We start from the raw sequence: 72,089 nt of genomic DNA on the forward strand, positions 1-72,089 counted from the left end.
CCACTGCACCTGACAGTTTATAAATTAACATTGTGGAACACGATGTAGACTGGTGGGCCCTTCCTACGACGATGCGTGAAATCAGCTAATGCTGTTAAGTTGGCAGTCTAGCAGACAGCCCCAATGAACCTTTCCGATATCGCTGTGCTCACACCAGGACACATTCGGGAACTCAAGCACATTGTGTTATTTTCCTTCTCTGTGCGACGCTGAAGGTCCTTAATTTCCTTTCCAGCACAGCAAATGACTAACGTTTCATTGACTAAAAATGGTAAACAAGTGAAAGCTTGTCACCAGGTTCAGGGAACCAACAAAGCTACTGTTGCGTCAGTGTCAACTGCTCACCATTCAATGTTGCCTAGGGACTCTAACGATTGCTAGCGCTGTTTTTATTACCTTGTGAAAACAGCTGTAGAACAAAATTTGCTTATGCATTGCATAATATAATAGTGTGCTTTTCATTCATACACGTATACAAAATTTAGTATTTAGCTTAATCCAAGGGCACTCCTATATGGTTGTTCAAAGACAAGACGGTAATAATTGTTACATGATTTTACATATACTTTGTCAGAAATCATAAGAACATTTACTCATGTTCATCCTCTGAAACAATACAAATACAATAACTTTAGCTCTCTAAGACAGAGAGACACACAAGGTTGCACCCAGAAAGTTGTTTCTCTAAGGACACTAGCTAATGACTGAGATGGGCACTCATAAACAAATCCTGGCCTGGCAAGCTGATGGCAACCTGCCTTTAACTAACAAACATGTATTCCACCTCTCACAATGGTGGACTTTCTTGATGACACTTCTCATCAGCAAAAACTCAGTAATAAGGGGACTTATTGGAAATATCATGTTAGCACCTTCTTTTTGTTGGCTGATTTGATTGTGATATTTCGTTCTATAATTCTCCATGTTTTCGGCGCTAGGTTGGTGTCTCATAAAAGTCTCTTTTAATAGTTCAGGCAACTTGGGTGGACTGTCTCGAGAGGGAATGGTACGGGATGCACAGCAAGATATACCTGTTTTTTCTGGCTTCTTCATCTTTTCCCTATGTGAATCCTTGCCAGGGAACTGAGGAGGGGTGAAATAATACACATTTAAATAGCACACAAACAAAGTGACATAACAAGTATTTATTACTATGCAACCAAACATATTTTGGCAACTTTATATAGCAAAATATTGAGTAAAACCCTACAAGGGATCCAAAACTCATTCAACTAATTTACACAATTGTATCTTGTTTCTATAGGGTTAAATTAGAATGTTGAAAACAAATCAGCGGCAGCTGCCCTGCATTAAACAGTAATCTGTAATCTGCATTGAAAATATAAATCTCTGCAACAGACGTGTTATTCTTCTGAGCCACATAACCTATGAGCTGTGATTACAGACAGAAGGCAAACAGACTCTACCATGCAGCCTGAACCACTCAGTCCCTTTCCAACGTGGGCCAAACAACGAACACATCGTTACCACTGTTCCTTTACCTCGCAAGTTTTTTCAACTACCTGCTTTAGGAAACGTATTGTTGGTCTGGTGTTGGATTCTAAGTCCAACACCTTCCCAACTGTTGTGCAGACTGTAGTTGGAATAGTAAATTCTACTATCCTAAAGTCCAGCGCTTCCCTAAGGCAAGTCGTTGTAGCGACTTGCATGGTAAAGGAACAGGCGGTAAGGACGCGTTCATTGTATTGCCGCGTTGTAAAGGCAGGCATAATAAACACTTGCGTGGCTACGTCATATAACCCACACAGAAATAGCATTAGCCACCTGAGTTATTTTGTCAGTAGTCTACCACACAACATCCTTCTCAGCATAAAGTGCCTTAGCCCCCTAAGCTCTCTTAGGGTGTCGTCTGCGACCATTTAAGTGGGACAAGACAGCTTTGTTATCTCTATTTTCCAGGTTTTCAAAGCTATCATTTTTTCTGGTAGTTGTTTTAATGAAAATTGCTTATGTAGACTGTTATTGAACAATTCTTCACAATTCTGCCACCTTTCTTCCACTACACTTGTCCACAATTATTTGGTTCGCACAGTAATTTTTTCTATTTCTATTACTGTAGGAAAGACTGACATTTCATAAGTTTTAGACATGCTTCTTGGTCTGTTTTAAGTAATCTGAGAGGAATACTCCATTATTTACTTGTAAGACCCTAGCGAGTAGCTGGCCTTCTATTTATAACAAAGGGGCCTGGCTCAAGGGGTCATTCTTCTATTCAATACGTATTTGCTGCAGACTTCTGTTTATAGTACACTTGATCAAAACTGAAATTACGGCGGAAAATTCACAAAAGTCACAGGTTATTTCACTTAAAATTCATGAAAGTTGACAACATTTCGAATAATGCGTTTTTTCCCCCCAAAGGGAGACTAGAAAATGTTTTGTAAAAATGCATTTTTGTGGGTGAACCTGTCTTGTATTTGTAAGCCGCATGAATTGCTTTACAATAAATATTTCTTCGTACAAAAAACCGTTAAGTCACGTTTCTTTGCCGTCTGCTTGTGCGAATGACTTGATGGTGCAAAATTCTCCTGAACCTCCACGACAGCAAGGGCCAAACAACTTTCTTCACCCTGCATTGTCACCATAGGCAATGTGACTCAGAAGTCACGTATTTTGGGATTATAATTAAGAGACAGTTATGTAATGCACAAGACAAAAACGATTATGTTCTATCTAAATATTGGTGCTGAAGTAAGACTCTTTGAATAGTTTGTTCTTTTAAAATTTCCAGGCATTCCTCAGAGCATAAAATAAGCTTAAGATGTGACAAATGCAGATGACTAGCTTTCCCTGAAAATTAAGTCAAAAAATTTAAAAAAGGTGAAAAAATCCAAAAAAGTTGATATTCTGCAGCACAGATCCTCAGTGCTCCTCACAAAGATGGAAAATCTGATATGAGCTGTTAGACCTGCCATCTTTTGGCATAGATTCACCTGACTTTTTGCTTTCTGACCTCCTGTTTTGATTGTGTGCTGAAATTCCTTTGTACTTGCTTTAGGACTCTGTACACTGCTGACCAGTGTTAAATTGCATAGGTTCTGTGTCTAAAACATGGGAAAATTGGCTTCTCCATGGCTGGCATATTTGATTTACCAGTAAGTACCTTGTAAAATGCACTATGTGTGCCCAGGGCCTGTACGTCAAATGCTACTAGTGGGCCTGCAGCACTGGTTGTGCCACCCACTACAGTAGCCTCTCAAACATATCTTATGCCTGCCATTGCAGAGCCTCCATGTGCAGATTAAGTGGCCATTTAAACCTGGGAAATTTACCCCTTGCCAGACCCCAACCTTCCTACAAGTAATTCACTGCTAAAGTAGGCCCTAGTTAGCTCCAAGGGCAGGGTGCAGTGTTTTTAAAATGTTGGACATGGACTTTTAGGTTTACATGTCCAGATATTAAAAAAATCTTACATTTGTGTTTCACTATTGAAAGGACTATCTCTCCAATAGGCGAGCATTGGGGTTGCCCTAACATATCTTTTAAATGTAATTTCCAATTGAGAACATTTAGAGATTTGGAGTTTGGTGTCTCTGGACACACAATTTAAACATACATCTTTTGGTAAAGGTGAGTTTGAAATTGCAAGTCTGAAAATGCCACTTTTTGAAAGTTGGCATCTAATTACTTCAACCTTTCTGTGCCTTAGCTTGGCTCTGAGTACACATCTGGGTTTAGGTGATAGCTATATTTGTGCATTCGCACCAGACAGCCACAAACAGGAAGGGCTGGGTGTGACGGGAGATGCATCTGAATTCATCTGCATACTCATAGTCGTCCTGGACAGGGATAATAAGTTGTGTTCTGCCCTCACACAAAGGGCTAATTATCTCCTTCCAGTAGTCTGGAGCTAGGGCTGAGTTGAAAGGGATCCTTGTGCACTTCAGAGAATTCTTTTGAAGTTACCATTATATCAAAGGCCATTTTTGGAGTAGTTACTGGGCCTCGGACACCTTTTACTCAGAACACTTCTGGGCTGAGGATATTCTAACAGGAAGAAGAACAGAACCTCTGTGCTGTCAGGAGGGACTGTCACTTTGCTGTTCACTCTGCTGTGTTGGCCTGCTGCCTGCTACTTCTTGCCTGGGAGTGAGAGGACTGGATCTAACTCTACATCCTGCAATCTAAAGTTTTTCCAAGGGACAGAGTGAGCTTGCGTCCTGCTGTTCTTGAAGTCTCAGGGATATCAAAGACTTCACCTGCATCTTGTTACCAGCACCTAAGCTCCTCTGTTGTGAGTCCTGCTCTATCAATTGGTGCCAAATCCAGTCCTGGGCCCTTGGAGGTGAGTGTGGTGCTGCAACCCAAGAACTGACATAATGACCCTGGCATGTCACTTGGAACCGATGCATCTTGCTGCAGAAGTGCTGCTTTGCCACTGCCTACTCTGAAGCCGGGGACACCGCTCACTGACTACGCAACGCAGTGACCCAGACAATGCAGCCTCAGCTTTGCTGAAGCAGAACCAATGTATCAGAACCAGTACTTATTGCTTATGGACATCAACACATCAACAACATTGGCCAATCAGGAAAAGATGCACCGCTTCCCAGCACGTCGAATCCCTTCCTCTGGATCAAAGCATCATCACCAAGCATCAACTAAACAAAGGTACTGTCAGCGGGTCTGCTTGACTCCTGTACCCGGCCGATGGTCCATCACGGTCAGACTGCACTTTTGGATTTGTCCCGGTCCGGTGAGACCAGATAGCTCCAGTTGAAGCTATTTTCTTTTAAGTACTGCATTTTGATTTATTCTTTACAAATAATTACTTGACTTGTGTGTGTTGGACGTTTGTTGTTTTGGTCTTGTTTGACTCAGATAAATATTGTCTATTTTAATAAACTGGTGTGGAATACTTTTGTGGTGTTTTCATTAGTGTCACTGCATGTGTGCAGACATATTATACATATTGCCTCTTTAGTTTAGCCTGACTGCTCTGTGCCAAGCTATCAGAGGATGAGCACAGGTAAACTTTTAGTGTGTATCTTACGTGCCCAGACTAGAAGAGTACAAACCTCTGCTAACTAGAGACCCAATTTCTAACATGAGATTACTGTCTCTCCATCTTATTGGATTGATTTTGGGTCAAGTAATGAGATAATTAGGGTCCATGTAGGGCCTAATTGACAATGGTAAATATGTCTGTGTATATTTATTCACATGTATATTGATTCTAAGACCTAAGTGCAGCTCTCTACTTTTTTCTAATCACCATTTCCATTTTCTAATGGAAAGTTACACCTGAAATAGGAGGGGTGGAACCACCAACAACATAATTTATAAGTTTAGGTTTACCATTAGTAGCGTTGCACCTGATGGCAGAGGCGCCACTTGGCCGAGATCTCCTCTTGTGTATGCATAAGCAAAATGAATAAAGTTTATTAAGTAAAAATATGTTAATGTATATTACAAATGAAAATTAATGGAAACTATTTATTAAGAAATACTACATTCATTTAACTCCTAAATGCAAATGTGTACTAAATAAAGCAATGAACTTAATACAGCAGTTTAATTTGTAAATATTAACTTTTAAATGATAATTGCAACAGTTATCCTTTTATTTAATATTTAATATACTTGGATAAATGTTATGTATTTAATGAATTAAAAGGTATCTGTTCAAATTTAAAGTTCAATTTATATTTCTGACTATATTTTAAACAGAAAACTAATCAATACTTTATATATTTATTTGCACTAAATTTATGTGTGCGAATGTCTGTGCGTTTGTAGAGTGTTGAGAGGAAAGTGCATTGCCATCGTGGACACTGTGCCCTTTCGAGTAGGTGTCAACATTTCCAAACCTTTTTTTGTTCAGTGCTCACCCCAGGTACATAATGTTATAGCCATAATGTTATGCTTCTGCTTTGATCAAAAATGTGATCAATGGAACTGGGAAGAAATGTCACTGAATCAAGCTGGTTTGAACAGGTGAGCCTGTTTCCTGCAAGAGCAGACCCATAACAAACACCTTAGCAAAATGCATTGTTTCTACTCCCATCTTAACAATAAGGATTCAAATCTAGTACATCCCACACACCTTGACTTATTTGCCTTAGATTGGAGCATTGTTGCTGCTGCCCAGGTGCTTCCATGACATAATAGTAATGCAAAAGTATTGCCTCGCAAAAATATTGTCTATAAAAATTGGGATCCTAACTATCGATGTTATATAAGTGAGTATGTATATTTAAGCAAAATCTATAAAAATAACTTAAAAAACAATTAACTCTAAAAAGTATTACGTAAGTGTGTATATACATATTTAATATGTCATATTTTATAATATATATGCAAAAACAGTATCTAAAAAGTGGAGGGAGGCAGGCAAAAGGTTAGGGGTGACCACCCTAACACTGTCAGGTCTAACAAATATAGATATAACCTTTTGCCTGCCTCCCTCCACTTTTTAGATACTGTTTTTGCAGGTTTTAAGACTCTGCACACTTTACCACTGCTAACCAGTGCTAAAGTGCATATGGTCTCTCCCTTTAAACATGGTAACATTGGATCAACTGACTCACGGTGTGGTTCTCCTATATAGTAACTTTTTATTTCATCTATCGCTTTATAATCAGTTCACTCTTCGGTATCTAATGACTATATCTATACATCCTTCAATTAATATATCTTGCTAATGGCATGCTAGTAATTCTTCTTGGAGTATCGTTGATTTTTTAGATTGATTCTACTTATGTATGGTCTGTGCACCGGTGGCGTAGTTCAACACATCATATCTCAGTACTCAACTGTTTGAGACTGACTGTGGGTCTAAATATATAAATATGTCATTTTAAAATTAAAAAAGCTCTAGTTAGGAAAATCCCGGTTTAGATACTCTATCTATACATATCTCTCTATTAGATATCCCGAAAATCAGTGGCAAGCACCCAGAATTTGGCACAAGAAAGTATTAGAATATCCGGCTGTTGGGATTGCATCAACAATGGACTGTAACACTTGGAACTGCCCTGATGAAGGTGACCTCTATAATTGAGGAACACCGAAACACGCATAGATATCCCGCAAATCAGTGGCAAGCACCCAGAATTTGGCACAAGAAAGTATTAGAATGTCCGGCTGTTGGGATTGCATCAACAATGGACTTTAACACTTGGAACTGCCCTGATGAAGGTGACCTCTATAATCGAGGAACACCGAAACGCGCGTAGGCAACAGGTTCCCATTGAATTTCACCTGAGAACATAATACTATTATCATTCTACGTGGACATTCATCCCCTTTTGTGTATTGGAGTATAAGACAGTTACACTAATTGTTAGAAATGGGGTTTCTGGTTGGCTAGGGTATGCACCTCAGCCAGGCAGAACTTACCCACTCTAGTCAGGGCAAGGGAGTTACACGTCCAAGATAACCCCTGCTCACCCCCTTGGTAGCTTGGCACGAGCAGTCAGGCTTAACCCGGAGGCAATGTGTAAAGCATTTGCACAACACACACATGTGACGCAATATCCCCACCACAAAGGAAACACAACACCAGATTATATGAAAATATACGGTATTGTACACAACGTAATTAGTAGACCAACATCACATAACAGTACTATCCTGCTACCTTAGCAGTTGTCAGAACATTACACATTGGTTACTCTGAAAAGTAGCAGCAGTCACACATAACACACAGGTTACTCAGTATTCTGCAACATAAGCAGTAGTCAGGAAACACGTTATCACATTAGGACACTTGTCATAAGAATATCATAAAACGCCCATAGTAGGAACATTAGAAAATCTATGGCAAGTTAGGGAAACATATTAGCAAGTCATGCCCATAAAAGGAACATGTGCACCTATATGTAAAAAAACATCATAGAACAGGTAGGCAATACATCATACTAGCAAAGTCTGTAGAAAGAACTTTAGATTAGGAACATATTGGCCCTCTTAAGGAATACCTGGGAATGATGAAGCAGGCACCTTCCGTGCCTCGAAGACAAAGAAGAAAGGGGCCCCCAGCGCTCCTCTGCGCAATGAGGGGGCCTCCTTAAAGTCCTGGGGAAGAGGGGGGCGGCATGCACCCCCTCTGTACTGCTGACGGGCCCCTCTTGGGGCACGCGATCACTGGGGGCCCCCCCTGGCCTCCACCGGCCCTCCTGTGGGGGGCCAAGGTCACCCAATACTTTAAAGGGGGAGGGGGGTGCCTCGCACCCCCTCCTTGTTGCAACACGGGCCCCTCTGGGGGACCCGCTAACTGCTGGGGTCTCCCTGGGCCTCCGTGGCCCTTCCTCGAAGGGAGACCCCTAAATTAAATACTCCTGGCCCGCGAGGGGGCCAACCAGAGAGCCGGGGGCCAGGGCGAGCCTCCGGCGAGGCTGCCGCCCGGCCCGGATTAACAGAGGAGTCCTCCGGGACTCCGGCACGCGAGGGAGAGGCGTCCTCCTCTCCCTTGTCGTCCAGATGACGTCACGGCCCAAGGTGGGGCCTGTTGGTGCCCCGGGGGCGCTCTGAAAAGCGCGCGTCCCCCGGGAGCACGCTAGGAGCGTGCTAGCTCCTTCCTTGACTCCTGAAAGTGCCCCGGGGGCACTAGAGATAGCGCGGACCTCGCGCTGGAATGCAAATGCTCTGCCCGGGCTGCAGCGGTGATTCCAGCAAAGAAAAGGCGCCGTGGAGAGCGCGAGGGCACATTTATGAGCCCGGGTTGCGGCAGTGATCTCCTTTAGTAGAAACGCGCTCCAGGAAGCGCGAGGGCACAATTAAAAGCCCGGGCTGCGGCGGTGATTTCCTTTTTAGTCAAAGAAAAGCGCTTTCAAAGCACGAGGGCACATCAGCAGCCTCAGCAATTTAAAAGAATGCCTTGTTCCTGGTGGACGCATTCTGTGCAAAGGTCTAAAGGATCGTTACAGGGGTCAGGGGCCACAGCACCCTGCCCCTGGGAACAACTCAACAAGAAGGAGCACAGGGCTGGTGGGCCCAGCTACAGGCCAGCACGAGGGGTGCAGATGGTGGCAGTTCCTCCTAGTGACCAGGCAGGTCACAGGTTAGCACAGCAGCAGCAGTCCATGGCGGTTTCCTGGTGAGTCCATTCATCAGCGTTCTCTGTCCAGTTTCAAGTTCCAAGAATGTTCAAATTGTGGGGAAAATTCCCCTGTACTTATAGTCAGTTCTTACAGTGTTTTACAGTGGTAGGGAGAGAAGGTTCCAGCCAGTTACAACTGGTTCTGGGAGTGCCCCCTCTCTCCTTTCAGCACAGGCTCCAAACATCAGTGGGGGGTTAACGACCCTATTGTGTGAGGCCAGGGCACAGCCTTTACAAATGTAGGTGTGCCCCGCCTCTCCCTTCTCTCAGCCCAGGAAGACTATTCAGTATGCAGATGCACCTTGGTGACACCTCCACCCTCACTGTGTACAGGCTGTCTGAAAAGTATGCACAAAGCCCCAACTGTCACTCTGCCCAGACGTGGATTGGAGTCAAGCTGCAAAACACCAGAGTCATAAGCACAGATAAATGCGCACTTTCTAGAAGTGGCATTTCTGTGATAGTAATAAAGAATACACCCACACCAGTAAGCAGTATTTATTATCACCATCACAACCATACCAAACACGCCTACGCTACCTCTCATAAATCAGACAATACCCCTTACACATAAGGCAGGGCATTTCTAATGCAATCCTATGAGAAGGCAGCACTCACAGCAGTGAGACACCAAGTTAGGCTGTTTGTCACTACCAGGACAGGCCATGCAATATGGCACATGTCCTGCCTTTCTACATACATGGCACCCTGCCCATAGGGCTAGCTAGGGCGTACTTTAGGGGTGACTTACATGTAGTAAAAGGGGAGTTCTGGGCCTGGCAAGTAAATTTAGATGCCAGGTCCCTGTGGCAGAAAACTGCGCACACAGGCCCTGCGCTAGCATGCCTGAGACAGGTTTGAAAGTCTACTTCAGTGGGTGGCGCAAGCAGCGCTGCAGGCCCACTAGTAGTATTCAATTTACAGGCCCTGGGTATAGAGATACCACTGTACAAGGGACTTATAGGTAAATTAAATATGCCAATTAGGTATAAGCCAATCATACCAATTTTAGATGGGAGAGCACCTGCACTTTAGCACTGGTCAGCAGTGATAAAGTGCTCAGAGTCCTAGAGCCAACAGCGAGAGGTCAGAAAAACCAGGAGGAAGGAGGCAAAAAGACTAGGGATGACCATGCGTATGGCCAAAAGTCCAACACAACCCCCTACCAGCCAAAAGCCAGGGGAGAACAATCAATACCTTGATGTACTTCCCTGATTGGGGCGATAGAACAAGGACCCAGGCCCACAACAGCAGGGGCATGTTCCAGTTCTACGCCTTCCTGACTCCACTGGGATCTCTCTGTCAATGCGTCCCAGGCAGCCTAGACCAACCCACGGGGATTCTCTAGCTGCCAATGGCCAGAACCAGGCCCCAGGCCATCTAGGAGACTCTGGTCTCTGAAACCATAATGAGTGGGGGCGGTAGCCCCAGGTGCAAAGCAACCTGTCTCCACTCCATTTCCGATCAGTTCAGAGGCTCTACCCTGCCACTGATCCACCAACCTAGGGTCCGCACCCATAGGTTCTACAGGGGCTAGAGGCGAGGCTCTCCTCCCTCTACCCCTCCTTCTAGGATCCCGCCCTCCTCTCCTAGGAGGGGTATCACCAGAATCCACACTTGCCAGGGTGCTGGGTACAGCAGCCCTGCACAACTTTCTCGCCAGCCCAGGATCACTACCTGGCGACTGACCACCCAACCTAGGGACGACACCCTTAGGTTGCACCGGGGTCCGGGGCGGGCTTCCCCCTCCCTGAACCCCACTTCCAGAGTCCTGCGTCTCCCCACCTTGGGAGAAGCCACCAGAAGTTTCACACGGGGGGTGAGCACACTAACCGCCCCCCAACCAGATCAGAGTTTACCCCCTGAACCTGTCTATCTAGTCCAGGGACGACACCCTTAGACTGGACCAGTGCCCCGCGAACCAGGTCTTCCTTGGGAGCACACCTACCCCCTACCAGATCAGAGCTTACCCCCTGAATCTGGCAATCCAACCCAGAGTCACTACCCTGCGGTTGAACCACTGCCTGGCGCACCAGGACTTCCTTGGGAGCACACGTACTCCCCATCAGGTCAGAGTTTACCCCCTGAACCTGATCATCCAACCCAGAGTCACCACCCTGCGGTTGAATCATTGCCTGGTGCACCAGGACTTCCTGGGGGGCACACCTACCCCCCACCAGGGAAACACTTTCCCCAAGGGCCACACAAGAGTCTGGCTGGCGCAGGTCTCCTGACCTCTGCCCATCGGACAGAGTCTGGATTCCCCCCAGCCCAGAAATGGTCTCACCAAGGTCATTCCTGGGGGGCTCTGCTCTCAGAGCTGACCCCTGACCCTCCAGGTTCTCCACTGGGGCCCGCAGCCCCCTCTCAAACCTATGCCTGGATTTCCGCCTCCTCCGCTGTAGAGCGAGACTACCAGACACCAGGACCGGCGGAACGCTATCACCAGCCACCCGCCTAAGTCCTAATGACAAAATGGGATCCTTCTGAACAGCTGGCCCTACGGCACAGGTTAGTCTCACCTCCTGGCGTTCACTCATGGAACCTTCCAGGACCTGGGACGGGATCTCGGGCACCTTGGGCCTGAGCCCAGCCCCATTGAAGTCCGCGACTCCGTGGAAGTCGCCCCACCACGTCGTGACCGACGCCGCTTGAAGTGCACGGATTCAACGTTTCACACAGACGCCGCGATTCCTGACTTCGCGCCTCGACTTGTTTTCACTCTTCACCAAAGGTACTGTACTTGGGGGTCTACACGACTCCGTGTCCGGCGCCGCTGGTGTCGGCTTGTTGGGAACGACTCCGTCACGACGCCGTGTTAACATCTCATTGAAGCATTTTTGTTTCTAAGCGCTATTTTTGAGTTTAATCTTTAAAAATTCATAACTTGACTTGTGTATGTCGGATATTTGTCGTTTTGGTCTTGTTTTGTTTAGATAAATATTTCCTATTTTTCTAAACGGGTGTTGTGTCATTTTGTAGTGTTTTCATTGAGTTACTGTGTGTGTTGGTACAAATACTTTACACCTAGTGCTCTGAAGTTAAGCCTACTGCTCTGCCAAGCTACCAAGGGGGTAAGCAGGGGTTAGCTGAGGGTGATTCTTTTTTACCCTGACTAGAGTGAGGGTCCTTGCTTGAACAGGGGGTAACCTGACTGTCAACCAAAGACCCCATTTCTAACACTATTACTCCTGGATTTGTATCCACATTGGATTATCATATGTAATTCTCGGATTCTATTTTGTTATTCTATAAAGTGTATGATATTAGGATCACTTTTTTGTAATTTTTGTATCTCTTTAGATTTTGTATTCTTGAGGTTTTAGCCCAGTATGCATGTGGAAAGATTGAGGTAGGTGAATAGCTAGGTATTTTTTCTATTTGGATTTATATCTTTAATATTTTGTAAATGAATTCAATAAAACTATATATTGTTGATAAAACATTTATTTTTGTCATCTAATAGTATATGTAGCCCACACCGTCCATTCTATAGTTGTGGTACTATGTGACATAAAAACAATGTTTATGGATATTTATAGCGATATGGCGTTTGAGGAATATTATTCCCTTGATAATTATTTGTGGTTCGTAATTTAGTTTTACTCTCTAGTAACATTGGATCATAGCCAATGGGACTATTTATTTTACTTATAAGTCTCTAGTAGAGTGCACTATATGTGCCCAGGGCATGTAGATTAAATGCTACTAGTGGGACTGTAGCACTGATTGTGCCACCCACTTAAGTAGCTCCTTAACCTTGGCTCAGGCATGCCATTGCAAGGCCTGTGTGTGCAGTTTCACTGCCAATTCGACTTGGCATTTAACAGTACATGCCAAGCCTAAAACTCCCCTTTTTCTACATATAAGTCACTCCTAAGGTACGCCCTAGGTAACCCATAGGGCAGGGTGCTGTGTAGGCAAAAGGCATGTACCTGTGTAGTTTACATGTCCTGGTGGTGTAAAACTCCTAAATTCGTTTTTACACTGCTGTGAGGCCTGCTCCTTTCATAGGCTAACATTGGGGCTGCACTCATACATTGTTTGAGTGGTAGCTGCTGATCTGAAAGGAGTAGGAAGATCAGATTTAGCATGGCCAGAATGGTGATATAAAATCATGCTGTCTGGTGAAGTTTGGTTTAATTTTACTATTTTAGAAATGCCACTTTTAGAAAGGGAGCATTTCTCTGCACTTAAATCCTTCTGTGCCTTCCAATGCACATCTGGCTGGGTTTAGTTGACAGCTCCCTTGTGCATTCACTCAGACGCACTCCAAACACAGGATACTCAGCCTCACTTGCATTCATCTGCATTTTGAATGGGTCTTCCAGGCCTGGGAGGGTGGAGGGCCTGACACTTGCATGTCAAAGGACAGTAGCCTGTCCTCACACAAAGGACTGCAACACCCCCTACTGGGACCTTGGCAGACAGGATTGAACTGAAAGGGGACGTTGTGCACTTCTAAGCCGCTCTTTGAAGTCTCCCCACTTCAAAGGCACATTTGGTTATTAAATCACGGCCTCTGCCCCGACCAACTCAGACACTTCCTGGAGAAGAAACCTGAACCAGAACCTGGATCCTGCCAAGAAGACCTGCCTGGCTGGCCAAATGACTCACCTGTCTGCTCTCTGTGAAGGACTGCTGTCTTGCTGTTGCCCTGCTGTCTCGCTGCACTTTCACTGTGGTGAAGAAGTGCTCTCCAAGGGCTTGGACAGAGCTTGCCTCCTGTTCCCTGAAGTCTCAGGACCAAAAAGACTTAATCTCTACAAGAAGGACTCCTTGTGCGGCAAAATTTGATGCACAGCCTGCCAGAAACGACACACAGCCTGCACTGCGGTAAAAAGTTCACCGCACGCCGAACCAAAATGACGCAGCTCGACTTCGCTTCAAGAAGATCGATGCAGCACCAGCGTAGTGACTGGAAATTCGACACATGACCCACCGGAACGAGGCACAGCTGAGCCGGATCGATGCAGCCTGACTTCCAGAGAGGAAACGATGAAGCGCCTGCAGTGAGGTAGAAAAATTTGACTCAACGTCCACCAAATCGACCAAGCTCCTGTGAGTTCATCCTGGCAGCGCAGGAAATCCCAGGGCGTACAAAAAGCCTGCAACCCTAAGAGGATCCACAACTGAGTGCTGGAAATCGACACACAGCTGTTCCTGCATGAAAACTAAATGACGCATCGCCGTGTGCGGCCTGAGAAATCGACACACACCCCTTTGTTTCCACGCATCTCCTCCTCTGTGGATCTTTGCTGAGATTTTTCACGTGAACCAGGTACTTTGTGCTTGAAGGAGACTTTGTTTGCTTTTAAAAGTCTTAAGACACTTTGTATCACTTTTCCAGTGATATCTGGACGTATACTTCTTGCATTTTAATCGTTTTGACCAGTATCTTACCAGATAAAAATTATATATTTTTCTAAACACTGTGTGGTATATACTTGTGGTGCTATATGGTGTTATTGCATGCTTTATTGCACAAATACTTTACACATTGCCTTCTAAATTAAGCCTGACAGCTCAGTGCCAAGCTACCACAGGGTGGGTACAGGATAATTTGGATTGTGTGTGACTTACTCTGACTAGAGTGAGGTTCCTTGCTTGGACAGGAGGTAACCTGACTGCCAACCAAAGACCCCATTTCTAATAATATCAATATATGTATATGTATATTTAAATATAATACTCAATAATACATTTATTCAAACACATTCAAACAATAAATTAAGTAATTTTTAAAAACATTGTTTCAAAAACTATTTATGAAGGAGTCAGTTTAATGTTTCCAATCCAACCTAGGCAATCGTAGGGAAGTTGTTGGCAAACTACATAATAATTAATGAAAACTATTTTGCGACATCAGAATAAATAAAGTATCAAAAGAAATATAAATTAAAAATATATAAAAATGTAAAAAATAAAATGCAAGTTTCCTATACAACCACATTGTCTTAAAATGTATTTGAAAAAATAAACTGAAAAAAAATTAAAAAACAATTCGGGTGCACTCTGTAGATTTCCTGAACCCCAAAAGGAACTTATGATCTTTTTGGAGGAGAAGAATCCTGGCAGATGTCTCTCACCTCTTTCAATGAGTTATTTACATAGGAAATAGGTGTATTTGAGGTCAGACAAACCTGCAGAGAATTATTTATATTTGCAGATTATATTAAAGAGCCCCTCCAGGAATCTCTTAATTGAAACACACATAAATAACAGCTGTGATGTATTTATGAGACTGCAACAGCATGACCCACTCAAAACCACATTCCCTTGTTGCCAATTTATCTTTTCCGCACTTATGCCCATATTTATACTTTTTTGTGCTGCACTTGCGTAATTTTTTGACGTAAAAGCGGAGCAAACTTACGAAATATAATTGTATTTTGTAAGTTTGCGCTACTTTTGCATCAAAAAATGACACATATGCAGTGCAAAAAAAAGTCTAAATATGGGCCATATTCTTAGTGAAACCTTCAGCGATCTCAGTAAATGACCAGGACTGCATGCTTCTTCCAAATGTGTTTTCCCCATAAATTGAAAATAGGTTAAAACAGCGAAAACAATAAGGGGGATATTTATAGTCCCCTAGCGCCACCCTGTGCCACATTAACATCATTATTTATGACTTTAATGTGGCCCAACGAGGCCGAAATCTCTGTGCCGTAGTTACAGGGTGGCGCAATGCATGTATTGCGCCACCCGGTAACCCTTTGCGCAACATTATGCCTGCGCCCATTAGGGGAGCCAGAAAAATGGAGTAAGGAAATCTATGAGATTTCCCTGCACCTTTTTTTACAGCACTTTTAACATCTGCTCAACAGCAGACATTAAAAGGGGGCTTCCATTCTTTTGAATGAAGCCCTCTGTACTATGCAGGAGTAGCGCCAATATTTTGTTACTACTCATGCAGAGTACATCAATAGCATCATGTGAAATGATGCTATTGCCCACTACAGTGCACACAGGTGGCGGTAGAGGGGTGCTAAGGGGTGCAGGAAAAGTGGCACTGCACTCAGTGCAGTGCCACTTCCCCTAAATCTGTCCCCAAATGTTTCCCATCTCTTAGAAAATCACAGTGGTGAAGAGAGCAATGAAAAAAGGGTTTTATCACATTTTGCTTGTTCCTCAAAGCAGGAAAGTGAATGATTGCACAGCACAACAAACTGCCAGACCAATGATGCCCTTTGAGAAAATGAAAACACTTTCTTCCTCATAAAAAAGACAACTACATGTTGCCATATTTTGAGATGTGTTCAAGATACATAACAAGCTCTGGGTACCTTTACGATACTCAATTTGTAGGAAAATTAAATCAAATTGGGCTTAAGCATAACTTGTCGAAAAAATGCTGCTGAAGCACAAATTTCTTAAAATTAAAAAATTAAAAAACTGAACTCAGCACTAAAAGGTAATACCCCCCAGTACAGATGGGGTTACACAACTACGGTATACATGCAGGTGTAGGAGGCTGGCCTGGCTTATAGTGGGTACCTGATGGAACTTACACATTGTGCCAGGTCCAGGTATCCCTTATTAGTAGATTAGTAGTGTTCTAGCAGTTTAGGCTGATAGAGGTAGCTATAGCAGAGCAGCCTAGGCTGAACTAGGAGACTTGCAAAGCTCCTACTATACCACTTATATCATATAGCACTATATCATAAGAATCACAATACTCAGAGTTACTAAAAATAAAGGTACTTTATTTTAGTGACACTGTGTCAAATATATCTCAGAGGATATACTCCCTTAGGAGGTAAGTAAAAAACACAAATATACACTCAAACCAAAATCAGGTAAGTAAACAGTTAGAAAAGTAGTGCAAACACTGTAGAATACAACAGGATGCAATAGGCCTAGGGGCAACACAAACCATATACTAAGAAAGTGGAATGCAAACCACTTAGGGACCCCAGGCCTAGTGTAGTGTGTAGAGGGTCGCTGGGAGTATAAGAAAACACTAAGGGTGTCCAAGATACCCCACCCCAAGGCCCTGAAAAGTAGGAGTAAAGTTACCCTACTTCCCCAGAAACACATTAAAGTTGTGATAGGAGATTCTGCAGAGACCACAACAGACTGCAAAGCACTGAAGTTGGATTCCTGGACCTAAGGACCTTCAAAGGAAGGAGACAAAGTCCAAGAGTCACAAAAGTGTCCAGGAGGGGCAGGAGCCCACTAAACCCCAGATGAAGGTGCAAAATGGCTGCCTCTGGGTGGAAGAAGCTGAAGATTCTGCAACAACGCAAAATGCCAGGAACTTCTCCTATGCACAGATGATGTCCCACGGACAACCAGGATTGTACTAGTTTTATATATTTTTCTTATATTTATATTGTTTGTGTTGCTTTGATGGCCTGTTGACCGAATAAAGCTTGTGTTGATGATGATGTCCCACGGTGTGCTGGAGGATGCAAAGTTGTTTTCACGCAGAAAGACCGCAAACAAGCCTTGCAAGCTGCAAAGGTCCCAGTGAAAGAAAATGGGTGCTGCCTGGGCCCAGGAAGGACCAGGAGGTCGCCACTTGGAGGAGGAGACAGAGGGGGCACTCAGCAACATAGGGAGCCCACGCAGAAGCAGGCAGCACCCACAGAAGTACTTGAACATGGGTTCAAGAAAACTAAGCACAGCGGTCATCTCAACACTACAAGGGAGGGTCCCACGAAGCCGGTGGTCAACTCAGCAAGTTGAGAAATGCAGAACAGAGTGCTGGGGACCTGGGCTGTGCTGTGCATGAAGGATTCCTTGAAAAAGTGCACAGAAGCCCTAGCAGCTGCAGTTCACGCAGTACACAGGATTACTGTCTGGCGTGGGGAGGCAAGGACTTACCTCCATCAAATTTGGACAGATGGACCACTGGACTGTCGGAGTCAATTGGATCCAGCTCCTGTGTTCCAGGGACCACGCTCGTCAGGATGAGAGGGGACCCAGAGGACTGGTGAAGCAGAAGTTTGGTGCCGGCGTTAGCAGGGGGAAGATTCTGTCGACCGACTGGAGGTTTCTTCCTGGCTTCCAGTGCATGGTGAAGGCAGACAGCCCCCAGAGAATGCACCACCAGGAAATAGTTGAGAAAGCCAGCAGGATTAGGCACTACAATGTCACTGGTAGTCTTCTTGCTACTTTGTTGCAGTTTTGCAGGCATCCTGGAGCAGTCAGCGGTCGACCCTTGGCAGAAGTCGAAGAGGGAGATGCAGAGGAACTCTGGTGAGCTCTTGCATTCGTTATCTGATGAGAAGCCCACAGGAGAGACCCTAAATAGCCCTGAGGGGAAGATTGGCCACCTAGTCAGGTAAGCACCTATCTGGAGTGGTCTCTGACGTCACCTGCTGCCACTGGCCACTCAGAGGCCTCCATTGTGCCCTCACACCTCTGCATTCAAGAGGTCTGGGACACACTGGAGGAGCTCTGGGCACCACCCCTGGGGTGGTGATGGACAGGGGAGTGGTCACTCCCCTTTTCTTTCTCCAGTTTCACGCCGAAGCAGGGGCTGGGGGATCCCTGAACCGGTGTAGACTGGTTTATGCAAGGAGGGGCACCATCTGTGCCCTTCAAAGCATTCCCAGAGGCCAGGAGAGGCTACTTCTCTCAGACCCTTAACACCTATTTCCAAAGGGAGAGGGTGTAACACCCTCTCTCAGAGGAAATCCTTTGTTCTGCCTTCCTGGGACTGGGCTGCCCAGACCCCAGGAGGGCAGAAGCCTGTCTGTGGGGTGGGAGCAGCGGTAGCTCCATTGAAAACCCCAGAGAGCTGGTTTGGCAGTACCCAGGGTCCCTGCTGGAGCCCCGGGGATGCATGGGATTGGCACCCCGTACCAGATTTGGCATGGGGGGTCAATTCCATGATCTTAGACATGTCACATGGCAATATTTGGAGTTACCATTGTGAAGCTACATATAGGTATTGACCTATATGTAGTGCACGCGTGTAATGGTGTCCCTGCACTCACAAAGTCTGGGGAAATTGCCCTGAACTATGTGGGGGCACCTTGGCTAGTGCCAGGGTACCCTCACACTTAGTAACTTTGCACCTAACCTTCACTAAGGGAGGGTTAGACATGTAGGTGACTTATAAGTTACTTAAGTGCAGTGTAAAATGGCCGTGAAATAACGTGGATGTTATTTCACTCAGGCTGCAGTGGCAGTCCTGTGTAATATTGGTTTGAGCTCCCTATGGGTGGCAAAAGAAATGCTGCAGCCCATAAGGATCTCCTAGAACCCCAATACCCTGGGTACCTAGGTACCATATACTATGGAATTATAAGAGTGTTCCAGTGTGCCAATTAGAATTGGAGAAAATGGTCACTAGCCTGCAGAGAGGGCATAACAACTGAGGTTCTGATTAGAAGAGCCTCAGTGACACAGTTAGGCACCACACACGGAACACATTCAGGCCACATACTGTGAGCACTGGGGTCCTGGCCAGCAGGATCCCAGTGAGACAGGCAAAAACATACTGACACACAAGTAAGAATGGGGGTAACCTGCCAGGCAAAATGGTACTTTCCTACAGCGGGTCCACCCTTAGGCAACAAGAGCAGCACTTTTAGAGACAGTGGTAACTGATAATCTGATGAATTTTCAAACTGTTAAAAATCAGCAAGATGAGTAGAGGTTGACCACAGCTCATTTTAAAGTAAAGTAAAAATAGTAAGGTACCTTTCCCACAATTCTAAAGGACAGCATGATAAAGTGGTGCGAAGGGAAAAGAGGGTGGGTATTTAGGATGCGGGAGGCATGGATGTGAAACGGGAAATAGTAAAGGGATTGTAAAAAAAGGGGGAGCAAAGTCGAAATTGGAATAAGGGGTTTAACAATGTTGAAAAGCAGGAAGGGAAATAAGCTGTTTGTAAAAAATGAGAATATAGTGGGAAGGGAAGCAAGGTGCTTGCCAAAGTGGAGTAAAACAGGTGTGGGAGTAAGTGTTTGGAAAAAATTGGAGCAAAACTGGAGTGGGAGTAAGAAGTTTCTAAAAAAGGGAGTAATGGCCTCATTTACAAGAATCTGACATGCGTCCCCTGGGCGTGGCCATAGGGGTGGTGGACATGGCTGCTGTCTTTACTAAGACAGAAGCCATGTCCATGGGGCTTGTGCACCAGAAAATGGCGTCACAGTGCTTAGAGACAATTTTTCTGCCTCTAAACAGTGTAGCGCCATAATTTGGCGCACAAACCCCGGTTCCCCCATGCCTCCCAGGCCCTGTTTGCGTCCTTTTAAATATTATTCCTTAAATATGGCACCTGGCGTCTAGGAATGGCGCTATCCGGCACTATACTTTTTGCAGCAAACCTGCGCTAACGCAGGTTTGCAGCAAAAAGTATAAATCTGCCCCAAGGCGCATATTTATACTGTTTAAGTGCCGCATTTGTGTAATTTTTTACGCTAAAGCGGCGTAAACTTACAAAATACAGTTATCTTTTGTAAGTTTGCACCTGTTTTGCATAAAAGAAATGACGCAAATGCGGCATTAAAAAAGTATAAATATGGGCCTAAATTGGTTTTCCACATCATGTTACCTTCTGTACGCACCTTTATATGTTTCAAACTATTTTTTATTGTTGTTAGTGGATGTTTTCTACACAGAATCTTGCATATTACTTTGAAGAGATGTGCCTTTGAGAATGAAAAGGTTCCTCAAAGCTACCCCACACAAACAGAATAGTCCGTGGGCTTATAATACTTGCTATTGCTCTGAGATAGCAATAAAAAAAAAAAAAAAAAAAAAAACTTAAATGTAGAAAGACGGTGTCGCCCCTACTGAGATGTCAACATTTAACGCGAAAGTTGCTCTCTCCTTGTTGAAGACATTTAACACCAGTTGGAAGCTTTCTTACGTCTATACGGTCAGCAAAGTCCGTACAGCATGCCTAAGTCAGACGAAGTCCTGAACTTGAAGAAGCTTGACTACCCATTTCTACCACCGACAACCAGGCATTATAGGCGCATACTTTCCTTTTTCATGGCCAGATGGCGCCACCTAGTGCCTCTAAAACGCAACTTCATGTGTCTTATTCACTAACTAGATAAAATTACAGATTTGATGGTATAATTTTGCAGCTAACGTAATAGAGCTTTCCTGCATATGTCGTTTCTTTTATGCAAAACCAAAGTTTGCCAAAAAAATTGCCAGAAATTGCACTTTCATTTTTAGTAACCGATTGATGAGTTCAGTGACAGCATATGGTGCTTTTAACAGGAAAAAGTGAACATGTAACTTCTTCAGCATATCTCTAAAACAGAGGATTAGTGTTCGTATTTCATAAAAAATAACATTGTGCACTCCTGTGTACAAAAGAAGAAACTGAGGACTGCAAGTCCTAATTTAAGGCCTGGCATTGTCACTGTTTTAATGGATGTTTGTCAAAGGACATTTAAAGGAAAGTGCTAACTATTTTGACTGGATATGTATTCACTTAATAAAACAAAGGTTACAGGGACATTAAAGTTAGGCTCACATTTTAAACGTACAAAACCATAGAAATTCACCTGTTGTAGTTAGAGTTATCTCAAATAACTATACCTTGTGCCCTAAGGTATCTTTAATTCACGCTCCCGCTATTCAGTTTTTTTTGTCCGAAAATTTACTGCAAATATTACATTTGTATTATCAATGATGTTATCAAAGATGTCATGAGTGCTGCAAATTGTGGGCTAAGTAGCAATACATGGCGATGGCGCGAGTTATAGTTACCTTAGGGCACAACTTATAGATACTCGAGATAATCTCTAACAGGTGAATTTCTATGGCTTTGGACGTTAAAATGTGAGCCTAACTATAATGTCCCTGTAACCGTTGTTTTTTTAAGTGAAGTTCTATGTTTTTGTTAATTCTATTTCCTAACTATAATGTCCCTGTAACCTTTGTTTTTTTTCATTGAATTTCTATTGTTTTTAACAAATAGTAATTTTCATTACTATACATCAATCCAACTACCGCCGTGCACGGCATTTGCCTGTGCACGCTGGTGGCTGGCCACAGGGCCTGTGGCCAGTCCCTGAGGCGAACCCACTAGAACCACCCAACTGTGCGTCACACACAGCTGAAGAGACAGAGAGAGAGAGAGAGAGAGAGAGAGAGAGAGAGAGAGAGAGTGAGCAATTTAGTCTTTGATAAATTATATACTTAGGATGAGATATTTCCGGGCAATTTGAAAAGAAAAAAAATTATGTCAATTAAAAAGAGTGAGATCGCCTTTCAGTATGCAACTTAAATATTCATAGTTGAAAAGAAACTAAAGCAGGAAATCACCACAGACTCACCTAGACTAGAACCTTTACGTTTAGTGTGAACATCTGAGACCTTAACCAGACCAGAGGTGACTCCTTAATGTGCAGTGTCCAGGCTTAGCTATGTCATTTAAACCACAGATTATGAGGGGGAAAATACTTCAATGTTCCATCACTAGGAATGTTTAAGAGTGAAAACACTAGAACAAAAACAAACACACTGCCAAGCAATGCTAGTATTTGACCCTACAGCCTATTGAGTGACCACACAAGACCTTGACCATTAAATCAGAAGTGACTCTGTTCTGCTCTGCATCCAGAGGTAACTATAACATACTTTCCAAACGTCTTCTAATCTGATTGAAGTAATTTCACAGAGACACCATTGTAATTTCAGTCTCTCTCTCTCTTCCATCCCATTATGAGAGAGCCTCATTGCCACCACAGTCCTAGCTGGCTCTCTGCCTGCTGCAGGAGCCGACATTGCTCTCACAAGCAGGGCAATGCTTTAAACACCAGCACCTGCTTGAAGGAGCAATGTTTTGATCTGTTTCCCTGCATGCATGTTTGCATGCAAGGAAACAGATGAAAACTAACTTAACTTTCTGCAAGTGAGAGCTGTTTGACAGCTGTCACTTGCAGAAAGTGAAGTGTTTGCTCTGACTTGGCGGGAGATGTTAAAGTTCCCACCAAGTGACAGCAAACAGCTATGTCCCAGGGGTGGGCACCCCAGGAGATAGCAGGAGCTGGCCCTGGGGGGTGGAGAGCCCCAGGACCATCTGTGACTCTATGAGGGGGGCTGCGTGGCCCCCTTCCAATGTGTATTGCCTGGGGAAGTGGTGGTCCTCGGGGCTGGTGGTCTGAAACAAACCCCGGTCATTGTTTTATTTTAGCCCCAGGGAGGTGGTGGTCCCCATGCCTGTGGGGGAGCCACCTGCATCCCATACACACATCTACATCTTTACTTCAGGAAGGTGGTGGCCCCTGGGGCTGCAGGGGTGGTGCCCTTCCCCCCACACAAAACGTAATCTTTGCCCCATAGAGGTGGTGGTCTTTGGTAGTGCTGGGGAGGGCGCACCTCCCGCATTCGCAGGTATCTTCACCCCAGGGAGGTGGTGGTCCCCTCTGCATACCTTATTATTAGTTTAGCCTTTTAGAGGAGGTGTTCCCCGGGGCTTTGGCAAGCCCAGGAGGGGGGACAGGTGTGCCCCTCTCCTTCTGTTTTTTTTTAAAACAGCAGAAAAATTAACTGACACATCCACAGAGTTTTCCAATGTTTTTTAAAAAAAAATGATTTGAAGCCTTGGCGGGGTCCCTCTGGGCCCCTAGTACCACAGCTAAGGAGTCAGGGTGACTCTACCCTGGCCCCTTTTCTTTTATATTTGCTTTTCTTCTGGGACTCAGCTGAAATCCAGTCCCAAGATGACTGCCAACACTTCCTTGTTGAAGTGTTGGCAGCCAATTAGATATCAGCATGGGGCAAGTGGGGTACGTGGATTATCCCTGTGTCCAGATACCTATATTTTTTACCTTTAATTTCTCCTAAACTACTGAATGGATTTACACCAAATTATGAAAAGCACAAGTGTTCAACAAAATCTAACTACCTGCCAAACGTGGTTTAATTCAATTCAGCAGTTTGGGCTGTAGGCTTGGCTAAAGACCCCCGGGAAAAATAAATGGGGAAAACACGTTTTGGTACCCCCCCCCCTTTTTTCTCACCCCTCCCACTTGACAGATTACCCTGAAACTTTTAACATAAATATAACAGGGCATAGTACAACAAAACAGTTGAAACAGAATATATTGCAACAAACCCATTACAACATTAAGCCAAAAACATTCCATTAATACAGAAACACATTTCTCAGCACAAAAAACAACACAGGAGATCCTCACCACAACTAAATGAAACACAGTAAATACACACAAATATTAGTTGCACAAATTACCACCTACATTAAACCAGCGCAAATATCAAGAGGGCGTCAGGGTGGACGACGGGGCTGGGGTAAACAATAAAAAAGAAAAAAAAAACGTACCCTCCCCTCTGTTCCTGCCAACTCCAGCTGCCTCGCTCCTCTGCTCCTGATGGTTGGGGTCCCAGCATTCGCTAGGACACCAGCAGAGGCTCCCCCAGTAATCCTGGTGCTGGGTTCATGCTAAGTATAGCATGAAAGCAGCACCAGGATTGGTCTGAGCAGTTTCTACAGCCCGGCTGTTCAATACAGATGGGCTGAGGAAACCTAAGTGTGCATGTGTGTTTGGCCGGCCTGAGACAGCCAGCCAAACACACATGCGCACTTGGGTGCACCCTCTCCTCCTTCCCCCTCCCACCTCCTGTACCCAGCCTTGCCCCTTCCTACACTGCTGGCTGAGCCAGCAGATGAAAACTAAAACGATAGTCAACTATTGTTTTATTTTTTATCTCCTGGCTCTTGGATGGGAGGGCTACGCTCCTCCGCCTTTGAGGAGGAGCGCCCCTGCATCAATCTCTTTTTAAATTATGGAGATAATGATAAAAAAATATTTTATTCCATTTTACCTGTTTCTGAAAGCAGGAAAGTGGGAGCTTCACAGCAAACTGTCAGACACCCAAACTACTGCTACTACCTGCAAGTGAAATACATTTAGCGATCTGGCAGAAAGTATCTTGAAGAAATATTTAATTCCGCAACTCACATTGCCAGTCAATCATCCAAACTGGCATACAACCTTGGATATGATTCCTTCTCATAACTCCTTTAAGAGAGCTAGCAGGAACAGGCATTACATGAATCAAGAATTAGGCAAATTGCACCCTCCTGATAACTAACCAAAATACCAAAAACACAAAAAAAAATATCATGACCTTCTAAAAAAGACCCCATCTTTGCTTTACCTGTTTCGTCTGTCTACAAGGGAACATGTTTTTCCATAGCACTCCTCTCTGAGACAGGGGCGCTTGTTATGGGCTTGTCTACAGGCTGATAAGGGGAATATCTAAAGTCATTGTATGCTACCTTGGCAGGACCTAGTGTGAGGCACTGAGAAGGGGTGAACCAAGGGAGGTAAATGATGGTAAATGACCACCTTATTGTGTACCAAAATATGTACTAATCATGTGTCAGACAACTCATGACACCGCCGGACCCCGGTGCCATTGCACCTGCTGCAGAATTGGTAGCTATGTCCCTAGCCCTGTGTAAGGAGTTCAGTTCTGACTCAAGCAGGGACTTGTGCTGGACAGAATGTTGTGGGGTTTACTGCCACTCGAAGTATCATCATCTTTGGAGTTGGCATATCGGGTGTGGCTAATGGACTATATCACATATTTAGCATCTCTTTAAGTGTCCTTAGCACATTGAAGTAGGTGTTCCTTTTACCTTGGGGCTCATCGTTCTCCTATTCCGAAGATCGCTATTGGTCCATTATCATGTTATGCATATGCAGGAAGCTTCCCTACTTAGGCCTTTTCCAGATAACCGCAGCGGCGAGAGGCCCACCGAGGAATGCGAGTTTCATTGTTTTCTGTACTGATCAGCATGCTGGGTGCTGTATTTTCAATGTAAAAATTTGCCTCCTTCTTAACTCGTTGGGCTAGCTTGGTTGAGCAGTCAAAGCCTAGCTGATGAAAGATGAATGAAAGTGAAATGAGATGTGGTATAACACAATCATTGCAATATTAACTCACAAAAAAGATAAATGCCCAGCGAGGGCTCTTTGTAAACAAATAACTCTTTAAGAAACACCATAAAACAAGAGGACAATATTAATTGGAGGGAACTTGCATTGATATGATGTCTCTAGCTTTAACCATTGTAAAGTTTTAGTGCCTGGATCACAGATTTGATTCTATAGTTTGTAACATAGTACAACAGTAGTACTACCTACTTACTACCAAATGCAATTCACAAAGCTATGGGTGTACATTTCCACCTCTCCTATCTTTTCTATGAGGAGATCCTTACATATGTGGGGTTCCTGCCTAGTAGTACATGTCGGATGGACCAGCATGAGTGGCTGGAAAAACTGGCAAGCTTACTACTAAATGGGAGGATTTGGGGTGGTGCAATGAGGTATTTAGTGAAGGTTAGGGAGGGGTTTAGAGAGGGATATGCATCCACCTACAAACAAGTAAGCTTATTGCTTCTCACAAACCACACTTCCAAAGTTACTGCAGCCCAAAAATGACCCAACGCAGTAGTATCTGTACTCTGGCTGAGAGCTGGACTAAGTACAGAACCACACATGACTAACCACTGCTACTGCAACACCTTCCCATAGAAAGAAATATAGGTAGGGTTTTAAACTTAAAACCATAGAAAATGATGTTGAATTGAATTGAATTATTTAAATCATTTAAACATGTAAATACATTTTATTTAATGTTAAAAAAATGAAAAACAGAAATATGTATAATTTCATTATTTTTTCTATAAGGTAATATGAACAATTTTATTCTGAAAGTCCTTGACGATTGAAGATTGGACAATCCCCTCCAGAAGCTACAGTGTCAGTGATGGAAACACAAAGCTATAACATACCCTCTATGGAAACCGCCAGAAGAAATGAGCAAGAAGCAGAAAAAAATCTCCAGAAACGATCCCACAACTACAGCACACAAGTCTTTAATGAATGGCTTAGATGATAAGGGGCTAAGGATGACCGGACTAGGACCGGTAGCATTGCGATGCACTGAATGATGGTTTCCGGTGACTTAAATAGTAAAAAGGCCATGGGAGAAGATTAGCATGCAAAGGAATTAATTGCACCATATTTGATATGGTGAACCATTTCACAGTCTAATAGAAGTCGGCCATTGTGGAATTCGATAAGTGACTAGGAATACCCACTTCCTCAAGGTGCAGTCATTTCCTCTTTTCATGAGAGAGCATGAAGGATTTCCCAAACCCTAGGCAAGCACTGAGCCTAAATGTGCTGCGGGGGCGAAGAAGATGAACCACCAGTCAGTAAATCAAGGGGCACATCCCTGGGCTGGACACCACTTCAGTACTTTAGTTTCTGGGTTTTTTTTTATACCAAAATGTCTGGTAGAAGAGCCCCTCGATTTTCTGAAAACTAGTTAGGAGTTATGGTGGATGAGAAAGTAAGGGTTGAGTGAAGGTTGTATCAAGCCATGGTCCAGGAAACCATGGCAAATGGCAGAGAAGGCAAATGTGTGGCAGAATAGTGTATAAAATCAATCCTATTTCCAACACCAAACTCTCACAGGAGGACATCCACAAGCATTGGAATGAGCTGCAGAGAAGAATACATAATCTCACAGCCAAGACACACCAAGATGCCAGCAGCTGCTGCTGGTTCTCCAATGCCCAGCAACCTCATGCCCCTGGAGGAGAAAGTGCTGTTCATACTCCATACTAAAGGCATTGTGAGAATTCCGGGAAGAGTGGAGACTGGCATGTCCAAATAATACTTCTGTAATACTAACACATTTCCCTCTTCCAAGTCTGACACCACAATTCTCTAATTAAAATCTCTCCACTAACATATCAACACAACTTACAAGCATGATGCATGTCATTACTAAAAACACACCTTTCCTTCCTACTATATATATGAACATGAATTTAAATGGTGGTGGATGGTATTTCACTACAAGTAATGAAGTCACTAACCTGTTAGGTGCAATAAATGGTTTCAATCATTTAAATGCGATCTCCACCAATGGTAGCTATGGCATAGAGCAGACAGGCGTAACCTAAACAAATGTGTGAAGTATCAAACAGTTAAAAGTCAAAGGCACAACACAAATAGAAAAAAATGTAAAAAGTTAAAGGATACCAAAACAAAAAAATCCAATAACCAGAATCTGAGGTATGATTGTTTTAAGATTAGTGTTAAAATTGAGAAAGAATCATTAATCATAGGCTATGGAATCGGTATAACAGGACTTAAGTAAGATTTGAGGGAGGCAGAGAGAAGTAAATTGGTCCCAGTGAAGGTATGGAATTCGAAAATTGCCAAAATATATCTAAGCCCCAAAGGACTTAGAAGACATTTCAGCAGTTTTTCATAAAAAAAAGACAAAGCTGCTTTCTGCATTTGGACTTATTTTATTTTATTTATTTATTTTAAATCCTAAAAGGATCTAGAATGTCAGGGGGACCTCTCACAAATGTATCCAACCCAGCAGTTCTATTGAGTCAAATTTGATTTTTAGATTCATTCTGCTCAAAGATCCCTGCAAGTCTGAAAAACAATGTAAAAGTCCCTTTCTGCACTGGGGCTTAAAAAGTTTCATGAAAACTACAAAAGCTTCAGAGCTTCTACCAACCCAATGTACTTGGGGGCATATTTATACTCTGTCTGCACTGATTGGGCGTCAAAAATTTTGACGCACAATCAGCGCAAACGTTGCCCCGTATTTAAACTTTGACGCCCGAGCCCGCGGACGACAAAATTATGCTGTGTGCGTCATTTTTTGTGTGCGGCAACCCGCCTTGCATTAATCATATGCAAGGTAGGCGTTCCTGTCCAAAAAATGGCTTAAACGGCCGTGCGTCGTATTTATGCTTTCGGGCAAAAATGACGCATGGCCAGGAGGCGGAGCCAGAAAATGACGCACATCCCGATTTGCGTAAAAAATTAACGGCTGGGGCAGGGCAGATGTTAAAATGGGGCAAACACCTGTTTTTAATCAGAACACACAGAACAAACAGCAGAGCAGCAGAGCAGCAACAGGGAGCCATGGAGGTGATACTAATCCAGCGTGCATGCAGACGCAGAGCCCAGCAGTAACAACAGCAGCTACAACAACACCAGCAGGGACCCCAAAGGCAGCGCAGAAGGCAGGAGAGGATATTCCGCTCCAGAACCACCCTTCAGGGCCTCAGGGAACACAACATCATCCAGAGGTACCGGTTGAACTGGCAGGCCATTCAGCAGCTGCTGCACAACATTGAACAGCAGTTGGCCCCCACTTTGGTGACACCCGCACCATCCCAACAGAAACAAAGCTGCTTGCCGTACTTCATATGCTGGCAAGTGGCTCTTTCCAAACAACTGGTGCCCTGGTTGGCGGAATATCACAACCATCATTCTCCGCCTTTTTGCCCAAAGTACTGGATGCCATCATTGGACTGACACCCCACCACATCTGCTTCCCTAACACACTGCAGAAGCAGCAGGAAACAAAACAGGGGTTCTACCTCATCAGTGGCTTCCCACACGTCCTTGGTGCAATCGACTGCACACGTGTACGCCTTGTGCCACCTGCTGAAACTGAACACCTCTATCGCAACAGGAAGCACACACATTCCATCAATGTGCAGGCCATTGTTGATCACCACGGATTGATCACCAACATCGTTGCTAAATATCCTGGGAGTGTACATGACTCATACAACTTCTGTCACTGCACCATCAATGAACACTTCCAGGATGGACGGTATGGCAATGGACTACTTGTTGGTAAGTACAAAAACCTACTTATATACACATTGCACAGCAACCCTCTAGGACACACACCACATACACCACAACAGCAACATGTGAACATGAACACACTGAGGTCGTGACATCGCTAGCCATGTTTCTTAGGTCACCATTGAACCTGTGACACATCGGAAATTAGTGTACAGTCTAATGTTAAGACGTCAAAGATTACAACGTGTGGAGTGGGTTGCCTAAATGTCACCTTGCAAAATGTAAGTGTCCCAATGACCTTTACATTAATCCATTGCCTAAGTCTAAAGGTATGGGATGTCCAGGGTACATTGATATGAACGTGTTAACAACACTGTCAATTTTAACTGTGCATGGAACTATCATCTCACCCCCAGTGAAGACACACGGACACCTGTATCACAAGTCATAATGCTAGGGAGGGCACACTGTGCTGCAAATCCCAAAACATACTGCTGACAAACAGTTAGCAGACAAACACTTGTTCTGCCAAGGAAACTACACAATGCAGATGGTACATCCTACAAGCATAGGATGCCACATTATTACACAAAAGAGTCAGAGACAACACAAGACAACTACTGCCATGCAAGGTCATTTCAATAGTGCCAGCTACATCAACATGATCCCAATCATTTTCTCTTGCAGCTGATCAGGGGTATGGCATCCAGCCATGGATTATGACACCATTTGGCAACCCAAGTACTGCTGCAGAGCGTGCCTACAATGACGCCCATAGGAGGACACGCAACATTGTCGAGCAGACCTTTGGCATCCTCAAGTCAAGATTCCGGTGCCTCAACATCACTGGTGGTAGCCGCCTATATTCCCCAGAGATAGTCTGTAGGATCATCCTCACATGTGCAATATTGCACAAAATTTGTATCAAAAGAAACATTCCCCTCCTGGAACCAGAGCCACACATTCCTGAAGAGGAGGAAGAGGAGGATGCTGGCCTGCAACAGGAGGGGGAACTGCAGAACACGGCTGCTGGTATACGCAGGCGGCAACGATCTACTTTAGTTAACTAATTTAAATAAACACCTATTCTAATCACCATATCATGGTCTGGCTATTCCTTTTTGCACGCCTTCATCTCAACTTATCGGAATAGGAGTGTTGCCTCATGGAGCATTGCTGAGATACTGAGTAGGACACTGATCATCCCAGAGCTAATGTGATGCCTAACATACAATGGGCACATACACACACACTTTTAATGACATATATCATGTACATTTCTCCTTTGAACGCCAATAGCAGAGGACCAAAACTATTTCACACATACATGTTGAAATCAAGGTGCAACGCAGCATATGGCACACAACTAAGACACCATCACTCAATAAGAGGAAAACAAGCCTCATTCATGAGGCAGTCAATGTGCTTTGGCATCAGTAACAGGAATGCCTGACCAGACCCTTGACAGCAGTAAGTCCAACTGCATCCAATATTTGCAAGGAATATCTGTTACCAGAGTCCCATACAAGCAGAACATAGATAGCACAAGTGCCACACATATGAGCAGCATTGCACACATGACATTCCATGTACATGTCATCCCATTTCCTAACTCCTGACACACCCATGAACCTGGTCACAACCCACCTGTCAGAAGAGGTCCCTGGAATACTAAGATGTGTACCCTGATATACCCTCCTCTACACACACAGAGCAACATTAGCAAACCAGTGTGCTACACCCTTTCCTATGGTATGCCATTGTCTTAGAACATTTGACTGCAAGGACGTCAGGTCAATTTATGCACTGTCTTCTAGTTTCAAAGCCTTGTTAGCACCTGTAGATTGCTTCCCCTGTGAAAATGTCTGTTGGCCCTTAGAATGCAAGTCTCACCTACAGGACTGGTGAGAAACAGATGCAGCCCACACCTGTGATCACCTCCATGCTCACCACCCATTTAAAAAAGCACGGCCGCTGATGATGCCTGGAACAGCATAGGAGTTGCCATTATGTCAAATACACCGTTAAGCATTGATACTAATTAAGCCATGTAACACAGCCACTGGGTTCATTTGTCACCTTAAAAAACACAGGATATACACAGTTTTACATGTCAACTGTCTAGTTTGTCCTCCGAACAGTTTCAGTCAGACCACTGATTACGTAACTTGTCAAGTAGCTGGATCCTGAATCACCTTGCATTCTGTCAGCCTGACTGGCAACTGTCTGTGCGTCACACTAAAGTATCCCTGTGTCTACATATGTACCACACTTGCGTTAGCAAACCTCTCATTCATCAGGGGGCATTGGGCATGGGCTTCTTCCATGCATACACAAATACATTTTAACTGTACCATTTGAGTAACATCCTCTTGGAAAAGCAAAATTCATGGCCCATCCCTTGTCTGGGTTGCATTTATGCATGAATGACAAAGTGTGACAGTGTCCCAGGGTCGTAGGCAGGGATTGGGTACGGGGCTTTCAGCACAACCAGCAACCTCTGATAATGTCCATGAATAATACACAAATGTCAGGACCATGACAGTTCACACACAGAATCACAGTGCACACAACATAGTGATGGGCCGTGTGTGGTGAATAGCTGTGAGAATAATCAGCACAGAGGCTATGATGTTGCCAGATGCAGTGGGAAGTGCAGAGGCCAACCTGTGTACAAATGTTGTAATGACACCTGCCGGAACATGACACCTGAGACATTACCTCACTCAGCACACCAAGGCTGCCCTGTTGACTGTCTCATTACATGTCTTTAGTGACAGGGTGGGACCATCCACATGTTGGTTCACATGTCCACATCCACTTTACTCACATTGATCAACCAAGGATACTCAGTAGATACAGGAATAGCTGCCACTGACTCATGATGAGTCCTGGACCTAACTGTGACAAATTACACCCCAAAAAATATACAGGATCATCATTGGCCCACACACATGAACAAGACACCTATGTGCAATTGATCACTGGAAATAAGTGGACATGTGCTGTCTTGTATGCTGGTCCTCCACAGCCACTTGATAGTTGGGGCTCACTTCTATGGCCTCAACTGTGGTGTCATCATACATTTGAGATTCACCTTTGTCTGTCTGTGCAAAGAACATGGTACCCACTTCCTCAATGCATGTGTATGACTCACTGTGGGATTCACCAACCAGTGCCTAGGAAGCTCTTACCAATACTGTAGGACATAGGATGTAGAAAATGTGGACCATTGACATGAACAAGCGTCTGCCATCTATCTGGTGCATGCTATGTCACATGTGGTGTCTACGTGACCCTAAAACTTGGAAGTACACTTTATGGGTGTTGTAACATGTATGACTAACACATGCCCTCGCTCATTTCCAATATGACTTGCATTTAAGGATTGGACACATGGACGTCACATTCATACAAGCATATGTACAATTATGCTTCATGTGATACACACACACTGGGTCAACAAACACATTATTTGCCAAAGCACACAATTTGAGCCAAAAGCATTTAGGTATTGTACATATGTGCGTCACATTGCTATCCTCTCCTTATGCCAAACATGCACAATTTGTGCAACACATATATGTAGGCCACACTTATGACCATCTATTGCGTCAGCCAACTGTAAAAATACTGTGAAGGGAGTAGTGGATCATGTTCCACTGCAGTATGATGTCACACATGTGAACATACACCATCAACACCATACTGTCTTCAATCAGCCTATCTCTCATATGTCCCAAATGTAACATAACCAAAACACAAGTAAAAATGCCCAAAACCAGTCAATGCACTGTAATTTTGATGTCCCTAGCGTTATGCGTCATTTCTTTACTACCAAAACTGTATTTGCGTCATTTTTTTTGATGCACAGGAGTGAAATTTAGCCCGCATCCAGATATTTGTACAGTCCATGTATTATTATGTGGATGCGGGTTAATTTTCACTTCTGTGCGTCAAAAAATTATGACGCAAATACAGTTTTGGTGAACCAAAAATCACTCATAACGTGAAAAAGGCGGGACTTTTCCTACAGGAAGTGATGTAATAGGATATCCTGTTTACAGATCATGTACAGTGGTTGTACTTTCACTTTCACTTTGCAGTCTATGAGCCTTCTAGACTGTGTGACTGCGTAGAGAGTGTTGTCCTGAGATTTTGTGCTGTTTTTGTCCTGTGTGCTATCTGTATTGTCAATTTGTGAAATAAATATTGTTGGTGTATACTGTACTACTGTGTTTTGTCTACATTTGTCCATTTATCTTGTGTATTTGTTGTTTGTGGGAGTTTGTTGTGGGTAGTGTTAGTTTGGGGATAGTTGGGCTCTTTTAGTGTTTAGGTTTACTTTTTTTCTGTCTTTGCACCCCTACTTTCCCCCTTTTCCCCTTTCTATTTCTTTTACCCCTATTCCATTTCACTTCCAAGTATGTCTGGTAGGCCACGTCTTGGCAGGATGGGGGAAGAGGAGTTGGGGGGTTCATCTGGCTTGTGATGCATTTTTTGCCGCTCATGAGGGGCAGGGTGATACAGGGGTATCCGACAGAGGCGCGCAGAATCCGGTGGAGAAAGGTGCTGCATCACCTGCAGCGTGTGTATGCCAGCCAGAGGAGTGACCACCAGCTGAAGCACCAGTGGGCTGATCTCATCACCAGGGAGCAGGATCTCTTGGACCACCTGGGAATCATGATTGGTGGCACTGTTGGTGAGTACAAATCATGTTAATGTGCATGATTAAATGCTCAGTAGTGATATAAGGGGATTAGTACAATGGCTGCCAGCTAACTTGCTGACTGTGTGTAATGCTGGGGAAATATAAAGGGATCATTGATGCACTATGGCAAGGATCACAATTGCTAGCTGTCAGGTAGCACGTGCTCAGCAAACATTTGTCAGAAAAATTAACAAAATAGGAGCCAATAATGTCTATAAAGGGTACTGCCAAACCTGAAGTACAGATGTACCAACATTTAGGCCAACTTTGCTGACGCAATTGCTAGACTGACTTTAGAATCACTACATGATGCAGAAAATGAGTGCTGCCTTCACGTCAATTGATAATAGCAAAGTGGCTCAGACATATGTCTCATGTGAGTCTGGTGAGTGTGGAAGGAAAGCGTTCATGGAAGTACTATGAATGTGTGGGATTATTGTGTTCCTTGATCTTTTTTTTATACGTGTCAGTTCTGGATTTGAAAACATCGTGAAAAGGTGTAAGGTGCCCTCAGTTAACATCTTAAAATGTTTGTTGGAGTTAGTTGTGCCACAATGCAAATACGGATGGTAGTCCAAGTGTATGCACATGGCCTCACATCTCCATGGTTGGTGCAAATCACCATAGCTGGGCCACATCAATTGAATAAACTGTAACAACAGGATGGCTTACAAAAGTTCCTGCCCCTCCCTCTGTACATTGGACCTATGTGCAATAATGTGTCATGGCCACGAGGCATGTTTGACTGGTAATGCAGTCCTCAAGTAACCAGGCTTTTGATGTCTCTCTTGGATGCACATGATGAGACGATTACACTCCATATTTTTTTCTGGTCACCAATTACGGGGCATATTTGCAACCACATGATAGTTAGGTCCAATGTATGTGTGCAAATATGTGTGTAACTGTCACAGGAGACCCATGCTATATACAAGTTGGCCGTGATATATCAGATGCAGTACCATCATGTCTGAATGGCTGCCATTTCCTTATTCAGCCTACACATTGTATATGTTTATGAAATTGTTGTGCTGTACTCAGATTTTGAGCACATTTCTTCCTTCAATACCTTACATGTGGACCGGCACCCTACACTGTGGGAGAGGTGGTGACATTTGAGGACCCCGACCACTCCAGTAAGTGTTGATATGTCTGTTATGTGTTGTGTTTGCTGATTATGGACTCGTGTGAGTTGGACGCATAGCAAGGTGTGATGCGTTGGGCAAGCTTTTCTCTTGTTCCATGAGTGGGAATGCAGTTCTCACATGTTTTGAGTTGGCCAATGCGTATCCAATTGTATCATGTAGGGATTGTAGGACATTCCTGTAGGTCCCATTGTGAGTACAGGGGTTAGTCATGTGTATGACACTTGTATCACCAAGAGTCGCACTGGAAGTCAGCCCCGATTTAGTCAGCCTGTCAGACCCACATTCTCTAAGATTGGTACAGCAAATAGCTTTCCAATAGACATCTGCTTCCCTATTTACCTACGTTATTTTGAAACAGTAGGTAGAACCTCCTAGCAGCATGTACTTCCACATGTAGTGCTACAAGTATGTGGAACTTGAGTGCAATGGCCTAGGTGTGCATGCATTTCATGATCATGGGTGTTCTAGCAACTCTGTGTCTGATGTAAGTCAGGCCTCAATGGAAGTATATGTTGTGTACCAAGTTCTGCATTTCCTGACATGTCTGACCCTATGAGTGCTCTAGGGTTTGCTGACTCCTAATTGTAGATAGACCTTACCTGTGGTGTGTCTGTAGAGACAAACATGTGTGGAGATTCCTATACACTCCTCGGTGTACATGCTGTTGGCAATTTATAGTTGTGTATCCACCCCCCCCAAACACAGGCATGTGTTTGTGAATGGGGTACCTAGTACTGATGTTACCAGTATGTTACACATACATGTGAATAAGTGATGGTTTGGTTGCAAACTAGTATACACACTCAGGGTTGGCACTTGGTACTATACTGGCAAGTCTAGTTACAGCTTGCAGACCTTGTGGCTTTAGTTTTGCTTTCCGTAAACTGACATTTGTAGCCCAGGTCCTGGCGGAGGATATGCAGCATGATTCTTAGCTGATAACTGGCAGAACTCAGATTGCAAGTCAAAGCCAGTTGTTATCCATCTTGTAGGTTATGGATGTGCTTTGTGTGATGTGACCTTTGTAGTCTGGCCTGCCATGTACTTCCTCAGGGACATTCAATGATCTGTATTGTGATATGAGCTGTTACAACTACAGTATATGTAATGTCTGATAAACTTGCTGTGCCATTTCACACAATGCAATTACTAATGTAGAATATCTGCATTTGTCTTCACAGCTGCTAACATGACTCCAGACCAGGTCCGTGAATTTCAGCGCCGGGCCATGCGAAATCAGCACATCCTGCTGGTGGAGTCGGGGTTCCGGAGGATGGCCCGGCAATATCGCCATGAACGGGCCTCCGGGGCATGGAGAGCCTTCCCACAGGGTGGGCCTTCTTTGCCCACCACAGCCACCACCAGCACAACCACCAATCAGAGCCAGGTGGCCCCACCCACAGCTGCCACTGTTGGTCCGACATCTGCTGGACTTTCAGGCCCCAGCATTGCCACCAGTGCAGGACAGCCCACTAGGCCTGGCACCACACCCACACAGACCTCCTCCACCGGTACCCAGACTGCCACTGCTCCATCTGTTGACCCTGCAGCCTTCAACCAAATGGAACGTAAGATGGACTAAGTGCTGCGCAAGTTGAGCCACCTGAGCCGGGATGTGCGGCACATTAACCGGCGGGTTAAGTCCATTAAGAGGACCCTCCGGAGGGCCAACTTCTAGACTTTTTGCTATGGACATGATTCCCTCCCTCCTCTTTCCTTGTTCTTATAGTTAGTGGGCTTAGGGGGCTTAGTGATAGGTTAGTATAGGCTGTTAGTTTAGTTAGTGTTAGTGGGTGGGTGGTCCTGCTTGTTTCTATTTTTACTTATTACATGTGTGGGTGGGTGGGTGGGGGGCTATTGTGGGGTTCTTGTGTGTTTAAAAAATAAAAAATAAAAATCTAAAAAAACAAAACAATATCTTCAAAAAAATCCAAAAAAATATATATTTGTATAGGATAGTATAGTATGTGTTTAGGTTAGTATGTGTTGTCCTCCATGTGTCCCGTCTCATAAGGGGGGTGGAGGGTAGATGTTTAGAACGTTTTGTTACATGTGATAAGTAAGTGTAGCTTAGGTTAGTTAGGGACAGTTGTGGGTAATGAGTAGTCAGGGTAGATTAGGGTAGGTAAGATTTTTCCGTCAGTTTCCTCATCTGTGATTAGCATTTAATAAATATTTGGTTAACCCTTAATAATATGTGTTGAATAGTACTTGATCATGGGTTTGGATTCAGTGTACGTCAATTTTGTACTATAACATTTGTGTCCTATGCTACAAACAAATCCCAACTGAGCTGTACATTTGGCAGCTAGCCCAGAGCTACCTTGCAAAGTGTCGGCCCTTCGTTGCAACCACCAATCACAGTTAATATGGCTCCCAATGTGTTTCTGCTGATAAGTGTGTTTTGAAAGTCACAAACAGTGCTCCCAGACTTGATATTGGGGAAACAGTTTTAGGTCTGACTGCAGTGTGATGAACTTGCACACCCTTATAAGATGAGTTCTCATTGGCAATCTTGTATTCTTGTCTTCAAGACCCTCATACATCATTTGTGACACAGTTCGGCATGATTACCTATTTGTATGTTAACTCAGACACCTTCATTTATGCAGTTTTTTTTAGTGTTTACTTAGATTAGTGTGGCATGTTATTTGTGTTATTTTTGCATGTTGACAACATTTTGCGGCCACTATTTGATGACTTAGTTATCCCCTGAGGAAGCATTCTTCTGTCCAACACAGCATGGTGGTGTATGGTTTCCCACTTCATCAGATTTGTCCCTCAGGATGGGCAGAGTATGATGCAATCATGGGCACTGTGCAGAATTCTCTGACTACATATTATCAGGACGGTTGTATTGACAAGCTACGTAATTTGACAGAAGGCACATTTCAGTTTTCTACTGCACAGTTGATATGTCACATTACCCAGAGACAGATTTGTTGTGTAAGTGCTATTTATTGAAACGAGCTATAGTGCTATCTGTACATTGTTCATGATTGTGAGTCCATTATAGTGACATCCTACATTGTGATCCAACACAAGGGGTTACGGAAATGCTTTTAACATGGTGGGGTTGATGTTTCAGACAGTGCAGAGGGACAGGATTTGGCAATGAGTAGGAGATAGACAATCACTGGGCTGGGTGACAAGATATACAGTGGTTTGCAGAACAGTGCTTGAGCAAAGTAGTTGCAAGACTGGCAAGTTACAAAGGGCAGGACCTTGGTAAATGTGGGCCATGTGGCAGGGACTAGTGCTTCTGGGTCATTTTCCTTGTGAATGTGATCTGTTCCATGTCTTCTTCTTCTGATGTGTGTGTTGCCTGCTCAGTCCTTGTTGTTGTTGGTTTTGAAGGGGCAACACACACCTCAGTGTTAGAAGACGTGGAGTCAGACATCCCGGTCGCTGCTCCCTGTGAAGGTATTACGGGCAGTAATGCAGCAAGAAGGGTCTGCTGGTTCTTGAGAATAGCAGCCACATCACGATGGTAGGCAGCCAGGTCGGCCCTGAAGGAGTCATGATTGCATTCGTGCATGCAGTGGAAGGTTTGGGGTGCGAGGTGTTGTGGCAACTCCCTTACTGCAGTGGTGAATTCCTTGACAGTTTCTTGTAGTCCTTGCAGTATGGATGTTAGTGCTTGAATAGCTGCTGCCTGATCTGCAGATGACATCATGCACAAACGCATCCCCTCAAGGCTGGCTGCCATAGTTTGCATCCCCACTCGCACCTCCTTGGCCAGCTCCCGCTGTACTCCAACTACAGTTCTCTCGAAGCTGGTGCCAGTGTCGTCTGAGTCCTCAGCTGTATTGGAGCTGGCAGGTCTTACAATTGGGGTGGTGGGTGGATCCTCTGCGATGGCTGCTTGTTCTGTGCTCCTCCTTGTGACTGAAGGTGGGGTCTGGAGGGTTTCAAGGACCTTTTGGATAGTCTCCTGGAGAATGTTTATCGGCTCGTCATCCATGTCATCAGGGAAATCTGGGACAGGCATATCGGCAGGAGACCTATCTTCCTCTGCAATAAAACAGGGTAAAATTAGTGTGTCTGTGTTGTGGCAATTTTGATGTCACGTGCCTGCCTTTTGATGAATTCACTTTGTGATCTTGTTTTGTGTTAATTTCTCCAGTCCTTTAGATGGGCATTCTTCCAGGACTATGGCCCACCTGTGTGTCACATGTATGTTATTGAGTTATCAGACTTGTCAGCCTCATCGCCTCTAGGTGTGGGTTTATGCCAAGTAGAGAATTGCCACCTTCTTTTCCTACTCAAGCCTCCGTGTACATCCATTCTCATGGTGAGACCTTTCACTGGCTGTGGGTGTACTGATTGCCCTGGCAGCAACTTAACAATCTGGACCTGCCCCAATCTATGATCTTTCACATCCACTTAAATGTAATTGACATGTGGCATATCCTATGCATGGCAATGTTATGATCCGATATGGATGTTGACATTGGTAATGTGTCCTGCTGATGTTGGGGAATGTGTGTTACATTGGATTGCCCTGATAATCGTATCAGTGTCCTATTTCCTCCTCTGACTGTGCAGGTGTATTTCAGTGACCAGTTACATGTGTCCCCCCCTCAATGCTGTTGTCTGAGCAGTATGACATTTGGGATGTTGCATTGATACCTAGGCACAGGATGGACCCTGACATATGCAGCATGGGTGTGTCCTTAGTGCTGTGTAGCTCCTATTTTTGTTTACATTGGCTGATGTTTGCGACAACTATGGGCATTGACATTTGAGAGTACTGGGGCCTTTGTCTTGTTTCTGGGGATTGTTGCAGTTGTCATCCTCACCCCCTAATTTAGGTTTGTATGATCCATGGGGAGGTTACTGCCATTGGCTACTTGAGCTGCACACAGAGCAGAGGTGGTAGTGGCAACTGTTGTCGCAGTTACATTCCAGTTGTCAGTATGGCTAGAGGTTGTTAATAGGGCCCTAGTTAATGTAGGGGGTATGGTGGCTGACATGTGCAGGGATGTCAGTTTGACGTTGTGCCATTCCCTCCTGGCATGGCTTTCCCTTTGCTCCATCGTTGGCATGACAGCATGCCCCCATGGGACTGTTGTAGGTGTTGGTGTAATGGTGTGCCCCAGGTCTTCTCAGAACGGGCCATGCCCCCATGCCATGCCCCTTTACCCATGCCACTCCATGTATATGTTGACTTCCATGCATTTTGTGGTCGGTATCCCCCCCTGCTCACAGTTGCCATTGGTGCATTTTAATTCCCCATGCGACTTACCCTGCATGTGCGATGTCTCCTGGTAGTCTGCGCCATCCTGTCCTTGAATCCTTGTGATGATCTCCTCAGGGATGACAGCTGCGACCATCTCCTCCATGTGGTCCAGGGCCTCCTAGTGTGCTGGACTCCCCCCTCCAGTCTGCAGTGCTGACTTCCTGTTCCTGGCCATCTTTTCCTTGGTCCTGCGCTTGCAGTCATGCCAGCGTTTCTTGCACTATATGACAGTTCTGCGTACTTCAGCCACACTGTTAATCTTGTTGACAATTTGTTGCCATATAGCCTCTCTCCTACTGATTGGCAACTTTGAGGTGACAAACAGCTGGTGCTGGTGTTCCGTCACCTCTTTTACCAGAATTTCCTGTTCCTCTGCACTGAAGCGACACTTTCTTTTCTTCTTAAAAGTGTCCTGGTTCTTGTATGGGTCATCCTGGCTGGTTCCTGGTCTGCTGTCATCTTCCTGGGGTCTGTAGTGGCATCTAGGATCCATTTTGGCTCTCGTCTGATGAAATGGCAGTGTTCTCTGTTTTTTTTAATGCTATTGCATAAAAAAAAGGCGCATATCCGGTTTGCGGTGTAGTAAATCGACCCACAGTCATTTCCGCCACGTTAACGTTGTTTTACTTTACGACTTGATACTGCGGTGTGCATCAAAAATAATGACTCCCACCTGTGGTTTGCGTCGCCGCGCGTCAAAGTATAAATATGACGCCCGCATTACGCACCAAAATGGCGTTAGCCGGCAGTAATATTTTTTATGCAAAACTGCGCCGGCGCAGTTTTGCATCAAAAAGTATAAATATGGGCCTTGGTGTTTCTACACAGGGCTTCATTGAGGTTAGCTCTTTTGGTGCTATATTTTCAAAAACTTTATAAAATCATAAAACCTGTTGTACTGATCGTTTACTGTGATTTGGTCTCATTTTGTTCACTTTGTCCATTAGAATTTACTCTATAAAATTCCTGCAGTGAGGTTCCAAATCATAAGGTGGGCTTTCTGATCTCTTTCATATAATGAGAGGCACGACGTTGGGGATGTTCCTACTCACCCTTATTATTTGTTCTCTATATAGACCCTTTTATTCGAAAATTGGAATCTAATATAGTGATTAAGCTGATGAGATCTCTGAGTGGCAATTCAAAGGTGTTGGCATATGTGGATGATATTGCTATTGCGTCCCCAAACCTGGGAGAGGCAATTAAGGAAGTTGAAAGGGAAGCTTTAGAGTTTAGGAAATTCTCTTGCTACTCCTGTAATGAGACTCAGTTGGTTGCCTATGGTAGGGTACAACTGGAGGAAAACCATATAGTAGAGTATGCGGTTTATTTAGGGATGAATATTATTTCTAACATAGGTCAAATCATGGAACTAAATCTTACCCCAGTAATTGACAAAGTGAGAAAAGATTTTGGGAGGATGGATTATCGTCATTTTTCGATTATAGGTTAGTGCAATGTGATTAAAATGCTATTCATACCGAAGGTCCTGTACCTCTCCAGGGCCATCCCTCTAGTGTTTGAAAATAGGTGACTTAAGTCAATGGAGTAGAAGTGTAGAAGTTGTATTTGGTCCTATGCTAAGGCTTGAGGAGCGTTTCGGTTTCTGATTCTGTCCAGGGTAAGAGGAGGTTAGACTGTCCCCAGTTTAGGTACAGTGGGCAGCTTCCCTACAATATATGAAGTCTTTTCAATTGGGGGCTGGGGTCCCTCCCACATATGACTTATTAATAGGTGATGGGCTAAGGCCTGCATTTTAAATCTGGTAGAACCACTTTACTGTAAAAAGTCAAATTTAAGACCCTACAAGCGGCCTTTAATATTTGGGCACTGATAGAAAGTAGATTGGCATTTGTAGATATAATTATTACAATCTTGTGTGACGATTCCCTCTCTTGCCAACAATATTTAAGGATTCCTTCTGTTTGAGGTGGGAGGCGAGCAGGATTGAGAAACTGAGTGACCTTTTTCTCGAAAATAAAGTTTTGACATTTGGAGAGCTGCAATCGGAGTATGGGATTGACATGAGAATTTTTTTTAACTATCTTCAGGTTCAGGACCTTCTGTTAAAGAAATGTGGGGGGTGCAAATTTGTTTCACTAACTAAGCACTAATAGAGCTTCTCGACCATAAGGTTGATTGTAAAATAAACAGAATTTATGATTGTTTTAACTGTCTTCCACGAGATGATCTGGGGAAGCAACTCGAAAAGTGGCAGAAAAGGGTTGATATTACAGAATCACTTGTGCTTGGAGGCACCCTACTCCTGTCAGTGGGACTACAGGTACAACAATATTAAATTATTTTTGACTTATATTGCAACATGGCAAATATTGCTAAGTGGGGGGAAATGTAAATAATTGCTGCCCACGATGTCAAAGTCACACGGCAGATCTTGTGTATATGTTTAGCTCTTGCCCAGCTCGTGATTTATTTAAGCAAGAGGCATCTACGTTTTTGAAGACACCCTTCCATTCTTATGTGAACATAACATCTCAACTGATATTGCAGGGAGTCCATAACATTGCAGCTGGCAGCTCTGGGAAGCTGTTTGTTTTCATAGCTATGGCAGTAGCACGTTTACATAGCAGCAGCATGGCTTAATCCATCCTCCCATATTTGAGCAATGTCTAGCAAGTCTACTGTCGATTTGTAATATAGAATGGAGCCTATATTAATTGAAAAGCAAAAAAAGTTTTAAAAAACGGGGCAACCAGATCTGGGCTCCAGTGCAGGGTTGGGTAGAAGGAATGTCTCTCGGTCATTCGTATATGTGTTATCAAACAAAGGTATACATATTTCATTATAGCTCGATAGGTACTTTGTATTTATCTGTGATTGTATTTGGTGAAATTCTGATCTCCCTATGCTCTATGATATATTGATGTATTAGTATTATTTAATGGGTTATATTTCCATTATTACAAGATTAATTGTTTGTTGTAGTTGTTAGAAATGGGGTCTTTGGTTGACAGTCAGGTTACCCCCTGTTCAAGCAAGGACCCTCACTCTAGTCAGGGTAAAAGAGAATCACCCTCAGCTAAACCCTGCTTACCCCCTTGGTAGCTTGGCAGAGCAGTAGGCTTAACTTCAGAGTGCTAGGTGTAAAGTATTTGTACCAACACACACAGTAACTTAATGAAAACACTACAGAATGACACAACACCAGTTTAGAATAATAGGAAATATTTATCTAAACAAAACAAGAGCAAAACGACAAAAAACCGACATACACAAGTCAAGTTATGAATTTTTAAAGATTAAACTCAAAAATAGCGCTTAGAAACAAAAATGCTTCGATGAGATGTTAACACGGCGTCGTGACGGTGTCGTTCCCAACAAGCTGACACCAGCGGCGCCGGACACGGAGTCGTGTAGGCCACCAAGTACAGTACCTTTGGTGAAGAGTGAAAACAAGCCGATGCACGAAGTCGGGAGTCGCGGCCTCTGTGCGAAACGTTGAATCTGTGCACTTCGAGTGGCGTCGGTCACAACGTGGTGAGGCGACTTCCACGGAGTCGTGAACTTCAGCGGGGCTGCTGCGGCGTCGGGCCTGTGAAGAGCGTCGCGTTCCAGCGAAGGTCACGGCATCAGGTGCAGGTGGCGTTACCGGATTCAGCAGCGGCGTCGGTCCGGAGTCATCCGAAGTCGATTTCTTTGGATTTCCACCAGCTTTCCTTTAAAGGGCCCAGGGACTGGGTAGGGCACCACTTGTCAGAGCAGGAGTCTCTCCAGAGACTCCAGGTGCTGGTAGAGAGAAGTCTTTGCTGTCCCTGAGACTTCAAACAACAGGAGGCAAGCTCTAACTCAAGCCCTTGGAGATTTCATCACAAGATGGAAGGCACACAAAGTCCAGTCTTTGCCCTCTTACTCTGGCAGAAGCAGCACTGCAGGAAAGCTCCACAAAGCACAGTCACAGGCAAGGCTGCACTTCTTCCTCAGCTATCAGCTCTTCTCCAGGCAGAGGTTCCTCTTGGTTCCAGAAGTGTTTCTAAAGTCTGTAGATTTGGGTGCCCTTCTTATACCCATTTTAGTCTTTGAAGTCACCTTTCTTCAAAGGGGACTCACACCTACTTGTGAAATCCTGCCTTGCCCAGGCAAGGCCTCAGACGCACACCAGGGGGATGGAGCTGGCATTGTCAGAGGCAGGCACAGTCCTTTCATATGAGAGTGACCACTTCATCCCTCCCTCCTAGCAGAGATGGCTAATCAGGAAATGCAGGTTACACCCCAGCCCCCTTTGTGTCACTGTCTAGTGCGAGGTGAAAAACAACCCAACTGTCAAACTGACCCAGACAGGGAATCCACAAACAAGGCAGAGTCACAGAATAGTTTAAGCAAGAAAATGCTCACTTTCTAAAAGTGGCATTTTCAAACGCACAATCTTAAAATCAACTTTACTAAAAGATGTATTTTTAAATTGTGAGTTCAGGGACCCCAAACTCCACATGTCCATCTACTCTCTAGGGGATTCTACACTTTAATCATATTTAAAGGTAGACCCCATGTTATCCTATGAGAGAGACAGGCCTTGCAACAGTGAAAAACGAAGTTGGCAGTATTTCACTGTCAGGACATATAAACCACATTACTATATGTCCTACCTTATCCATACACTGCACCCTGCCCTTGGGGCTACCTAGGGCCTACCTTAGGGGTGCCTTACATGTAAGAAAAGGGAAGGTTTAGGCCTGGCAAGTGGGTACACTTGCCAAGTCTAATTTACAGTGTAAAAATACACTTACAGACACTGCAGTGGCAGGTCTGAGACATGATTACAGGGTTACTTGTGTGGGTGGCACAACCAGTGCTGCAGGCCCACTAGTAACATTTGATTTACAGGCCCTGGGCACCTCTAGTGCACTTTACTAGGGACTTAACAGTAAAACAAATATGCCAATCATGTCAAACCAATTACGTACACATTTTAAACAGGAGCACTTGCACTTTAGCACTGGTTAGCAGTGGTAAAGTGCCCAGAGTAACAAAAACAGTAAAATCAGAGTCCAGCACACATCAACAACCTGGGGAACAGAGGCAAAAAGTTAAGGGAGACCACGCCAAGGATGAAAAGTCTAACACGTGTCCCCCCCAGCTAAAAGTGGGGAGCAACTACCCAACCTCATGGGAGTTCTCATCACGAAGGCGGAAGAACCTGGACAGACCATCAGCATTGGCGTGCTCTGTACCGGGACGATGTTCCACCGTAAAGTCCATACCCTGTAGGGAAATGGACCACCTCAACAGTTTTGGATTCTCACCCCTCATCTGCATTAACCATCTGAGGGGCCTGTGGTCGGTTTGAACTCGGAAGTGAGTCCCAAACAAGTAGGGTCTTAGCTTCTTCAGAGCCCAGACCATAGCAAACGCTTCGCGTTCTATGGCACTCCACCTAATTTCCCTGGGTAGCAACCTCCTGCTAATGAAGGCTACGGGTTGATCTAGGCCCTCTTCATTAAGCTGTGAGAGTACTGCTCCAATACCATGCTCTGAGGCGTCTGTTTGCACAACAAACTCCTTGGAGTAGTCAGGTGCCTGCAGCACAGGTGCTGTGCACATGGCAGCCTTCAGGGCATCAAAAGCGTTCTGGCAAGCCTCTGTCCAGATCACTTTCTTGGGTTGCTTCTTAGAAGTCAACTCAGTTAAGGGTGTAACAATGGTACCATATCCCTTAACAAACCTCCGGTAACATCCTGTTAGACCTAAAAAGGCTCTCACTTCAGTCTGGGTCTTGGGAGGCTCCCAAGCCAGAATCGTGTCAATCTTAGGCTGTAGGGGTGCCACCTGGCCACTCCCCACCTGGTGTCCTAAGTACACCACAGAACCCTGCCCTATTTGGCACTTGCTCGCCTTAATAGTGAGGCCTGCCTTCTGCAGGGCCTCTAACACTCTCCAGAGGCGTTGCAGGTGTTCCTCTTATGTGGAACTAAACACAGCAATGTCATCCAGGTAGGCGGCACTGAACTCATCCAGTCCTACCAACACCTGGTTGACCAACCTCTGAAAGGTGGCAGGGGCATTCTTCATCCCAGAGGGCATTACATTGAAGTGGAAGTGCCCATCTGGGGTAGAGAATGCTGACCTCTCCTTTGCCCCCTCAGTTAAGGCAATCTGCCAGTACCCAGATGTTAAATCAAACGTACTGAGGTACTTGGCAGCTCCTAACTGATCAATGAGCTCATCAGCTCGGGGATGGGGTCTGCGTCAGTCTTGCTGATCGCATTGAGATCCCGGTAGTCCACACAGAACCTAAGTTCTGGAGTGGCACCAGGAGCAGCAGCCTTTGGGACCAAGACCACTGGGCTGGCCCAAGGATTGCTGGAGTGCTCAATAACCCCTAGGGTTAACATTTTGGAGACTTCCTCCTTAATGCTAGCCCTGACCCTGTCAGTCACCCTGTAAACCTTATGTTTAACAGGTGTACTGTCCCCAGTGTCCACATCATGTGTGCACAGGTGTGTGAGTCCTGGGATCAGGGAAAACAGCGAGGCGAACTGTCCCAGCACATAGCGACAGTCCTTCTGCTGTTCCTCAGTCAGGGAGGGGGAGAGGATCACTCCCTCCACAGACCCATCTTTCTCTCCTGCAGACAGGAGTTCAGGAAGAGGCTCACTCTCTTCCTCCACCCCGACATCTGTCGCTAGGAGCATGGATAGCTCAGTTCGCTCAAAGTGTGGTTTGAGGCGGTTGACATGTAGGACCCTCAAAGCGTTCCTGGGGGATTGCAAGTCTACCAGATAGGTGACCTCGCTCTTTCTTTCCACCACCTCAAAAGGCCCAGTCCACTTATCTTGGAGAGCCCTAGGCTCCCTGGTGCCATGACCCACACTTTTTGTCCAGGCTGAAACTCAACCAGAGTGGCATTCTGGTCGTACCACCGTTTCATATCCTCCTGGCTTGCTTCAAGGTTCTCCTGAGCGAGACTCCTGAAGCGGGCAGTCTGGTTTCTTAGTGCCAGCATGTAGCTAAATACATCCTGGGGTGGTTTACTAGGAGCTTTCTCCAAAGCATCCTTCACCAGACTGAGCGGTCCCCTCACGGGGTGGCCATAGATGTTCTCAAAGGGGCTAAAGCCAAGTCCCTTTTGAGGCACCTCCCTGTAAGCGAACAGAAGGCATGGCAAGAGGATGTCCCACTTACGCCTCCAGGGTTCTGACAGGCCCTGAATCATGCCTTTCAAGGTGCGGTTGAATCTCTCAACCAGACCATTACTTTGGGGGTGATAAGGTGTGGTGAACTTGTACGTTACCCCACACACCTTCCACAGAGACTTCATATAAGTGGATATGAAGTTTGTTTCTCTATCAGATACCACTTCCTTGGGGAACCCCATGCGGGTAAAAACTCCCATCAAGGCACGTCCCACCACGGGGCAGTGACCGTCCTTAGAGGAATGGCTTCTGGGTACCGTGTGGCATGGTCCACCAAGACCAGGATGAATCTGTTGCCCATGGCTGTCTTGGGATCCAGAGGCCCAACAATGTCAATTCCTACCCTTTCAAAGGGAGTACTGAAAACTGGTAAAGGTTGGAGGGGAGATTTGCATTTCCCCCCACTCTTGCCACTTCCTGACAAGTCTGACAAGACCTACAATAAGCAGCTGACTGCTTGTGCATCAAGGGCCAGTAAAAGTGGGAGACAAGCCTCTTATAGGTCTTGTCCTGCCCTAGATGTCCTGCCAAAGGCACATCATGAGCCAAACCCAGTAGGAAGGCCCTGAAGCACTGGGGTACCACCAGCATACGAGCTGACCCAGGCTCAGGAACCCTGGGCTCACTATACAGGAGGCCATCCTCCCAATAAATCAGGTGAGTACCTGGCGCCTCACCAGCCGCCTGGGCTGCAGCCTGCTGCCGTAGCCCCTCAAGAGTAGGGCACTCCTTCTGCGCTGTGCAGAATGCTTCCCTGGTGGGTCCCCCTTCCTGCTGCCACTGCGACAGCTCAGGGACCTCCCCCAGTTCAGCCACCTGTTCCCCTGTAGGCTCCGGGGCATCACCCTCAGGCTCTGCCTCCTCCCGGACCATGGGAACTTCTGGGGTCGGTTTCCCGCGCCCCCTGCCCTTCCTCTTCTTGGCGGTCCCCTGGGCCACTGTTTCAGGCTCCAGGGGCTCTTGACTACCCTGATTGGCTGCCATAGACCGGGTGGATACGCATACCCACCCAGGCAGACCCAACATCTCCAAGTGAGACCTGTGTTCCACCTCCTTCCAAGAGGAATCCTCCAGGTCGTTACCTAGCAAACAATCAACAGGCATGGTTGGACTCACAGCTACTTTCCAGGAACCTGAGACCCCCCCCATTCAAAGGGAACCTGCGCCACTCTGCAGAGGCGCTCAGAGTTGTCTACCGCAAATACTTGGTGAAGTACCCGGGGATCAATCTGCTCTTCAGACACCAGGTGACTCCTCACTGTAGTCACACTGGCTCCGGTGTCTCTCAGAGCCTCCACCCTCTGTCCATTGATGGTCACCCATTGCCTGTATTTCTTAGTGTTATCAGGCACTAGGTTTCTCTGGACCATCTCACAGTCCCCTAGTGAGACAAGGGTCATTTCTGCTGGTTCCCACCCACCTGAAACCAACTCCTCCCCAAGCGCTACACCGGCCAAGCCCTGGGACGGTGCACCAGTGGGTGCCGGTGTACTTTTGGGGCATTTGGGGTCCCCCCTCACATGACCCACCTGGTTACATGCATAGCACTTACGTGGGGGACCACCTTCCACTGGCTTCCCTTTGGACAACCATGGCTTCTTTTCACTGGGGGGTTGGGAATCCTTACACTGGGAATCAGTTTGGGGTCCTTTAGAGAACTCCCCCTGTTTGCCCTTACCCCCCCTTTCTTCTGAGAGGGACCCTGCCCACCCTTGGCGTGGACTCCCCCATACCTCTTTTGGACCCGGGTGCTCTCCCAGCGGTCCGCTTCCTGCGCAATCTTCCTGGGGTCAGTCAGCTTGCTGTCAATGAGGTGCTGGCGCAGCTCTGGAAAACATAAACTGTACAAGTGCTCCCAAGCAATTAAATTGAAAAGCCCCTCATACGTGTTTACCTTGCTGCCCTTCACCCAACCATCCAGTGACCTGCAAAAAGAATCAACACATTCCAACCATGTTTGGGATTCCTTTCTCTTGTAGGATCTAAACTTCTCCTTGTACTGCTCAGGGGTGAGACCATACCTGGTGAGTAAGGCCTCCTTCATGACAGGGTAGGCGAGACTCTGAGCATCCCCTAAGGCCGTCAGTGTGTCCCTCCCCTCAGCCTCAAAATGCTTCCACAGGGCTGCCCCCCAATGAGCTTCAGGGACCAGGTTCATGTGGAGAGATGACTCATAACCCTTGAACCACAAGTAGATATCATCCTCCCTCTTATAATCCCTCACAAGGTCTTTTGGGATGTGTACCCTTCTCTCCGGCTGCACTGTAGGATTGCTGCCACCATCCCTTCTGGACTGGCTCCTCTGATCTAACTCCTTTAAGTTAAGCTCATGAGCCAGCTGCATCTTCCTTTCCTCAAGGACTGCTCTTCTCTCATCTCTTTCTTTCTCCAGATTGAGCTTCGCAGCTCCAATTGGTATGCCCTCTCTGCCTGTCTGTCCTGCAACTCCTCAGGTGTCAGACCCTTGGATGAGACACTGCTACCTGCCCTGGAGACCTTCTCCCTGGACATAACAGGCCCACCCACAATACCATTGTGTACTGAACACTCTTCCTCATCCTCCTCATCTCCCTCATAGTCTGTGTGCCCTTCAGTGCTCTTGGCTGTCACCCAGGCCCTCAGCGCCTTTTGCAGCTCCTCTTTCCTGGATGAGCTCTTAATGGGACACTCAAACCTTTTACAGAACTGCTTCAACTGAGCTTTGGTATAACTCTCCAATTTCTCAAGGTCAAAGTCAGCTCCAACTGATGCATCTCCAAGTAGAGACATGATGAAAGGTAAAAAGAGTGCAAAGTTCCAAATGCAGAAACAAGTTCCCAAATGAAGTTCAAAGTCAATCAAGGATCAGCAGAAAAAAACAAAGTGGACGTAGGGAAAAATCCACAAAAAGAGAAAAAGAAAAAATCTCAAGACAAGCAGTATGTGGTCACGTAGTGGTCTGAACTCAAACAGTAATGTACACTTAATTACTGTATGTCAAGTAAAAATACAAGTCCAAATCCCAACCGCTGATCACCAATGTTAGAAATGGGGTCTTTGGTTGACAGTCAGGTTACCCCCTGTTCAAGCAAGGACCATCACTCTAGTCAGGGTAAAAGAGAATCACCCTCAGCTATCCCCCGCTTACCCCCTTGGTAGCTAGGCAGAGCAGTAGGCTTAACTTCAGAGTGCTAGGTGTAAAGTATTTGTACCAACACACACAGTAACGGAATGAAAACACTACAAAATGACACAACAGTTTAGAAAAATAGGAAATATTTATCTAAACAAAACAAGACCAAAACGACAAAAATCCGACATACACAAGTCAAGTTATGAATTTTTAAAGATAAACTCAAAAATAGCGCTTTGAAACAAAAATGCTTCGATGAGATGTTAACACGGCGTCGTGACGGAGTCGTTCCCAACAAGCCGACACCAGCGGCGCCGGACACGGAGTCGTGTAGGCCCCCAAGTACAGTACCTTTGGTGAAGAGTGAAAACAAGCCAATGCGCGAAGTCGGGAGTCGCGGCGTCTGTGCGAAACGTTGAATCCGTGCACTTCGAGCGGCATCGGTCACGACGTGGTGCGGCGACTTCCACGGAGTCACGGACTTCAGCGGGGCAGCTGCGGCGTCGGGCCTGCGAAGAGTGTCGCGTTCCAGCGAAGGTCACGGCGTCAGGTGCAGGCGGCGTTACCGGATTCAGCAGCGTCAGCGGTCCGGAGTCGTCCAAAGTCGATTTCTTTGGATTTCCACCAGCTTTCCTTTCAAGGGCCCAGGGGCTGGATAGGGCACCACTTGTCAGAGCAGAAGCCTCTCCAGAGACTCCAGGTGCTGGCAGAGAGAAGTCTTTGCTGTCCCTGAGACTTCAAACAACAGGAGGCAAGCTCTAACTTAAGCCCTTGGAGATTTCTTCACAAGATGGAAGGCACACAAAGTCCAGTCTTTGCCCTCTTACTCTGGCAGAAGCAGCACTGCAGGAAAGCTCCACAAAGCACAGTCACAGGCAAGGCTGCACTTCTTCCTCAGCTATCAGCTCTTCTCCAGGCAGAGGTTCCTCTTGGTTCCAGAAGTGTTTCTAAAGTCTGTAGATTTGGGTGCCCTTCTTATACCCATTTTAGTCTTTGAAGTCACCTTTCTTCAAAGGGAACTCACACCTACTTGTGAAATCCTGCCTTGCCGAGGCAAGGCCTCAGACACACACCAGGGGGTTGGAGCCGGCATTGTCAGAGGCAGGCACAGTCCTTTCAGATGAGAGTGACCACTCCACCCCTCCCTCCTAGCAGAGATGGCTAATCAGGAAATGCAGGTTACACCCCAGCCCCCTTTGTGTCACTGTCTAGTGCGAGGTGAAAAACAACCCAACTGTCAAACTGACCCAGACAGGGAATCCACAAACAAGGCAGAGTCACAGAATGGTTTAAGCAAGAAAATGCTCACTTTCTAAAAGTGGCATTTTCAAACGCACAATCTTAAAATCAACTTTACTAAATGATGTATTTTTAAATTGTGAGTTCAGGGACCCCAAACTCCACAAGTCCATCTACTCTCTAGGGTATTCTACACTTTAATCGTATTTAAAGGTAGCCCCCATGTTATCCTATGAGAGAGACAGGCCTTGCAACAGTGAAAAACGAAGTTGGCAGTATTTCATTGTCAGGACATATAAACCACATTACTATATGTCCTACATTATCCATACACTGCACCCTGCCCTTGGGGCTACCTAGGGCCTATCTTAGGGGTGCCTTACATGTAAGAAAAGGGAAGGTTTAGGCCTGGCAAGTGGGTACACTTGCCAAGTCGAATTTACAGTGTAAAAATACACTTACAGACACTGCAGTGGCAGGTCTGAGACATGATTACAGGGTTACTTGTGTGGGTGGCACAACTAGTGCTGCAGGCCCACTAGTAACATTTGATTTACAGGCCCTGGGCACCTCTAGTGCACTTTACTGGGGACTTAACAGTAAAACAAATATGCCAATCATGGCAAACCAATTACGTACACATTTTAAACAGGAGCACTTGCACTTTAGCACTGGTTAGCAGTGGTAAAGTGCCCAGAGTAACAAAAACAGTAAAATCAGAGTCCAGCACACATCAACAACCTGGGGAACAGAGGCAAAAAGTTAAGGGAGACCACGCCAAGGATGAAAAGTCTAACAGTAGTAATAAATGGATTTGTTTTATGATGATGTATATAATCATGTTTTTTTGTGGGGGGAAATTATTAAGAAATATAAAAAAAAATAATGGGGGTCATTACAACCCCATCAGTCGAGGCTATAGTGGAGGTATTACCGCCAACAGGCTGGCGGTACCTACCTCCACTATTATGACATTGGCGGGTTGGCCAAAGCCAAACCGCCAAGTCAACACACCGACCGCAGGGCTGGAGACTTCAGTCTCCAGCCCGGCGGCTGTCACTAGGCTGCTAATGGCATTTTGACCCTGCCCACTGTCCTGGTTTCTGTACCGCCATTGAAACCATGGCGGTAGGCACTATCGTTGCCAGGGAATTCCTTCCCTGGCACCGATAGGGGTCTCCCCCGTCCCCTTCCCAACCACACTCCCCACATATACACACATACATGCACATACATAAACACCAACACAAACACACATACACACATTCAGCCCGCATGCATACATACATACACACTCACAGCAAAACTCACAAACATACATCCAGGCACACACGCAAGCAACGACACAACATATATGTACACACACACACTCTCATGCACACACGCATTACACATGCATGCACACATTCAAACACAGTCACACACACCCTCACACAACACCCCCCTTCCCCCTCTCCTGTCGGAGAACCCTACTTACCTGCTTGCAGGGGGTCCTCCGGCAGCAGACGGGACGCAGTGCTGCTGCCAGCAGCAGTGTCCGCCAGCAAAACACTGCCAGGCCGTATCATGGAACATAATACGGTAGGCAGTGTTTTGCTGCCGCGGCGCTGCTCCTGGCAGCAGCGCCACCTTACTGCCAACCGCCGCCATGACCGTCGCTGGAATTCCGCCAGCCTTCTGGTGGAATTCCAGCTATGGTCATAATGGCAAGGACGTTCGGTAGCCATGGCGAAGGTATGTTGGCATTTGCCACCAATCTCATAATGAGGGCCAATGTATTCTATTTATAATGATTGGTTTGGGACCTTTCCAGATTATTGCTTCGACTATATTACTGTTTTGGGATGGGACACAAAAGACAACAGAACTGCTTTTCTAAAGATCTAACACAAGTGTTGCAGCTCCAAACTGTGAAACCACATTTCAAAACATAACACTTACTATGGCCTCATTTAGGCCCTGGATTTTGGAATTTTGGTTAGCACTGAGGAGATCATTACGACCCGGCAGTTTTAAGACCTCCAGGGCCACGGTGGCGGTCAGACCACCGCCAATGTGGCGGTCCGACTGCCACATTACCATGGAGGTTGCACCACAGTCGGACTTCCAGAGTCACCAGTTTACTTCCACAGGAGGGACTGGCGGGATTGTCTGTCCTAATCTGCCAGAGCAGCGAAGCAATCATTGCCACCGTGGGAATTACGACCCCTCTCTCTGCCAGCGGTTACATGGCGGAAGCAACGACATGTAAAGGCTGGTGGAGACGGGGGCAGGAAGGCCCCTGAACAGCCCATGCACTTGGCTTTTGCAGTGCAGGGGCCCCCCTGGCCAGTCCCATTATGATGTTCACTGTCTGCAAAGCAGACAGTGAACATCGTGAAGAGTGCTGCTGCACCCTACACACTACAGCATTGCTGCCGGCTCTAAAATGAGCCAGAGACAATGATGTAGGCCATTTCCCCCTGGGCCAGCAGGCGGAAACACCATTTCTGCCCGATGACCCAGTGGGAATCTCTTAATGGGGCCTGCGGGAAGGCGGCCGCACTGGTGGCAACCTGCCCGTCTGGACTTTGGAGGACGGCGATTTCCATCTGCCAAAGACGTAATGACCCCCAGAGTGTGTAAGCATAAGGAAATTCCATCTGCATTATTAACAGTCCATGTTGCCTCATTTCACATAAAATGTGGATGGTATATCCGTTATGCTTGTGAAGGAGTAACCCGGTGCCAGAATAGAAATCAGACAATCTGATTTTGTTTGAAACAGTTTAATAATAACGAAAAAAATAAGTAAACATACTCAATGTTATCAGTTGTGGATATATGTTCTGTTGGAGATGGGCTAATATGTCTGCCAACTCTAATTCAGCCACAAACTTTATGAAAGATAGGAAATACTACTATAAATAATAGATTAGCATTTGACAAAAATGTTTATTTTTATTTTTTTAGGTTTCCCATTTAGAACACAAAAAACAACTTTTAGTCAGGTGGCCATTCTGCCTCAAGAAACACCAACCCAAGCTTTCAGTGGGAGCAGCTCTCCTGACAATGAAGAACATTTGGAAGAGCAGCCAGGACCATCAGGTTTGTGTGGCCAGCAACCTACATCTGCCTACCTCCATCAAGACTGTAGACATAATACAGGCAGCAGAGTCCTATCCCGATTAGAAACATCTGTGCTCCCACAAGAGCCCTATGGCCCATACCACCATCAACTGTGACCACCCCTGTGCCCTGGATCCTTTGACAACCACAGCAATTACAACTGCAGTGCAGCCATAACAGATAACACCTTTGGGAGTCTAGTCAGGGTCACAGGCTGTTTTCTCATGGCTGGGACAGGATCAGCTGCAGGGAGGAAGGCTCAGGGTGCAGCTAGAAATGTTAAATGTATGGCCCAAAAGATGTTGGGTGTTGCTAGATGGCAGGAAAAACATCTGAGATAAGTGACTATGACGGATCAGAGACAGTGTTAAATTAAGATAAGGCAATGTGTCCATAAATTAAACCCCTAATGAGAAAAAAAGCATTTTACACATAAGCTCTCTTTAGGCAAAACAATTGAAAACAGTGCATCCAAAAGTTCCCAAAGCACCTTGAAAATGAAAGGCCTGTGTGGAGTTGACGGAGTTGAAAAAAAACTCACAGCGGAGCGCGGAGTTCCAAAAACTCTGTTAGCTCCACCAGCCAAGAAAAGCTCCCTGCACACCCCTACAAAATGATCACAACTCTCTTTCATAAGCTTTGGAAAATTCTTCATAAAAGACCACAACTTATGATGGATCCACAGACCCTCGAGATGACACCCTCATGATTGATTGATTGATTGATGGGCCTTGCATATATGCTCCTTCAGACACCTCTCACAAGGGGAGCTCTTTTTCAACCTTCACTTCGCAGTCAGAATCACTCTTATTCACTTTCTAACTCTCTACAACTTACACTTTTTCACCTTTTCAGAAGTCTGGGCACAATCATCTCAGTATTTTTTCACATTCTCCCAGTCTTTGATACAATCAATTAATTGTCTGAGATTTGTTCTTAATAGTACAATGTCCTCTTTTTGCAATTCACATTCTGTCAATATCATTTTGTATGATCGGTAAATTTGCTCTGTCTTTAAATTTACATGCAAATTCTCAGCCATTTTCTCAAGTTTTTCATACACACAAGTAGCATGATTACCTGCTTCCAAATTCAAAAACACTAAGGCCCATATTTATACTTTTTGACGCAAAACTGGGAAAACACAGGTTTTCGTCAATAAGCATAGCACCGGCTTTGTGTCATTCCAGAGTGCCAGCCAGGCGCCAAATTTATGGAATCCCGCAACCCGGTGCAAAGGGTGGGCTAGCGCCTTGGAAAATTACGTTAGCCGGGTGGGAGTGGTGGTATGGGGGAAGGGGGTTTTGCACCCAAAAAGTACACTAGGCTGGTTAGAGGCAAAATAATGCCTTGAACCAGCCTAGAGTCATTTCCTGACGCAAAACCATCCATACCACATGACTCCTGTCTGATAAAAGACAGGACTCATGCCCACCACACCAATGGACAGCACAGGGAACAGGGGTCCCCTGGGCATGTCCCTTGTACCCAGTGCCACGTAGGTGGGCCCATTTCAGGGCCCCCAATGGCACTTCAAATGTTTCAAAAAATATTTACCTCTACTTACCCTACGTACCTGGGATGGGGTCCCCTTATCCTCTGGTGTCTCTCTGGTGTAGATGAGGGTGTTCCTGGGGCTTGGGGTGGGCACCTGTGGGCTCTTTCCATGGTGTTTGACCACGGAAATGGGTCCACAGGTCCCCTAATGCCTGCCCTGACCCAGGCGTTAAATAAGTGCGCTAAGCAGGCTTAGTGCCATTACTTAGGCTTGCCGCCACTGTGCACCTTTTTTTCATGGGAGGATAAATAGGGCGCTAGGGGCTTTGAGTCATTTTTTGGATGGGAACGCCTACCTTGCATCTCATTGACGCAAGGTGGTTTCACGCATCCAAAAAATGACTTTAACTCCAATATTTGGACACTAGACGGGTCTAGCATTAAAATGGAAATATGGAATTAAATTTGAGCTGAATTTGCATAAAAAAATAATGACGCTAATTAAGCACAAAGAAAGTATAAATATGCCATTAATTATTTGTTTCATACATTTTGGAATTTTATGGACATAAATATCCAAATTCATAATTTGGTCTAAATCCTTTTTAAGCTTTAATGTGCTATTTTCCACAACTTTTGCCTTCAGAACGCGTTAATTCAGAACGCCTCGCTCGACTCACTCATTCTAATTTCTTGCACTTCTGCGTGAGCCTTATCATGTGAGATGGCCATGCAACGATTATCAAATCATCTGTAAACTCATCCTTTTCCTCCAGTAACACTTTCTCTCCTTTTCTCATCCTTTTTCTTAGTTCTGTTGTCTGTTTTATGCTCTTTTGCTTTGTTTTTGTACAAGTCAGTAGCAATTGCAGGAAACACACTCACAGTTTCTAAAACGTTATCATGCCACTGCCTTTTCCACAAACACAGTCTCACTTCCGACCTTACCAACTTGACCATTTAGCATGTTTTATGTTTCTTCTCATTGGACACATAACTCCATTCATTCAATGCCTCAAATTACCTAGGTCTCGGCTGCTGCCTCATATCAAACATGACATGCCTCAGGTATTCAAGTTTCTTCAAAACAAGTGTACAATTCTCAGGAAATGGCAGCCTTTTGTCACCTTTTGTAGCTTTATGCCATTTTTAAAAGCAGAGACAATTATGTCAACCATAGTTCAGCAGCATCTTATATGCAGCACTTCCCAATGGAGGAGGAACTTCCTCATCAAGAACGATTTCTTAGATTTTGACATATGTGCACCCATTGATGGTTCTACCAAACTTTAACAATGCATGTGATTAATTAAAATAAATTACAAAACAAACATCTGAAACACAATGCACAATATCAATAAGTCAAAACAAATACACCTTTGTCTTCCTACCGGAATACAGGAAGGGAATGATATACAACATTGAAAGGGTTATAGAACCGCACAATACTACCTGCATGCACTCTGAGCTGGGTTTTAGAACTTAGAATTAAAACCAAACCTGTGATCTGTGCAGTCTATGATCATGCCCAAAATAGAATTCCTCAATTCCTAATAAAAACTCATTCATAACTTGACTATTAAGTATCTTAAAAACTTCAGTTTATAAATAACCTAGCACAGCATTGTATTCAGCATACAAAGTTATATCTAACTCAAGTTCTCCGTAAATCCAACACCTATACATAAATCACATACAATTCTCCGTATCTCCAACAAAACACGAATCGACAATGCATTACAATAATATACACCACATTTCAATGTTGCAACTTCATTTGTTGCGCCCAGAATAACAAAAAAGAAACATAATCAGCAAATCAATGTAGCATATCACACACCTCATGAATGACATCTCAGATCGCACAAAAACTCATTAGATGACACACACAGGTATCCTGGCAGTAATCTAAAACTCCCCAAAATTATCCAACTTTCCGCAACCAACAATTTTTCACTAATAAGGTGAATTAATGTTAACTAGCTTAATTATTTATCCAGTTGCCCACATTCTCCATCAAAAATTATTTGATGTTCTAATTACCTAATGAAGGGGGTTGGTTCACAAAATCTGGACTATCACAGTCTTCGTAAGACCCGCATGAGTCTTTGTAAGACTAGTCTAAGACTGAGGATGTGGCCAGTGAGGCGCTATGGCGGATACAAATTGAATCAGCTCCGCTCTGCCACCCCGTTATCCATTAAAATTATGGGGTAATCATCCATCCAGCACAGAAAAATGATTGCCCACAATGGCCAGATTGGTGGGATCGTAAAAAGGGCCTGAGGGATCGAGCAACTATACAGGTCCAAAAGGAGAACCTGGTCTAAGACCCCGTGGCGCTGACTGCACGAGGCCGGCTGGAAGGGGGACACGACCTGCAATCCTGAGAGAAGTACTCATAACTCCCCAGTGTGGATCGGTTGGGAGTTGGATGCCAGGAACGCCATTAGAAGATCAAGAACACTTGCACAGACGATTAAGCCACAAGAGGTGGTGGAGCGGGGTGACATTAGCGTCTGGCTCGGGCCGAGATGGAAGCAGGGCGTGCATGGCTGCCAATCTGAATAGCCTTGGGAGATCAGTAGCGCTGTCACCCACTTTCAGAGAGGTACTCGGACTGTTGGGTGGTCACTTGGAATGTGCACCTGGAGTAAATTCCATAGGAAGGGAGCCGGGGCATCTGTGGTGCACCTTGCACCTTTCTGAGCAGTGATGAAATCCTCTTGGTTGCTGGACCCAAATAGAGATATTAAGTGACTTGGAGGGAACTCTGTGGCACCAACTAACCCCTGACCGTTCTATAAGTAGGTCTTGCTCTGAAACATAAGTGGCACATAGCCCATTTGAATGGTGAGATGTGACCAGTGGCTTTGAGACCTGCGACCGGCTATGGGCCTGCGCATTAGCGAACCCGATGTCCAGAGCGATCACCGTAAGGAGAAGGCCCAGATGATGGTGGTGTCGGGCACGGTGTACCTCGCCGACTGCCAGTGTTCAGCGAGATTGCTGCACAGCTCTGGTTGCCTCTGAAACCATCCCAGATCCCACCTCATCTTACCAGTAGGATTTCAGTTGCATGATCAGACCCCTAAAAGTGGAGCGATTCTCAGGAACCACATGCATGCAGAGTTAGTCTTGAACACATCTACACAGTAAAATGTACAGTAGCGCGCTGCTCATAAACGAAGACCCAGTGCACAGCCCCCATAATCAGATCACTTGGCCCTCTGCATGTTTTTTCGATATGCCTCCACCATGAGGCAATTACCTCTGAAGCTCATCGTGAAGTGAAGTGATTGGATAAGTTGCCCGATTGATCTAATATAGGTAAGCTTGCCCTTCAGGGGAAAAAACTGAGGTCTGCCCTGCTGTCCTTCACTACTACTCCAAGGTATATCAATATCTGAAAGCAGTGCTGCACCCTCAGACCTGCTCCTGGTAAACTGTGGGACTGATAGCTACCAGCTATTGCAGATTCAATGTAAATGCGGCTCACACTGTGAAGGCTCTCACGTAGGGCTACCAGCAATAGTAGCTTCATATCACCTCTGAAATCACAACACGGCTGCTGGGAGCAAGATGAGGAAGACTCAGACAACTGAGCACCAGGCATCTCCTGTCAGCCAGCCCTTATCCATGGCATCAGTGGCTAAATCAGGAACACGTGAACAGACTGAACATCAGGCTTCACAGGAGGACAAGACAGACACATGACTGCTGGCCATTGAACAAACTAGATCCTCACTAGAAACCAAAATAGATGCAGTGGCATTGAATCTCAGATTGCTGCAGGCAGACCATCGGAAGCTTGCAATCAAGGTCACAACAGCAGAACAAGCCATTAAAATGCTGAAGCCACAAGTCCTAACTATGAACTCCTTGTTCCAGTCCCTTTCTGACCAAGTTGAAGTCTTAGAAGCATGCATCAAGGATGCAGAACCGAGGTCTGGTAGGAATAAAATTCATGTTGTGGGACTCATGGAGGGCACCGAAGGCCGTGATGCAGTACAATATGCGGAATCCTGGCTCCTCAAACTGCACCCGGAAGATTTTCTGTCTCGCTTCTTTTCCATTTCCTTTTCCAAAGCACAAACCTCCACCCGGATGGTACCCCAGACCCTTGGTAATTCATTTTTTGCAATTTCGAGATAGAGATTCAGTGCTACGGGAAACACAATGGCTTTCTGAAATACAGGTGGACAATGCCAAATAATGTCCTTTCTGGACTACATACTTGCGGTCCAAAGACAAAGGGGATTCTTTTTAGCCATTAAACATAGACTCTGAGTATTAGACCTCAGATACTAGCTACTGTTTCCGGCAAGGTTGAGAGTAGTGGCGCAAGACACCATGCATTTTTTTCACATACTCTAGCCCAGAAACAGAGAAGCCTCTATCATCTGATGAGGAATGTTCCAATACTATCCATTGGATATGACCCCACAGATGGCAGACTCTAAAATCTAGGTAACAACATTCCACCACTATACTCCGGCTGGCTCTAAGAAACACACTCCTACTAAAGCTTAACTATAAGCTGCCTTCTCCCCTTTTAGTGGAAATGCATGCCCCATGTCAAATGCTTCCCTTGCAGGACCATGGATTAAGACTAAAAACTGATTTACAAGTACTCTTCAGCTGGGGCAACATTATTCGATTTCACTCAGGACAATAGGGGTGGCTCCCCCTGAGCGACAATACTAACTCAGCAAAAGTCCTCACTGATAACTTGTTTACCTTCCTTGGACAAAAACCTTTACATAGGTTTGGGCAGCCACTGGTTGATGGGTACTGCTTTTTTGGTATTCAACTTGTTGCAATTTCTATGTTATGCTTTTAATTTTATGTGTTCTTCATGGATGTTTAATATGTACCCCAGAATTGCTGACTTTCATGCAAACAACACATCTGCTACTCTATTCCATTTGCATTGAATACCATTTAGGGAGATGCCCGGGTTCACCATTGTATGGTATCATGACTCCCACTAAACTACTGACCTGGAATGTGGGAGGTAGCCACATGCCCAATAGATGGCATGCAATTTATTCCTATCTTATTCTGTGCACATTGCTCTGTTGCAGGAATCCCACCTGACAACCCCGTAAATTGACAGACTTCATTGGTGCCTGCACGGCCAGATATATACCACCAAATAAATTTCATATGCTTGCGGGGCTCTGATTTGGATTCGAGCTGGAGTCTCGTTTGCAGTGAACGAAACGATAATAGACCCGGGAAGCAAATATGTGCTTGTGAAGGCCAGATTACACAGCAAAAAAAGTCCTTATTGGCAACATTTACGCTTCCAATACCACCTTAGCTTATTTCTTAAGACACTTAACAGAAACCTTATCCTGCTGGGCAGTTTAACCTGGTTACTGGAGGTAGACTTTAACAGAATTTTGGATGTGATCCTTTACCACTCCTTCCCCCCTCTGCTTCACACAGCACCGACCTCTGATCCTTATAATCTCACCTAGTGGCTCTTATACTGGGACCTCGTTGACATAGGGTGCATCCGTCACGGCTCCGCTATATTATATTATTTTTATTCTGCCCCACACGGTCTACGTGTATTTATTGATAGAATATTCTGCACCACCAACCTTTCTTATCATGCACAGCATACAAGCCAAACACACGCAAACCATAATCCTCAATATTTCCAATTGGATTGGGATCTTGGCACCCGTCTGGTTCCCACATGACAACTGCAAACGGTGGCATTAGAAGACTGATAACTGATTACTTTGTTCAGAATGAGGGTTCCACAAGTACACGTGTCACCGAATGGGATGCCTTAAAGGTCCGTGCATGGGACTATCATGGAGTATTCGCAAACAACTGGATAGAGAAGTAACCATGATGCAACACCAATTAATACATCTGGAAAATTAAACCTTACATGACCCCAGAAAACTACACTGTCTAAACTATGTGGCACACTCAGCCAGGACACACGCCATAGCTGATAGGACTGGTTCTCTGTTAGCCTGGTTAATAAAACAAGATAGATCCCAGGACCCAATAGAAGCACTATGTAGTCAAAAAGGCATGCTACTCTACACTCAACACAAAATTCAGAATGAGATGCAGTATCTCTACTCAGAACTATACTGCTCTAATGGGTTAATATCCACAGAAGCCATTGACTCCTTCCTGTTGGGCGTACCCTTACCTCAGACTACATTGAACCAATGGACGGAACTCAATGAATCCATCACACTGGCCCTCATTACAACATTGGCGGTAAATCCCGCTTACTGCTGTGCAGAAGACCGCCAACACACCGCTGCAGCTGCAGAATTCCGCTACAAGTATTACGACCCACAGCTTGGAATCTGCCAAAATCCAGACACCCACACAAGTCCGCCACACCAAAGGTCAGTGATAAACTGGCGATACCAAAACCTCCACCGTCACGCCAACAGGAATACGCCCACACTATCACGACCAACGAATCTACGTGGCGGTCTTTCAACCGCGGTATTCTATTGGCGGTAAACACCGCCGCGCTCAAAATACACACACATTTACAAAACACAACCACATTGGACAAATCGAAATACACACACCTGATACACATACACACACCACTCCCACACACCCAATACAATATAAAACACACACCTACATCATCCACAAACCCTTACTACCAAAATTGAGAAAGAAGGCCAGAGAGAGACACCACCAGGAACAACACTAGCATCCACAGGCACACAACACCATCACTCACACACCATCCACGCACCTCAGACAACACACACAAACACATCCCCTCACACATCACAACACCACCTCACACATCACCCACACCACATCATGGCACCTCAACGACACCCCAGTTTCTCTGAGGAGGAGCTCAGGGTCATGGTGGAGGAAATCGTCCGGGTAGAGCCACAGCTATTCGGATCACAGGTGCAGCACACCTCCATTGCTAGGAAGATGGAGCTATGGCGCAGAATCGGCGACAGGGTCAACGCAGTGGGACAGCATCCAAGAACACAGGATGACATCAGGAAGAGGTGGAACGACCTACGGGGGAAGGTGCGTTCCATGGTCTCCAGACGCCAGATTGCAGTACAGAGGACTGGCGGCGGACCCCCACCTCCTCCCCCACAACTAACAACATGGGATGGCTATACTGCATCCTGAGGGCCTCGCAGGCGTAGCAGGAGGAATGGACTCTGGTAAGTCAACTCTTAACTATTATATCCCCCAACCTACCTGGATGCTATCACATACCCCCACCCTCACTCTCACCCCCATCACTCCAACAGCTCACAAATGTCCCACTATCACAACCCACCCATCCCAACACCAAGCCCTGCATGCAACACCAAAGCATGAACACCCATCACCAAAGCATGTCCACAACAGATACCCACACAGACCCCAAACCAATTATCACACAATGTCCTAGACAAGAATGCAAGCACTGGAGTACAGGGTCACTCACCCATTGCACACAATGGCACACACAGATGCAATAATCATGCCTTTACACCCATGCAGGACCCCTACCCAACGTCACCGGACAGGAGGTTCCAGACATGTCCACTCCTCCCACAGAAGAGGCTCACAGTGATGATAGCAGCTCTGTCCAACTGGATCAAGATGTGCATCCCGGCCTATCTGTGACCTCGGGACAATCGGTCCCCCAGACACTGGCACATGCCACCACAGAGCCTCCCCCCTCAGGAAACACCAGCACAGCACCCACCCAGCGGGCCCATCCCTCTGTCCCCAGGACACATCAAGCAGCAGTGTGTCCATCACTACAGGTAACCCAAGCAGACCCACCACCCCAAGAAAATCAGGGACCTGGGGGCAGTGGCAGTGGGCACATGGTTCAGGGGACAGAGGCACAGGAAAACAGGGGAACTGGGAGGACAGCTGTGCGACAGGGGGAGGACAGGCCCAGGAAACCCACTCTCCACGAGGCCGTATTCAACATTATGGGAGCGTATTATCATTCCCAGGAGACGATGGCAACGGCACTGGCCAACTTTCAGGAGACCCAGCGGCTGCAGGAGGAACACTATCTGGGGATCAGGGAGGAACTCAAGTCCATCAACACCACCCTGGTCACCATTGTAGGGGTGCTGAAGGACCATGTCAACACCAGGAGGGACACTGTGGCACAACAAGGGGCCCCTGACACTAGCCTGGATGATGAACAGCCCACCACCTCTGCCGGCGCTAGTGGACAGGAGGCACCGCCACAGGACCATGACACCAGCATCCCACCCCCTGCAGATGGAGAACCACCCCACAAACAGTCCCTGAGATCCAGGAACAAGACAGAGAACAGTGCCAAGACCCCCGCCAGGAAATGAGACCCCCCTGAATGTCATCCTTCTGTTCCACTTTGTCACCCTGTCCATCCTTAAACTGCCCTAGCTCCACTTCCTATGCCTCTTCGGACAAGGCACCTGTGAAACAAATAGACTGGACTCTGCCATGGACATTCTTCCACCATCACCCCTGCCCATTTTACAACCCCCTACACTTATTTGCACAGAAATAAACACCCTTGAATCACAAAACAATCTGGAGTCAGTCTGTGCTTTCACAAATGTGTATTTGCAATAACTATGGAATATAGCAATGTCAATTTTCTTGTCAACATACCAATGGAACACAGCTCTAGTCCATGAGGTAATATAGCAGAGGTCACACAGTGGGACCCACATCTGTTAAATGGAAATGCAAAGTGACAAGTCAGGGCCCATATACTGGGTGAAAACGACAGACTTATGATAGGTCAAACAATTGTCTGAGATGTGTGAGGCAGTGATATCTTCTTACCTGTGTCTCACTGGAACTATTGCTGGATAATGTTGTTTCTGTTGTCGATATACTCTTCTTATGCCTCCTCTTCTTCACTGTCCACAGGTTCCACAGCTGCCACAAGACCTCCATCTGGCCCATCCTCCTGCAGAAAAGGCACCTGTCGTCGCAAAGCCAGGTTGTGCAGCAAACAGCAGGCCACGATGATCTGGCACACCATCTTTGATGAGTAGTAGAGAGAACCACCTGTCATACGGAGGCACCGGAACCTGGCCTTCAGCAGGCCGAAGGTCCGTTCGATCACCCTCCTAGTTTGCCCATGTGCCTCATTGTAGCATTCCTCTGCCCTTGTCCTGGGATTTCTCGCTGGGGTCAGTAGCCGTGACAGGTTGGGGTACCCAGAGTCACCTGCAAATGTCGAGGGACAACTGTTAAACACACTCTAACTCGTAGGGACAACCCCAGACCCAGACAACTATTCACAGGGTATAGGGTACTTGTCCTCACCTATTAGCCACACACGGTGCCTCTGGAGTTGCCCCATCACATAAGGGATGCTGCTAATCCTCAGAATGTAAGCGTCATGCACTGAGCCAGGAAACTTGGCATTCACATGGGAGATGTATTTGTCAGACAAACACACCATCTGCACATTCATCGAATGGTAGCTCTTCCGGTTTCTGTACACCTGTTCACTCCTGCGGGGGTACCAAGGCCATATGTGTCCCATCAATGGCACCTATGATGTTGGGGATGTGTCCCAGGGCATAGAAGTCACCTTTCGCTGTAGGCAAATCCTCCACCTGAGGGAAAACGATGTAGCTGCGCATGTGTTTCAGCAGGGCAGACAAAACGCTGGACAACACATTGGAGAACGTTGGCTGGGACATCCCTGATGCAACGGCCACTGTAGTTTGAAAAGACCCACTTGCCAGGAAATGGAGTACTGACAGGACCTGCACTAGAGTTGGTATCCCTGTGGGATGGCGGATTGCTGACATCAGGTCTGGCTCCAACTGGGCACACAGTTCATGTATTGTTGCACGATCAAGTCTGTAGGTGACTATTACGTGTCTCTCTCCCATTGGCGACAAGTCCACCAGCGGTCTGTACACCGGAGGATGCCGCCATCTCATCACCTGCCCCAGCGGATGTGCCCTATGGACGAGAACATCGAGCAGAGTGTCAGCCAACACTGAGGTATTACAAAATGTCTATTGCACACATTTGTTAATCCGCAATGTGCCTGTTACTGTGTGTATGCAAGGCCTAGATAGGTGTGACACAGTTATTATTAATGCCATGTGGCCCCCTGAAATGGTGGCTGCCTGACCTGTAAGGTGGGACAAGGGGACATGAGGTAACTACTCTGGTGTTCTACACCGTCGCGGTAGGCGGTCAAAGACCGGGGCGCAATCCTGCATTGGTAAACATTGGACCCTATGGGTCCCAGGAGCTAATGACGATGTACGCCGGCGGTGAGGGTACGCTCCGCCGCGGACATGACCGCCATTTTCTATCTGTTCACTCAATTGATACCTGACCTTCAACAGGAGAGGACCTACACTGCAAGTGTTGCTGTGTCTTCAGTCTGGAAGCGACGATGGCTCATGTGTCTGGGGAAAGGGCCCCTGCCTTCACTTCGGAGGAGTTGGTGAAGTTAGTGGATGGGGTCCTCCCCCAGTGAACACTACTCTACGGTCCTCCAGACAAACAGGTGAGTACACTGTGAGCATGCTGCGTGGGCAATGCCTGTTTGGAGTGGTGTGGATGGAAGATGCATGGGGGGACTGAGCCCTGCATGAGCGGACGGTGAGTGTATGTGCATCAGGGCAAGGGTGGGAACGTGGACCAATGACTGTGACGGTCCAGACGGTTAAAGTTTTTCCTTTTCTTCTGTACTATCCCTGTAAGTCAGCACCCACCAGAAGAAGGATATTTGGCGTCCCATGGCCAAGGACGTGCAGAAACTAGGGGTCCACCACAGACGGAGCACCCACTGCCGGAAAAAATTGGAGGACATTTGCCGCTGGAGCAAGAAGACGGCCGAGGCCCAGCTGGGGATGGCCTCCCAACGTGGTAGGGGTGCCTGTCGCACCATGACCCCCCTGATGTTCCGGATCCTGGCGGTGGTGCATCCAGAGTTGGATGGGCTCTTGAGGGCATCACAGCAGCCACAAGGGGGTGAGTACAGTCACATCTTTCTGACTCTGCGCGCATTACGAGGTGTCTGGGTGGGGGAGGTGGGCAGTGGGTTACCCTAGGCCAGGGCGAGCTTTGTAGGCAAGGTCCCTTTGTGAGGCAGGCTATGTGGCACCCCAACCCCACCAGTGGTAAGAGCCATCTACACCTAGTCAGGCTCCTGTGACTTCCATGTGTGCAGCAATCGGGCATAGGCCTTGTACCACATGGCCCTGTGAATAATCTAGGAACTATAAGTGCATGGCGTAGTGCAGAGGGCTGCTGTGTCTGTAGTGTCCGCCATCGGTAGTGGTATTGCATGCACTGAACATGTCTTTCTATTGTCTCCCCCCCCCCATGTTTGTGATCTCCCTTTTCTTGTGTGCAATAGCATCATCAGGCGGAGGAGCAGTGGCACCGGAGCAGGAGGGAGCTGCATCCCACTTGGCCCTGGAGGGCGAGACAACGGAGTCTGAAGCCACCAGTGAGACGGAGGGAGAGGGGAGCTCCACGGCGGGGACAGGAGGTGACAGCAGTGGCTCCTCCTCTGATGGGAGCTCCCTTGCGGTGGCGGGCCCCTCTGTGCCCCCGCATCAACAGGTACAGCCGCCACCCCCCCTACCAGCACTGCCCTCCAAGCAGCCCCTCAGCGTGTGTCGCCCCAGGCACCTCAGGCCCTGCCCCAGTCAGCCCTGCAGCCCTCAGTGAAGCGGCTATTGACCTTCTGAGATCCCTCACTGTTGGGCAATCTACCATTCTGAATGCCATCCAGGGTGTCGAGAGGCATTTGCAACAAACAAATGCATACTTGGAGGGCATTCATTCTGGCCAGGCAGCCCAACAGAGAGCATTTCAGGCTCTGGCCTCAGCATTGATGGCAGCCATTGTCCCTGTGTCCAGCCTCCCCCTCCAACTTCCTCCACCCAGACCCAATCCCCTGTACCTCAGCCTGTCCCAAGCACACCATCAGACCAGCATGCACACACATCAACACACAAGGGTGGCTCAGGCAGACATAATCACCACACATCCCACAGGCACTCACACAAGAATCATACCCATGCACACATACCAACATCCACTGCCTCCACTGTGTCCCCCTCCTCCACGTCCTCCCTCCCTGTCTCGTCTCCACTCACACCGGCATGCACTACATCCTCAGCCACTACCTCCATCACCAGCACGCCCATCACCACACACCGCTCACGTGCACTCACCACCCCCACTACCATTCACACATCCCCTGTGTCCTCTCCCAGTGTGCCTGTGAGCCCTTCTCCCAAAGTACACAAACACAGGCACACACCCACCCAACAGCCGTCCACCTCGCAACAGCCTCCAGCCCATGCACCTTCACCCAAGTTAAGCAAATGTACACCTCCTACAATCACTACCTCTTCCTCCACTCCTAAACCCACTCCATCTACCCGTCCCAGTGTGTCTAAAAAACGTTTCCTGGCTAATATTGACCTCTTCCCTACACCTCCCCCCCCGTCTGTCCCCTAGGGCCAGGCTTTCCAGGTCCCAACCCAGCACCTCAGCCACCACATCACTAGGCACAGTGGTGCCAGCAACTGCGGGCTATTGGAGTGCGCCAACCAACAGGGCTGCCAGTGTGCCACGGAGCGAGGGCAAGGACATTCTGCCACCTGCAAAAATTTAAAAGTTGCCCACATCCCAGAGGGAGAAGCAGAAAAACATCTGGCACCAGGGGCTCGGGGAAAACAAAAGGGGATAGCGGCAAGACAGCTGCGCCACCATCCAAGGTGGGGAAGGCCCAGAAAGTAAAGGGCAGGTCAGGAGAGGGCATGGTGGCACCGACAATGAGACCAGTGTCACACCTTCTGTCCATGTCGACACCAACCTGTATGGCGGAGAAGACTGCCACCTGCACCGCCACCAGCACTGCCACCAGCACCACCACCAGCACCGCTGTCATTGAGGCCGCCACCAGCACCGCAGTCACTGAGCCCGCCACCAGCACCGCCGCCACTGAGCCCACCACCAGCACCGCAGCCACAGAGCCTGCCGCAAGCACCGCTGCCACAGAGGCTGCCGCCAACACCGCTGCCACAGAGTCCGCTGCCAGAACCGCCGCGACTAACCCCGCCGCAAGCACCACCAGCTGCCCTGCGACATCTTGAGCCAGTGGCACCACCGCAGACATGGCTGACATCCCCAGTGGTCAATCTTCCGAGGCTGGTGGTCAGTTCCAGGAGCCTGGGCAGCTTCCATGATGCACCACTTTCGGTGGAGAAAGGCATCCACTACCTCAGTCCTTGGCAGGATGAAGCACTCTGGGCACAAAGCCCCCTCCAGAACCAGTGGAGAAAGACATCCACTACCTCAGTCCTTGGCAGGATGAAGCACTCTGGGCACAAAGCCCCCTCCAGAACCAGTGGAGTAAGACATCCACTACCTCGGTCCTTGGCAGGATGAAACACTCTGGGCACAAATCCCCCTCCAGAAACAGTGGAGAAAGACATCCACTACCTCGGTCCTTGGCAGGATGAAGCACTCTGGGCACAAAGCCCCCTACAGAACCAGTGGAGAAAGACATCCACTACCTCAGTCATTGGCAGGATGAAGCACTCTGGGCACAAAGCCCCCTCCAGAACTAGTGGAGACTGTTATCCACTTGAGAGACTGCCCAGGATGCAACAGTGGGCAAACCACCCACTGGAGAGACTTGAGAGACTGTGGCTTTGCACTCCCCAGGATAAAGCAGTGGGCAAACCACCCACTGGAGAGACTTGAGAGACTGTGGCGTTGCACTCCCCAGGATGAAGCAGTGGGCAAACCACCCACTGGAGAGACTTGAGAGACTGTGGCGTTGCACTCCCAGGATGAAGCAGTGGGCAAACCACCAACTGGAGAGACTTGAGAGACTGTGGCTTTGCACTCCCAAGGATACAGCAGTGGGCATGGAGCCCCCTTGTGGGGCAGTGGCATTGTGCATTCATCAGGCTGAGGTGCCCCCTCCACCTGAGGTGCCTGTTTCATTTCGATCTGATGCCCCTGCAGTGTTCTCTCCATTTGAAGTCTGATATCATGTGTGGGCCTCGCACATGCAATTTGGGCCCAGTGGTCCACGGACAATAACTGGTGCACTATACGGACTTGTGTAGTTGGTGTACATAATTGTATATACTGTGTTTCGAGTTTCGACTACTGGATTTTTCATGATTAAAATCGTTCAACCCATTTCCTTTTGTCTTTGTGTTCTTCCTGAGGGGTGGGGGGGGGTGTATATATAATGTTGCGCCATGTATTTGTATGTATGTTGTAGCGGGTGAGGGTGGGGGTGGGGTGTTGCCTGTTGCGTGTGTGTGTCACTCTCTTTTCCCTCCCCCCTCCCCTGTGTTGTAGGTTCAGTACTCACCGTGGTCGTCGCCGCCGTCTTTGGTGCTCCTGATAGAGGAGCAGGAAGACCATCACAGGGAGTATCTGGAGTTCTGGCTCCATGGCATCCTAGTTCCTCGTGGGGTGTGGAGAGGTGAGTGTTTTCCCTTCCAAGTCCTGTTTCCGACATGTTTTTGTTCGCATTGGTTCTACCCCGGAAAAGGTGGCTGATTGGCATCTGGTGACAGGGTGGGCGGTACATTGTCTTCTGCCTGTCTGTTGGCGGTGACCGCCGCAGTGTTTGTTTCTACCGCCGTGGCGGTCGGAGTGTTAAAGTGGCTGTCTATGTTTTTTCTTACCGCCGCTTTAACACCAACCGCCAGGGTTGTAATGAGGGCCACTGTCTGAGGTCCAGGCCTCCATCAAAGCCCTGTCCACTAGCAAAACTCCCAGTCCAGATGGACTACCGACAGAATCTTACAAGGCATATGGCCCATTAGTAGTACCAAACACACTTTCCCACCTCACTATGCAATGCCTTTCTAATTTCTTTACTAAAACCACAGAGAGATCCTGCACAACTCAATTCATATAGGCCTCTAGCACTCTTAAATTCAGATTACAAAGTACTGGTCAAGGCCATAATGGACCAGCTGGCACCGATGGTCCCTGCCTTGGTTCACACGGAATAGAACAGGTTTGCTCTGACCCAGGCTATGTCACTTAACATCTGTAGTTGTTTTTGTCTATTAAATCAAGTACCATCGCGGAGGCCTCAAGCCGGATGTCTGGTACTTGACCTGGAAAAGTTGTTTTCCACTGTTTTTAAAAATTGTGAAAATCAATTCTTACTGTTTTTTATGTACAAAATATCATGGGGATGGTGTTTTTCCAATT

This window comes from Pleurodeles waltl, chromosome 7 (genome assembly GCF_031143425.1).
Source record: "Pleurodeles waltl isolate 20211129_DDA chromosome 7, aPleWal1.hap1.20221129, whole genome shotgun sequence".
Taxonomy (NCBI): Eukaryota; Metazoa; Chordata; class Amphibia; order Caudata; family Salamandridae; genus Pleurodeles; species Pleurodeles waltl.